Here is a 72,089-nt window from a genome sequence, read left to right on the forward strand (position 1 = left end):
AGAGGAACGTATTGTGGACTACCTGTCACATACAGAACTTTCGTGGCTCTCCGATCTGCACCGCAAATTTCTGGCTCGCCCATTTGATAGAGTTGAGGTGGTGCTGGCACTATCTTCCATGAAGAGTGGGAGTGCGCCGGGCAGTGATGGTCTTACAGTCGCATTTTATAAGCCTTTTTCCGATCTTTTGACCCCTCACTTGCTTACTCTGTTCGACGACATGGCCAATTCGGGTTCCATGCCGCCCCACTATGCGGGAGGCTATTATTGTGGCGATTCTTAAGCCTGGCAAGGACCCGAATGAATGTGCCTCGTACTGCCCACTCTGCCTTATGAACGTCGATACAAAAATCTTCGCTAAGCTGCTATCTAATCGCTTGCAGCCTCTGTTCACATCCCTGGTGGCCCCGGAACAGTCTGGTTTCGTCCCAACGCACAATATTATTTATAACATCAGAACTGTCTTTTCCGCTTTTCAGCACATGCGCCCAGAAGTGTGGGCTGTCGCAATATTCTTAGACATGGAGAAGGCATTCGACTCGGTGGAGTGGGCATTCCTGCGCCACGTCCTGAGCAGGATGGGAGTAGGCCTCCTATTTTAACAACTTTTGTCGGTACTGCACTATATGCCAACGGCCCGCATACGTATTGGCCCGCTGTCTTCGGACCCCATTGCGGTGGGCAGAGGTACGAGACAGGGATGCCCACTATCCCTGATACTCTACGCCATAGTGGCCGAGCCCCATGCATGTGCTCTACGTGAATATCATAGCCATCGCGGTATCCGCTTTCCCACGTATAATCTTATTGTTTCTACATACGCGCACGACACACTCCTCTATGTTAGAGATCCTGCTAATCATCTTTCTCCGGTCTTGCGGGATGTAGTCCTATTTGAATCTCTCTCTGACATTCAGGTTAACTGGACGAAACCGATCATGTTCCCGCTGACAGCCGCTACAGAGGAGTTTGAGCCTGAGTATCCACTGCAGTGGACTACTGAGGCGGTTCGGTACCTTGGTATTCGTCTCCACACAGACTCAGAAGTTGTCCTTCGGGAAAACTATGACTGTGCTATATCTAAACTACAAGACGACATTGAAAAATGGATTTCCCTTCTGCTATCACTATTGGGATGCATTGCGTTAATGAAAATAGTGGTGCTCCCGCGCTTTCTCTTCCTATTCAGTACCATCCCTATGGTCCTCTCCATCCACTTTTTTTGTAGACTGCAATCCCTGATGCCGCGTCTGGCTTGGGCGGGTAAACAGCCTAGGGTTGCTTGGCATATTTTAATACGGCCGTATGCGGCGGGTGGCCTGAACGCTCCGGACCTGGAACTCTACTACTGTGCGGCGCAGAGGTCCCACGCCTACTCGTGGATTCACGGCCCGCTGGAAGCTCCTTACGTTCGTATCGAACGGATAGTTGCTGACCCGATGCCCCTACCAGCCTTAATAACGCAGTTCCGAGATCGCCGTAGGGGCTTGCTGGATTTCTTACTTTCAGTGGTCCATGCCTGACACTTCATGATGAACGCACAGGCATGTTTGTTATTGTATTCCCCGAGTGCGAAGCTCGAGTGGTGCCATTGGTTGGCTCCCTGTAGGGAGAAAGGTGTAATCTTAGCCCTTCGCCAACTCGGCATTCAAACTATGGTCGACTTGTTCGCAGGTGGCACGGCGCGTACATGGTACGAAGTGGCCCTCGCGGTGGCAGATCCCCCCTTGATGGCGCTTTTCCAGTTCCACAGGGTGGGTCACGCCCTACGGGAGGTTCTTGGGGCTGTCATGGAGGAGCCGGTGACGGTTGCTACCTTTGATTATGTGATTGCTGCCAAATTTGCCTCTGAAATTAATATCTAATCTCTATCGGATAGCCCAGTCTGAACTATATGCTGAATATACAAAGCCGCGATTGGCCTGGCAACACGATCTGGGCACTGACATGAGTGAGGAGCTGTGGCGCTATTGCTGTGCTAGTGTTAGGAAAATCTCTCTTAATGGCCGCCATAGGCTCACACATTTTAAGTTCCTGAACAAGGCTTATTACACGCCGGAGAGGCTCCATAGATACCGTCTTTGTGAGTCCCCGGAATGCAAGCGATGCAGGGCCCCTCTGGTGGACTTCCTTCATGATGCTTGGTCGATCTATGGTGAACTTAATAGAGTTGCGAATTTGACCTTAGTTCCGGACCCGTTGTTGGCCCTTTTGGGTTATTCAAATCCCTTACGACCTTCCCAGCGGAGACTTGTTGATATGGCGTTCCTTATGGCTAAGCGCTGTATTGCAGGGGCCTGGATGAGAGGCCCTTCCCCCACTCTTAACATATGGAAGAGAGAACTGGTGTATTGCTGCACACAAACTGAGTTATACAATGATCTGATGCCTCCTAAGAACAGGCCTAAGAACTTCTGGGCTGCGATACTGGAGGGTACGTTTCTACCAGACATGCAGGATGATGCTGCTGAGACTGATGATGATGCACGGGAGGGGGTGAATGGGGTTACAGATGACCCTTCAAGTGCCAAGCCCGATACGACAGAGGGTACTGAGGCGTGTGTTATGATGTGTTGACCCGGTGGGGGCGGGGGGGCTTAGCGGAGAAGATTGGGCGCGACTGGTGGTTTTTCCGCTCCAAAAATCTGTATTTACTGTAATGACTGATATGGTGCAAATGTCTCCACTTCCTTACTGCCATTTCATGTTCTGCCACTGCACTTATCATGTTGATTGTCCTTTTGCCACTTGTGATTGCCTTATTCTTTGTATTGTTTTGGTTTCTTTTCTTGTTTCTGAAATCACAATAAACAAATAAATTTTAAAAAAAGTATTCGCTATTCAATCTTTTTTCCAGAGGAACATAATCCATTATAATTATTAATTGCCGGCCCAGATTTATCATCCTTCCAGTACTAAAGGTTACGCTTGTCCACTTCATAGGTCAAGTCAACTTCAGTTTGTAAATTGTACTAGGCTATACCTGCCACCATTATGTTTTATTTTACTTTAGTATTGCTTATCATCATCACGGTTGTTTGTTTGGCAGTCTGCTTCATGTGTACTGTAGTTCTCCTACTCATTCCCTAGTCCCCCTCAGGTGACTGTTTCATTTTTTTTGCAAATGCAACTGTCTACTATCGCTACCACCACCCACCATAGCACCTTGGGAAACCAAACCATCACCATGCAGCCATTGCTTCGCCTAAACATCAATCATAGGTAAGAGAAGCATTGTGGGGCAGGAAATAATGTATATACTACAGAAATTACTTAATTCACACATCCACATCCTTCCAAGTACATACTACATTAGGGTTTTATTTGCGGAATGCATAGACTACGAAGAGAGACTGACAGTAGTAAGACAAGTGAGGGTACTGCATCTATCTGTTGGTGTGTTACACTATTGGAAGATTTCAAAGACTGGCTGTGACCCTGCACCAAAGGAAGAAACAAACAAGGCGACGTAAAAAAGTAACCCACATAGAAATGATTTACATCATATGTATTGTAAAACTATAAATAATTTGTTACCCTAACAAATAAACTAGATGAAACCCATAACACCTGACCCACCCCTCTCCCTAACCCCAACAATGACCAGTAAATTAAATGTCCATGATTGTCCACTCTAAAATGTCGCTCGATGAAGTCCAAATGTCCAAGAACAACACACATGGTTTCACCAACTCCCAACATTACACACATCCAAAAAAAGATTAAAAAAGGGGCAAGGGTCAGGAAGACTGAGGTCTAGCGGTGGGCATGCAGGCTAGTGCGCTCCAGGACCTTCTCCAGCCTGGCCTCTAGGTGCACCATTCGGAGGAGTCTGCAGCGCCAAAAGTTCCTGAAGGAACAACAAGGCTGTGCAGCAGTGGTTGATGATGAGGTGGCAGGCAGCTGCCAGAACACAGCGCAGTGTCACTGGAAGTACAGGGGCCTGCCTGGGGCCTGGGGCATTGGAGGAAGCTACATCTACCATCTCCTCCTCTGCCAGGACAAACAGTCGGCGATACTCGTCCTGATTGGCCTCCAGCTTCCGTTGCTGTGTCCTTGCTGCTAATTCCTGCCTGTTGGGTTTGGAAGGAGTAGCTATATCTAGAAAGAAAAAAGACAATTGTAACCAATACTCTTATCAAAATAGTACCACAAAATTATACATATAAAAATATAGTGGCACAGTAGCACTAGCAGTACACTACATTTGTGGAATCCTCACTTCCTCTGCCCTTAAGATTTGGATGTGATAGTTGATGATTAGACTTTTAGGCATTAGGCACTACGGAGTAGACAAGTATTCTTCTACTCTCTCTTGTTTAGCACAATTAATCTTGTAGATATGCTAGCTCAGTCAACTTGTGCCCGAGACAGACATACTTGTATTGCAGACTCACGTTACTTTACTACTGTCAGCAGGTGGGGCAGCTGTACTACACAATTATCTATTTTTCCATTACAGCCATACTCTGTTAAATCAATGGCAAATGCTCAATTTCACTTTCACCCTGACTATTAAAATAAGGTACATGATATATGCTTAATATGGATGATGATATACGGCACAACGTCAAGTCACTCATGAGATGTCATACTGATTTGTAAGTAGTTAACAATGGAGCCAATAGGCCACCCATGGCTGACATGGTCAAAATGACAGGGTTAGGGAATGGAGTGGAAGTGGGGTTCGGAGTCCGAGGGAGGCGATTGAGGATGGGTGGGTAGGGTACATAATACATAGTCCTGCACAATATAGATATGTTATGCTTGCAAACTACTGTGAGTCAAGGGAGTATTCCATTCTGAAATACAACCTCAAACCTTTGATTCAAAAACCTTGGAAAAAGCAGTCCTTGTTTATTCTTCCAAGGGCCTAGTTTTTTTAATTTATCATTGCATTGCTCTTTTAGAATTATTTTATTCTTCACCCTAGGCTTTGGTACTCTGGCACCGTTTAATTTTCTTTTACACTTTTATTATTATTATTATTATTATTGTATGGAATTTGTTAAGCGCACGGCTACCTCCGCCGGGGGTGTCCCGGCGCTGTGGACAGAAACGGTAGTGACCAAGGAAGTTAGTAGCTGGAGAACAGATATGTTTTCAGTTTGGACCTAAATTGGGGTTCTGATTCAATCAGTCTGAGGTTAAGCGGCAGGGAGTTCCATAGCTTAGCAGTAACCACTGCAAAAGCTCTGCCTCCTCTTCTAGAGCGATGGAACCGGGGAGGGAGCAAGAGACGCAGGTGGTTATATCTGAGGGCACAAACTGATTGGACCTGCTTCAGTCTGTTCCTGAGATAGCCTGGTCCATTCCCATTCAGTGCTCTAAAGGCCAGGACCAGGGCTTTAAACTGGATACGATGCGATATCTGAAGCCAGTGCAAGTTCTTTACGTACGGGGAAATGGAGTGGCGGTAGGGGACGTGGAAAATCAATCTTGCCGCCGCGTTCTGGACAATCTGCAATTGATGGCGTAGATATGCAGGAGCCCCCACATAGAGACTATTGGAGTAGTCCAAATGTGAAGTGATGAGGGCGTGCACGACGGTCCTCATCGACTCCCTGAACAGATAGGGGGAGATCTTTTTAATCATTTTTAATTTGCCAAAGCAGGCAGAGGTAACCTTTTAGATTTGGGTTTTACATGACAATTCATTGTCAATATAAAACCCAAGGTTCCGGGCAGAATTGGTAGGGTTGGGAGGTGGGTTCAACTCAGACGGCCACCATGTGGAAGACAGCAGTGGGGATTTCAGATTGAAGAATAGCACCTCGGTTTTTTCGGTGTTCAATTTTAGTGTATTAGATGTCATCCATGAAACAATGTTGGTGAGGCAGGATTTAAAATTAGCGAGCCCATTGTCAGAGTGGTCTCGAAATGAAAAAAACAGCTGAGTATCCACAGGCCTCAACAAACCTCGCCAACGGTGACAGGTAAACATTAAAAAAGAGAGGGTTTAGGACCGACCCCTGAGGGACTCCACAACCAAGGGGCTTCCTATCTTTTGACAGGTAGGGTCGACACCACTGTTTCTTCATCCAGTCTGACTCTTCTTACCTACTATGATACCATCCAGGCATCCATTCATCCAAACATGGGTATCATAAACGTTTCACTGACAACATACATTTGATATAGATATAACCAACCACCACCCATGGGTCCTTGCTTGCCTTTGAGTTTGACCACTCCAACCCCCCAGAGGATTCCTTTCACCCATACAGTTTCACCTAACCAGGCAGGCATCCTTTCTGCTTTCTTTCACCTTTCACCCACCTTTCAACTACCCATGCATCTTATCATCAGCCACCTATATGCATCCAGAGGCCCCATCCTTCACCTACGCATCCTTCTCTGCCAGTCATATATTACATGTCGTCTGACTCTTTGTCTTCTTCATAAAACGTTCTCTGCTGAGTTGAAGATAGAATACAATAATAGGCCATTAGTTACTTAACCACCACCGCTAAAGTTAAGTAAAGGGTCTCTTCTTCAACTATTCAGTGTTTACAACAACCTGGTCTCAGCAAAGGTACAGTGTATTGAGTATACACCCTATTAACAAGTGTATTCATCATTCTCAATAAGTAAGGAATATGACTTACCACCACCTGCCACTGCAGCTGCCACTTCCGCTCCCTCTGGAGTGGCATGGCTCTTAACGCTTGCCCTGGCACTGGTGGTCGGTACGCCTAGAAAAAACATTTCAATTTTTTTTATGCCATATATGCCTCTCCTATGAATTTTTTTCATGAGCAAGATTGAAATACATAATAATATATACACCACACACATCACTATCTACAATTTGGATACTAGAGTAGAGTAGACAGCATGTCCTATCAAAAATAACAAAATAATATCCGGTTGGGCATTTTGTTGGTGGCAATTTTTTAAAAGACCCTCAAGAAGAAAAAATACACAAAAGTAGAAAAAAATGTAAAATATATAAAATAGAGAGGGACAGATAATAAATAAAAAAGATTTTAAAAAAAGTTTTTAGAAACAAAGGATTGAAAAGATAAAGGGAGGATAGAAAAACAGGCCCAGAACCATAGCAACCATAAAAAACAAGGTGTCTGCACCCATCGGCGACGGCGTGGTGAAGCATGATATTTCCCCCGAGCATGGAATTTACATTCCGGAACACGCAATACACGTTCCCAAACATCAAAAACACATTGCGAACAGGCGGAAAAAGCTAAATTCTGTGAAATTTTTAGAAAGTCTGCAAGCTACGCAGAGTTCATAAACGAGCGGAGTTTTTTAAAAATTTCACAGAATTTTGCGTCACACAGCTACGTGAGCTTCGCCCAGGCTTAGGTAATATTTCAATATACAGTTCAGATTGAGGATTGCAATATAGCATGTCTTTGGACCAATCCACGACAGTCAACACCACTCCCCTGGACCAGCGCATCGTAATTCTATGCTTGGCAAGTAGCAGGCTCATACTACTCAACTAGCGCACATCTTTCTGTAAATTCCTAGTGTAGCCCAGTAAGGCCACTAGTAGGTCTGGCACAAGCGAGTGGCCTGTGATTTCATTTAACGCCTGGAAAATCTGCCCCCAATACTCCCCGGGGACAACCAGTCGACATGCATGAACCCAGCCGCTCCAGCCCTGCATCTCTCACAGTCCACAGAGTCCTTCAGTCCAAAATGATGCAACATCCCCATGGTATAGTAGACTCTGTTGAGTAACTGAAAGTGGATGAGGCGATGCCTCTCATTCAGTGAGACTTGTTTAGTAATCTCCCAGCAGTATTGCCAAGTGGTATCATCCAGAGCGACCCCCAAGTCGTTCTGCAACTCCAAACTAGTCTTGGTGAATTGGGGCCTTCTATATTCTTGTGACATATCATAAATAATAGAAACCATGTTGTTAGGGGAGGTGGATCTCAGAAGGAAAGAGAGGGAAATCAACTCAGGAGGCTCTAGCATATCCTCGCCTAGGATCACATGCATAGCCTACCTGACCCTATAGAAATGAAACTGTGTGAGTGGCATGTAGTTGTGCCCTTCGTCTTTGATCTCGGCCCAGCTGCGGGCTCTGCCTTCAGAAATCAACTCACCCATCTTGATAATATTGAGTGTTGCGTGAGCATGTAGCACTTATTTTTCTTGACTGACTGATAGCCAGTGGCACCATTCCACTGGGATCAGGGGGGAATACAGGAGGGCAAATTCTGCAATGCATGGACAGCAGAGTCGATAGAGTCCAGAATGTTGGTCTGCCTAGGGTGGGACCAGAACAACATTAGTGGGAGAGGGGAAGTAGCTGCCTCCACCCTTTCCATCTGCTAATGTGGGAGACTCTGCAAGCCAAGCACCGTGCCACTCAGTAATATAATTCCAAATCTGGGGCACCTAGGCCCCCTATGAAATAGGGCAATGTAAGGGTATCTCATTTAACTTGTGGATGTTTCCCAGGCCAGCTGCACCGGTAGTGAGTGAATAACTTTTAACGTGTGCTCAGGAAGCACCACAGGGATAGTCAGGAAAAAGGACAGGAATTTAGGAAGTATAACAATTTTCATAAGTGAGATGCACCCTAGTAATGATCAAGGCAGATGGATCCACCAAATAATATCCTTGCTAACCTAGCAACTGCAAGTGCTTTGCCATAGTTCTCTCTGAGCACCAGCTCTGACACTGTGTGTACCTGCACTCCTAAATAGCGCACCGGGTCAGAGGACCAACACAGTGGGTAATCCAATTCTATAGGTGTCATGGCAGGAGTCAAAGGGAAAATTAGGGACTTATTCCAATTAATTTTGAGACCAGAGATTTCACCAAACTGGATCAACTCATTCAGTATAGGGGTTAGATTATTCCCAGGATCTCTAACATATAAAAGTGTATCGTCTGCATATGCCGACACAATGAGATTATAGTGAGGGAAATGTACCCAGGGTATTCCATAAGGGCGCTTGCCAGGGTTTCTGCCACTAAGGCATATAATAGCGGGGACAACGGGCAGCCCTGCTGAGTGCCCCTCGAAACCTCAAAGGGAGCTGTGGCCATAACTCCAATTCTAACCCTGGCAACTGTGTTGTTGTATAGAACTGCCACCAATTTGAGGAAAATCTCTCCTACACCTATCTGTTTCAACACAACATTCTCAAAGACCCCCTCCACAGAGTCAAAAGCCTTTTCTGTGCCGAGAAAGACCGCAACAGCTTTGATTTCAGGCTTTACATGCTGAATTTTCTGAAAGACAATCCTGAGATTATACGACAAAGTGCATCCCGGCACAAAGCCCGCCTGCTCCGGTCCGACCAACAGCAGTACTAGTGGGGCAAGCCTGTTGGCCAAGACTTTTTTACATATTTTGGTATCCACATTCAGAAGTGATAGTGCCCTAACGGACGAACATTCGTTAGGGGGTTTTCCTTACTTCAATAATGTTACTATTAGAGCCTACCTTATTGATGGAGGCATCCTTCCGTCCTCTTCCATTTCCTCGCATATAGTGATAAAATACGGTATAAGCACCTCTCTGTATGCCTTATAAAAAGTAACAGTGAGACTGTCTTTCCCCCAGGGCGCTCCCATCCGAAATGTCGCTAAGCGTAGTTTGTATTTTGCTAGGATCTAATGGCTTCATTAGGTGCTCCCTGTGCTCATTGGTAAGCCATGGCATCTGTATATCCTCTAAATAATCCTAAATTTCCACACTGTCTGCCTCTGCCCTAGAGTGATACAGATCTGCATAATATTGTCAGTATCAATCAGCTATCTTTGTTGGGTCCCTTAGTATTTCACCATCTGCATCACAAAACATGGTTACCATGCAAGACTTTCTTTTACTTGGCAGTAGTGCTGAGTGCTGAGCCCGGCCTCTCTCCTTCCCTGTATGTTTTCGCAACAGCATATTTTCCCATATATTTGACCTCACTATCCGCTGCCTCATGGTATTCCTCCAGTATTTTTTTAAGGTTTTCTGCAACCTGGGAATATCCACCATTAAGGATGGTCAGCTCCAGGCTGACCAGCTGTTCCTCCAGAATTCCTAGTTGCCTCCTGATTGAGCAGAGAACCCCAGCATGCTTGGACATGGCCACTCCTCTGACAAATATGTTGAAGGATTCCCACACCATGGAAGATTGCTAAACTGAGTAAATATTTGTCTCAAAGAAACCCTCTATGGCTGCGGCCAGCTCAGACTTGAATACCATATTCAGGAGGGAATATGGAGAGAACCTCCATGTAAAGAGAGTAGCCTTCCTAAGGGGGAATCAATGTCTAGCAGTATAGGAGAGTGATCAGAAAAGGAATGGGGTAATAGTAAGCAGGCAGGCACATGAGGGAATAGAGACCCAGAGATAAACTAATAATGAAATCTAGTGTGGGGGCTGAGTAATGGTTGAAGCCTCCTACTCTGGGGGAGCATGTACTCTAGACATCCAGGAGGTCTAATTGAGTGGTGGCACCACATATAGCCATGGCTGCAGCCGAGGGACACTGAGGCGGGCCCCCAGAGCAATCCAGCAACAGTTTTGAAAGACAGTTGAGGTCACCCCCCCCCCCCATAGCTGCGTCAAGGTAGTCTCCTTCTACATGTGCTCAAGTAATTCATGATAAAACTGTGGGTCATCATAGTTGGGTCCGTAAATGTTGACTATGTGCATGTGCACGCTCTTCCCATCTCATTGCTTGAGTCACATGAATGTAGCATTGCACACTGTGAAATCCGAACTAAAATCATGCTCCCCCACCCACACTATGCAAACCCCATATTAGCATAGACTATACTTTACTCTCGCTCCCAAATTTTGCTAGTACTTCAGCAAAGACTATAACAACAAAACAACAATATTGGCATCTTGCAATGTAGTGAGTAACATGCAGAGGCGGATGTTGCCAGCAATGCATTTAGTTTACCTGAAAATCGTAACCGTCCATTCGCTATGTGTAAATTCGGTGAGTGTATCCTAGAGTATCCCATGATGAGTAAGGGTAATCAATATTTCACTTCAGGGGGGACCCCCATACAGTAGTGGAGTAGACCAACAGGGAGTGATAATGGTATTATTGTCGCAGTTTAGTCCCAGCCCTGCTGCCAGTATCACAAACAGTCATTACTGTTGCTCCCTGTCAGCCTCCAAATGCCTGAAGTATCTAACACACCCCATGTGCACCGATGCCAGCATACCTTACACAGAGTACCCATGGAGACAAGAGAGAGAAATCAAGATGGTGTGGGTATCAGTCTCGCTCTTCCAGGCCTCCACCAGATTCACCTGCTTCCTCCTCCTGTGCCTGCTTCTGCACTTCCACCTTGCTATACTCTTTGAGGGCCTTCTGCAGAAACTTAGGGTCAGTATATATTCTTGACCTGCAATTCATCCTGACCCTCAGCCTGGCCAGGAACAGCATAGCATACTCTCGGTTGTGCTCCCACAGCCTGCGCTTCAGCAGCGCGAACTGCTGTCTCGCCTCTTGCACCTACATAGTGAAATCTGGAAATAGCAAAAGCAAGGACCCCTCAAACTTGAGTTTGGGTAGCTCTCTTTTTCAGTGCTGCGTCCCTGTCCCTAAAACTTAACAGCTTTGCGATCACAGGGCAAGGGGATGCCCCAGGCGGGAGGCTTAGGGCCTAAGGAGCGATGAGCGCGCTCCACTGTGAACATGTCATAGAATGTGTCACGGCCAAGGAGAGACACCAGTAGTTGTTCCATGAACACCTCCATATTGCCTGTGGCTGTAGATTGGAGGAGTCCCGTAATGCATATGTAGCTGCGCCTCGATCTGTCCACCAAAACTTCCACTTTGTCTTGCAGCGCTGTAAGGAGCTCCCTCATCTGTTTTTGAGTATTATCCATTTCCATTTGGGCATCTTCCAATTCAGACACCCGTCTTTCTGCCATGTCCAGGCGCTCAGCGTGTTTGTCGATGAGCTCGGACATACAATCCATTCTGTAGCCTAAGGAGTCGATTTTCCCATCACTGGTAGACAGGTTCTTTTGCATGGTTAGCAGAATTTGGCAGATTTCGCCCTCTGACAATTAGCAGGATTTCGTAGCCTTGAGATTGCTGTTTCGATACCCTCATCTCTGTGTCTCGATTTGCACTGCTCGATTTGCAGTTTGGACTGGGTTTTGTCAACCTTTCCCATTGTTTTGTGTCACCTGGCCCCCTTGATACCAGACCACAGTAGCACGAGTGTTTCAGCTATGGACCTCTGCTAGCTGTGGGACGCAAGACGGATCGACACACCAAACCTATCCTCCAGTGACTTTAGGCAGCAGCACCAACTGGATCCGTAGGCAGCAGAGAGCAAGCATGGTGGAAGCACAGGGATGGACCCTTCCTCATGCCCCTAAGAGGGCACAGCCGTAGGATGAGCCTCAGTGTGAAGGTGGGGACTCACTACGTGGATCCTCTGGCTCGGTCAGTACCACTGGCCACTGCACCTGGTGCGGGGTTATGCAGCCACCACCTCTCATTTCATAGGCCCAGGGCTGTGGCCCCCACCAGCACACAGCTGCCGATCAGCAACGCAGGTCGAGGCCTACACCAGCATTTGGGGCCGGGCCCGTAGAGCGCCACACAACAGCCTCACCTCTGGCAACAGGATTGTTCGCCATACCACAGATCGTGGCTCTCTGTGGCAGTCTTCTTGGGCACGCTCGGCTGGGTCCCCGGCAGGTTCTGGACAGCTCCGTATAATACTCTCTACCGGGCAAATCCTGCAGAGCAGCCCAGACTGTTAGGCACGGGCCTCACCAGCATCCATCAGCATAACTGGGCACTCCAGGAAAGTCTGCAGTGGCAAGGCTCTTCGCAATATAGCAGCAGTGATGGGCAGTGCCGCTTTCCTCAGAAAGGTTGCTCCTGAGGATATCACGCATCAGCCCGACAACAGCACAGCTGGTGCCAACAAATGCACCAATGGGGTGCACCCAAGAGGAGCTTTAATTTGCAATGGGTTTCTAGAAATTCCTCCCATGGATGTAAACGATTCCTTAAGGATTTTTTGGACGGCTTACAGAGCTCACTCAGGCAGCGGCCATCTTGTAGGCATGCAAGCTCCGCCCCACCACCCCTTGGGAGTTTTAATCCCTATGGCAGAAAAATCTGGAGAGACAATCAGCTTTGGCCAGGTCTGTTCCTGGATGGAGATCCACCGTAAAGTCCATTCCCTGTAGGGAGATGGACCACCATAACCGTTTGGGATTCTCTTCTCTCATCTGCATTAGCCATCTGAGGGGTCAGTGGTCCGTCTGAACCTGGAAGGGAGCACCAAATAAGAATGGTGTCAACTTCTTCATTGCCCAGACCACTACAAAAGCTTTCATTTCTATTGCACTCCATCTCTGCTCCCTGGGAACTGACCTCCTTCTTAAGACACCCGTATTTTTACAATCTAAAGATAAGTAGACAACTCTTCCTTTAAGGTCTCTCTGAAGGTCAGTTGGTGGCAGCTTCCCTGTCTTAGGATCCATACACACTATTGCCTGAAATGGATGCCCATATTATATGTGAATGGATTCATAAACATTCAAATCTTGTAGTTATTGTGGAATATATCTAACTTGTTGTCTACTGCTTTAGCTGGCATCTTGTTTTCCTCTAATATATTTTATCAGTACTTACATATAATTTGCTGTGTGGACTAGTCAAAGCGTTCTTCTGCAAATAAATAAACAGCAAATTCTTGCCACTAATCTCTCAAAAACAAACACAGTTTGGTTTCTCAGAAGAAACTGTGGTAAACGTTTTATTCTCTTGTGTTAACATATCAACACTAATACCTTTCTCTTGTTCCTCTACACTTGTACATACCAATTCATTTTCAAAAAACACTCCTGTTCATGACCAAAAAAGCTAAATTGAACTTCTGTGCAAACTTTTCCTATCTCTGCTACTAAACCATGTCGAAGAGCTGCATTCTTTTCTCCCAAACACAGGAGTTTTGAAATAGTAAATCCTTCTAACTAGATTTCACATTTTAGAATGGTGAACTTTTAAGATGCTAAAGTGATGAAAGGCACACTTTCTTTGATTGACATGCCAGTGAACGTCCTTGTAAATTAGTACAATTCCTTACTCTGCATGGATCTAATCCTTGAAAAATCCATATTTTCTGTTTCGGACTATTGCATGGAAACATACAGAGAAAAGTCAAAAAGATATCAATTTATTCCTGCCAAACACGGCAAATACTGCTACAGTTACATTTATATATAGGTGCCTGTCTATGCCTTTCTTGTACCTCTTCAGCTATCACTTCATCAACATTTCTAGGTATCATCTCCTCCTTTGGAAGGGGAGTTCAATCCTTGACCTCATAACACAATCCACTTGTTTCAACTGTATGCACTCATGTGTTCTCTTGAAAGTGGCTTTCTTAATTAAAGAAATGCTAAGTACTGGAAATATGCTTCCATTCACCACTGAAAACTTTGCAAAAATTCCAATTATTCACCTAGGGGCCAGATGTAGGTAAATCACATTTACCGATTTTGAAATACCGAATATTACCGAATTTTACCGATTCGGTATTTCAAAATCGGTAAATGAGATGTAGGTACCAACATCTGGATTTTTTACCGATTCCTTAAAAATTTGGTATTTACCGAATCGGTAAATACCGAATTTGTCAAGGGTGCAGGGGGTGTCACTTTGACACCCTCTAGCACCCCCAAAACGGGCATGTGTGCAATGTGGCACACAGACATGCCCTAAGGGCACGTCTGTCTGTCACATGGCACATGTGCACATGCACAGATGTGCATGTACACAGGAATCGGTATTTTACCATGGATTTGTATTCCATGGTAAAATACCAATTCTGAAAGCCATGTGCCAATGGAAAATTGGCTACCCACATTTCAATCTTGCATTTTCGGTAATTTTACCGAATTGGTAAAATTACCGAATCGGTAAAATTACCGAAAATGCAACATTTTAGGGCCCCTACATGTCAATGGCCATTTACCGGTCGGTAACGGCTGAATTCGGCCGTTACCGATTGGTAAATGGCTATTTTCGGCCACCTACATCTGGCCCCAAGTCTTTTCTTTTGTCTTCTTCTCATCATAGAACACATTATTTTGTCCAGTGTTCTTGTTCTGCTCAGTATCAAAATAAATAGCTTCCTTTTCATGGCAAATGCCTTATCAACTACAACCTCAACATGTTCCTTTGGTTTGACTGCTTCTTTTCTCCTTTTATACTTTTTCATAGTTTGTTTGAGATTTAGATTTACCACACTATGGAACATTATTGCTCAAATTTCTTTGAAGTGCCTCTGTCTCCTTGTTAAAGTATCTCTTGTGTTATATGATTCGTTAGTCTTCCTCTCACTTACTTTTTTCCTTTCTGAGCTGATTTGAGACTTTTCATTTTATTAAGTAATTTTCCCTTACGTGCTAGTTTTCCACACTCTATTTTAAGAAACGTCTTAGTTCTCTTACCAGCAGCTCTTTTCTCTTTAACCATATTGTCCACATTCTTTTCTTTTTGTGTAGTAAGGAGATAGTATCCTTTCATCCGTTTCTTACTTCCTTGTGTTTTAGTTGGCATTTTAAGCATCTGTTTTTATGTAAAAGTAGAACTCTGCAAACAAAAATAAATATGTGTAGCTTTTTATAAAAACCTTATAAACTTGCATAATTTAACCATTGAATTTCCAGTAAAAATACTTATAACTAGCCTGCTGATTTACTTATATGTAGTAGAAGAGTTTTTTTAAGTGCTAAGTGGAAATAGCAATGCAATTGGACACATAGGCTCTGCTTTAGCAGGCCTGACAGACATGCAAACAACTACTTGTGTGGATGGGTGATTTGCTTGTCTCAGCACTTGGGTAAAAATCTGAGCTACTGTATTAGTCCCTGTATGGGTGTGTGAGTATTTCCATAGGCAAGAATGTCAGTATAAGAGTGCCTCTCTTGGTAACTCTATGGATATATAAATATATATGAGTGTGGCTGTATGACTAGCTTAGTAGCTGTCTAAGATAGTATTAGGCTGTCTACCTGCTTGTGAAATAGCTCTGGTAGAGCTGCACATATGAATGCGGTGTGAGTGAATATCTAACTCTCTATTGCTGTCTAAATAGATGTGTGACTGTCTTTGTGCTTTTAAAAATACGTGTGTGAGTTACATTGTAAGTTAGACGTTGGATGTATAACTGGGCATTCTGTCTGTAAGTGTGCATGCAACTCACTGAAATGTCAAAATATATCTCTTACCTTTTGTACGTATAGCACCATGTCCTATGCCTGCTTACAGCCTATCTAAAGTGTGATTTCTATGTATTACAAGAGTAGTTTAAATTGTAACAAGGAGTTTAAATACCACTAATCATGCAAGTAAAACTGCATACACAGGCTCTGCATTAGGAGGGTTGAGGTATTTCTAAATGGCTACTTGCCTGGATGAGTGACTTGGTTGTCCCAGTTCTTGAATACATGGCTGAGTGACTATATCAGTTCCTGAGTGGGTGTCTGGTGTTTGTGTAAGTAAATCAGGGTAAGAAATTCTCTCTTAGTCACTCTATGGATAGCTCAATCTATATGCAGTATGGATAGGTTACTGGCTGTGCTACTTAATGTTGCAGTATTTAACTGTATGTGAAACTGCTTCTATTACTGTTGGATACATAAGAGCTGTATGTGCGTATTAGTGAATCTTAAAGTGTCTGTTACTGTGTGACTAGCTGTATTAGTGGCCTTATACCTTTACACATAGGTGTGTGAGTACCACTATTTGTGGGAGACTGCATCTAAAACTGAACATATGGGTCTGTAAGTGTGCATGTAACTCAATCAAAGTTGAAAAAACATGTCTTTTGTTTTAAGCTCATTGCTCCCTGTCCTATGGCGTACCTATAGCCTGTATTAGGAGTAACTTGTTTTAATTAGAAAATTAGTTTAAGGCTCACCAAAATGCTTCGAATGACAACTCAGTCTAGCCAGAAAACTGTGTTTACACGCTTTACTGTAGCAGGATTGAGACATGGTTAAAGGCCTCTTTGGCTGTATAGATGACTTGTTAGTGTCAGATCTTCCCTACATACCGGAATGAGTGTCTCTGTGGATCTATGGGTGTTTCATTGCATATGCAAGTAACTATGTTAATATATGTCTGAGTCTGTTATTTACTGTATGGGACTCTCAGTGTTTATGTACCGAGCCTCATGGATTGCTTTCCTGCTCTGTCAGTAAGTTTTTGAAGTATTTATTTTGTGTGCAACTGTCTCAGTACTGCTGGATACATAAGAACTCTATGCTTGTTTGAGTGAATATTTAAGTACTTCTGTCACTGTGTGACTATGTGTATTAGTGGCTCTATCCTTTTATATATAGGTAAGTAAGTTCCAGTATGGGTAGGAGACTGGATTTTTAACTGGACATATGAGTCTGGAAGTGTGCATGTAACTCAATGAAACAGCAAAGAAGGAGTCTTATCTTTTAGGAACATAGGGCCAGATGTAGGTAAAATAGATTTACCGATTTTTAATTACCGAATTTTACCGTTTCGGTAATTAAAAATCGGTAAATCTAAGGGGTGGATATGTAGGTTTCCAGATGTGCTGGTATACCGATTCGGATGAATTCGGTATTTACCTATTCGGTAAATACCGAATCGGTAATGCCCATTCATTCCTATGAAGCCCATAGGAATGAATGGGCATTACCGGTTGGGTATTTACCGAATCGGTAAATACCGATTTTCACAAGGGTGCAGGGGGTGTCACTTTGACACCCTCTGGCACCCCCAAAACAGGCTCGGGTGCCATGTGGCAGGCATACATGCCCTAAGGGCAGGTCTGCCTGTCACATGGCATAGGTGTGCATGCACACATGTGCATGCACACCGGAATCAGTATTTTACCATCAAATTGGATTTGATGGTAAAATACCGATTCGGTAAGGCCTCTGGGACTCTGAAGAGTCCCACCTACATCTGGGTCCCTCAGAATCGGTAAAATTACCAATTTTTTATTTTACCGAATCGGTAAAATTACTGAATCGGTAATTTTACCGATTCGGTAAAATAATGCCCCCTATGTTATGTTATGTTATGGAATCTTATATAGCGCATGGCTACCCCAGCGACGGGGCGTCCCAGCGCTTGCAGACATGTCAGATCCAGGAAAGTACAGGAGGTGCTAGATGGATGCAAACAACCAAGTTTTTATAAGTTTTCGAAATTGCAGATGATTTAGAGTAGCCCGAGCTTTAGGGGGGATAGAATTCCAGAGCTTAGGGGCCAGATACCTGAAGGAGCGGCCACCAGCTCTGCTCCTCCGAATTCTGACAGTACAGGCCAGTGAGAGGTCCGCTGAGCGGAGTGCACGCGTGGGAGTATAGAAAGAGCACAGTCCTTGCAGAGTATGGGGGCCAACATTGTACAGGATTTTATGGGTAAGGCAGAGGGTTTTAAAGTGAATGCGCTGTTGTATAGGGAGCCAGTGTAGTCGACGGAGAAGGGGGGACGTGTGGCAGGTTTTAGGTAGAGCAAATAGAACGCGGGCGGCAGCGTTCTGTGCTCTTTGCAACCTATTTATTGCAGTCTTGTTAGATCCTAGCATGAGGGCATTGCAATAATCCAGGTGAGATAAAACTAAAGCCTGGACTATGATCTGGCGAGTGGTAGGCTCAAAAAAACCCAGAATGGGTTTAAGAGAGCGAAGACGCCCAAAGCAGGTGCCTGCCACTTTTTGAGCATGAGACTCCAAGTTGAGTGTATTGTCCAATAACACCCCCAAGTTTTTTACTGACTCCTTGGGTAAAGGAGCAGGTCCCAGCGCCAGAGGCCACCAGTGCTCTTCCCAAGTCTGCGTGCCATTGCCAATCAGGAGAACCTCTGTTTTGGAGGCATTAAGCTGAAGGCAGTTGTTAGATAGCCACCTTTAGATCGCCAGAATGTCTTCCTGGAATTTAATTTGGTCCTCCACATTGTTGTTGGAGAAGTTGAAAATAAGTTGCGTGTCGTCCGCATAAGATGTTAGTAAGATCTTACGTTCCCGGGCCAACAAGGCCAGGGGGCGGACGTACACATTAAACAATGTGGGACTGAGCGCAGACCCCTGAGGCACTCCACATTCAAGAGGGAGCTTGCTGGATGAGTACGGCGGGGCGTGCACCTGGAAGGAGCGATCAGATAAAAAAGACGCAAACCAATCCAGGGCCGTTTCCCTGACTCCGATCTCCCATAGTCTCTCAAGTAGTATCTTGTGGGAGACCGTGTCGAAGGCCGCACTCAAGTCCTGTAACCCATTTACCGATCGGTAACGGCCAAAATTGGGCGTTACCGCTCGGTAAATAGCCTCAAACGGCCACCTACATCTGGCCCATAGCTCCTTGCCCTATGGCCTGCCAGTAGCCTGCCTTGGGGGTGGTGTCTATGTAGTTCAAAATGAGAATTAGGCTTACAACATGTTTTGAATCTCAATTGGGCTTTGCAGGAACACTGCATATACACACTCTACAGCAGCAGGCCGAGAAACATGTTCAAAGGTCTATCTGCCTGTAGGGAATACTTGTAGTGCCAGGTCTTCATACATACCTAAATAGGTGTCTCAGTGCCTATGTTGGTGTGTCATTGGATATATAGGTAAATATGCCTGGGCCTCTTTGTTACACAATGGCACTCTTAATCTTTATGTAAGGAGCTGCATGGTTTGTTTGCTGGCTCTGTTAGTGAGCATTGTTGTGTTTAACTGTCTGCGCAACAACCTCCATTACTGCTGGATACATAAGAGATGTGTCTGTGTGTGAGTGAATGTTTAAACACCTCTGTCACTGTGTGAATAGGTGTATTAGTGGTTCTATAATTTTAGACATGGGTATCTGAGTGCCAGTATGGATAGGAGACTGGATCCATAACTGCACATATGGGTCTGCACGTATGCATGTAACTCAATCAAATGTGAAACAACATGTCTTATCTTTTAAACTCATAGATCCCTGCTCTACCATCTATCTACAGACCATCTAAGGGGTGAGTTATATGTAGTAGAAGAGAGTTTTAAGGCTTAGTAAGGCTTAGTAATGTGTTTTGAATGTCATGTCGGCCTAACAGGAAAACTGTGACTATATTGTTTGCTAAATGGCTCTGTTAGTGACGTTTGGAATGTGTAACTATATTTGGAAGGAGCTCTGTTACCTGTAGATACATAAGTGATCTATGATAGAGTAATTGGGTGGATAAATTGTTCTGTCTTTGTGACACTAGATGTATGAGTGGCTTAGTACTTTTCTAAATAATGATATAACTTGCAGTATGACTGGTACACTGAAGGTTCAACTACACATATCGGTTTGGCAGTGCACATATGACTTACTAAAAGTTCAAAGTACATGTCTTATCTTCTAAGCACATAGCACTCTGACCTGTAACGGATTTAAAGACTAACTTAGGAATTACTTATATTTAATGAAAAGGCAAGCTTGAAGCGTGGCAAGCAATTTAAAATACCTTTTCTAACTAGGAGTAAAACTGCACACACAGGCTGTGCAGTAGCAAGCTTGAGACACAATCAAATAGCAACTTGTCCGGATAGGTCTTTTCCTTCTGCCAGTATTTGAGTTTATATATGAGTGAGAATACAATTTTCTGTGTGGATGTCTCACTTATTATGTAAGTAACTGTGTCACTATATGAGATGCAAGTTTATAAACTATTTTAATCACTAAATGTGTATGCAAGTAGCTATATGAATTGGGGTTTAATACTATGTGTACAAGTGGCTCTGTTACTGCTTGATACATAAACTCTGTGACAGTCTGTGAGTGGCTGTGTAAATGCCTCTGACAGTGTCTGAGTACCTGTATGAATGGCTCTATAGTTTTCTAAATAGTTATCTCAGTGAGTACATAGATAGATACATGGATGTCTACCTAGGTGTATTATACTCTGAAAATCTTCCTAACTCACTTCAAATTCAAACTACATATTATGCCATTCAAACATATAACTTCCTACTCCATTACCCACCTACAAACATGCATTAGGGGTGATTTATATTTAAAAAATAGAAAGTTCAAGACTTTGGAAAGCATTGAAAAACTCAATTCTACATAGCAGTGGAAGGTGTAGACACATGTTCTGGAGTAGTACCCTTTACACATATTTTAATACCTTCTTCTCTATGTTGCACAATCAGACATGCAATATATCTACTAGAGTATTATTTACAAATCCCGGCAGATATACAGCACTGAACTACAAACTTACAAATAGATTTAATATACCAATTAAGGACAAGCCATATGTAGGACAGAAAAATATCCACTGTCAAAGTTTTCAGTCACCTAATTTCAACTAAATGACTCAGTACATAACAAAATTTGTTAGTAACGGCTTCATTATCTAAATGCCTATATGACAGTCAGTTGAATGTTTGTAACTGTTACGCATCAAATAATTCTATATGCATAAGCAGTTCACTTCATGCATAAACAATCATTTCAGCTCTTTTTAAGTATGTTACAGGATATACTGCTAATATTCAAACTTTATTACATTTACCTGACACATAAAACTCACTGGCGGTCGTCATTTGGTAGTTATAGTTAGGAACTCGTTACTATTCAAAAAAGCATTTTTTCTTTTGCCAATATCTTTGGCGCGGGTTGACAAATCTTCTCAAATTTTTCAAAACTAATGGGCTGCTCCGGTCGGCTACTGTCATGAAAGATTCAGGATGATTCATTAAGCGGCCGGAGAAAAAAAGGGGGGGCCAGAACGTATTTTCCCCATGTTCACTTCCACAAGAAACTTTAGCCTAAGCTACAGCCTGAACAGCTGTACGGTACACCAAATTTGGCAAAAGGGTATCCCTTGGGCCAGAAAGAGCCCTTTTTTAAATGGTGTAAATCCATTCAGTAGTCCCTGAGAAATTAGAAAAAGAAAAATATTGATATCTGAGCACACAGGATGGTTCGCGAACCCTTCCGGGCACAAGTTTCACTCTGATTGGCAGTCAACACTCCAAATCAGGAAGTGTTGGCAGCCATTTTGTGACTCAGTAGAACCGAGTAACAAGAAAAAAGTGAAATACAGGTTAAAAACAATAAAGGGGGCAGTGTACAAAACACACTGACCCCCTAGGCCTGCTCAGGGCGTCTCACGGTGTCTGTATAGGTGTATGAGTAGATATGATAGTGTATTGATGAGTGACTGCATGTATGAGAGACTGTATGGGTGAATGAGTGGATGTGTAAGTAGAACTAGGAATCAGTGAGTGCCTATGTAGTAACTGGTATTGGAGTGTCTATTGTTTCGAAAATGGTAGTCTGTATTTTAGGGTGGATGTATCAAAGGTTATATTGGGGTATAAGGAGGTGCATCAGATTTTCATGTGGATGATGTCATCAGTGATGTTATTTAAGATGTCATCAGTAATGTCATCAGTGATGTCACTGACCATGACATGAATGATGTAATATGTGACGTCATCAGCAGTGACTGCAGGGGTGTGAGTTATAGCTAGCTGAACTAACTATAACGGCAGAATTTCTCTGGTTTTGTACGAGTGAAGTGTCCACCTAACTATAATGTCCCTGAAACCTATGGTTTTTTCAGTGAATTTTTAAGGTTTTTTTAGATGCTAATTTCTAACTATAACGTGCCTGAAACCTATGTTTTTTTCAGTGAACTTCAAAGGTATTTTAAATGCTAATTTCTAACTATAACGTCCCTGAAACCTATGGTTTTTTCAGTGAATATATATATACATATATAAGTATATATAATCAATTTTCTCATTTTTAACATACCTCTTGTTGATACTCAAATTTTAACACACTTTCATTTGAAATTTGTTCTCACAGAAAATGTAAGTACCACTCTCTGTAAGAAAGAACCAGTAATGACAATTTCGCCCCCTCTTTTTTCTGTGAAACTGATGTTGTAAGCGAATCAAAACGTTCCCCTCATTATTTCCTGTTGTTTTTCCAGTTTTCATTGGTCAATTTATTTTAACCCTTTATTAGTCTCCTGATAAGAAGCCTAATCTGGTAGTTCCTGTGAGTGGAGTTGCAAATACAATAGGGGTCCATTAAAGCATGAAGAATGATAGTACTATCATTTTTCAACTAAGTTGGTGATCCTATCATACTAATGAATTTGGAAACTGCTATTTAGCAATATATACTGTCTCTAAAGAACTGAGGGCCAATTGTATCCCAAAAACATTTGCAATCCTCATATTTTTAGAGAATCGCAATTAGAAAATCGCTAAATGCAATGTATGTAGGATTTGCTAAATATTTTGTGAATCCTACATATTTCTTATTTGCGAATAGCAAATTAGGATTCACAAATAAGGAATACCTTCCCATTCATTCCTATGGGATAGGAGGCCCCTAGGAATGAATGAGAAGTCAAGTCAAGTCAAGTCAATAAATTTATATAGCGCGCTACATACCCAGAGGGTCTCAAGGCGCTTGAAGAAGGATGGGGAATTACTTGTCAAATATCCACGTTTTAAGTTGCTTTCTGAATGCTAGGTGGTTCTGAGTGAGGCGAAGGTGAGTGGGAAGTGAGTTCCAGGTTTTAGCTGCCAGGTAGGAGAAGGATCTACCTCCCATGGTGGTTTTGTTGATGCGAGGTACAGTGGCAAGGGCTTGGTTGGAGGATCGTAGCTGGCGGGGGGGGTGTAGAAGGACAGTCGTCTGTTGAGGCATTCCGGTCCGATTTCGTAGAGTGCTTTGTGTGCGTGGGTAAGGAGCCGGAAAGTAATCCTCTTATTGACGGGGAGCCAGTGGAGGTTTTTCAGGTGATCAGAGATGTGTTCTTTACGCGGGATGTCTAATATGAGCCTGGCTGAAGCGTTCTGGATGCGTTGGAGTTTTTTCTGGAGTTTTGCGGTGGTACCGGCGTATAGGGTGTTTCCGTAGTCCAGTCGGCTCGTGACCAGAGCGTGGGTGACTGTTTTTCTAGTTTCGGTGGGGATCCAGCGAAATGATTTTTGAGCATGCGAAGAATGTTGAAGCAAGATGAAGAAACGGCGTTGACTTGTCTGGTCATCGAGAGTGAGGAGTCCAGGATGACGCCCAGGTTCCGTGCGTGGTCCGTCAGGATGGGTGCTTTTCCAAGGGCCTCTGGCCACCAAGAGTCATCCCAGGCGGAGGGGGAGGTGCCTAGGATGAGGACTTCTGTTTTGTCTGAGTTCAGTTTCAGACGGCTGTGCTTCATCCATTCTGCTACTTCTTTCATTCCTTCATGCAGGTTGGTTTTGGCAGTGTTAGGGTCTCTGGTGAGTGATAGGATCAGTTGAGTGTCGTCGGCATAGGAGATGATGTTGAGGTTGTGTTGGCATGCGATGACCGCAAGGGGGCTCATATATACGTTGAAGAGGGTGGGGCTGAGTGAAGATCCTTGTGGTACGCCGCAGATGACTTCAGTGGCCTCTGACTTGAATGGTGGAAGGCGGACTCTCTGGGTTCTTCCGGTGAGCAATGAGGTGATCCATTCCAGTGCTTTTCCTTGGATTCCGACGTTTCTGAGGCGTTGTAAAAGGGTGCTATGACAGACCGTGTCGAAGGCAGCGGAGAGGTCGAGGAGGATGAGGGCGACTGTGTCTCCATTGTCCAGTAGAGTTCGAATGTCGTCTGTTGCTGCGATGAGGGCGGTTTCAGTGCTGTGCTTGGCTCGGAAGCCGGATTGTGAGGAGTCGAGGGATTTGTTGGTTTCGAGGAATGCGGCGAGCTGGTTGTTGACCGCTTTCTCGATGACTTTGGCCGGGAAAGGAAGGAGAGAGATAGGGCGGTAGTTTTTGAGTTCGGTGGGGTCAGCTGTGGGTTTTTTCAGGAGGGCGCTGAGTTCGGCATGTTTCCAGCTTTCGGGAAGGTTGCGGAGTTGAGGGAGCAGTTGATGACGTCTCGGAGGTGCGGTGCTATGATGGAGTCTGCTTTGTTAAAGATGTGGTGAGGGCATGGGTCTGTGGGGGATCCTGAGTGGATGGAGTTCATCAGACGGATGGTGTCCTCAGTGGAGATTGGCTTCCAGTCATTGAGGATGTTTAGGGGGGGTGGGGGTCCTGCAGGGGGTTGGGTGGGTTGGTCTTTGGGTCGGTTGTCGAAGCTGTTGTGGATGTCTGCAATTTTGTTGTGGAAGAATGAGGCTAGGGAGTCGCAGAGGGCTTGAGAGGGGGTGATGTCGTTGGAGTTGGCTGAGGGGTTGGTAAATTCCTTGACGATGTTGAATAATTCCTTGCTGTTGTGGGCGTTGTTATCTAGTCGGTCCTTGAAAGCGGCTTTCTTGGCATTCTGGATCAGTTGGTGGTGTATGCGGGTGGCGTTTTTGAAGGCGTCCTTGGTGCTGGTGGTTGGGTCTTTTTTCCAGGCCTTCTCAAGGGAGCGACAGAGTTTCTTGCATTTCTTAAGATCATCGTTGAACCATGAGGCCTTCTTGCTGCCTAGTTTGATTTGTCGTTTTTTCAGTGGTGCTAGGATGTCGGCGCTGTTGGATAACCATTGGGTGAGGTTGGTGGCTGCTTGGTCTGGGTTTGAGGGGTGGGCTGGGGGGTTTTGAAGAAGCGATGAGGAGATCTGGTCGATGGTGATTTTGTTCCAGTTTCTTTGCAGAGTGGGTTGGGGGTGGTTGTTGGATGTGGGCTTGTTGTAGGTAAAGTGAACGCAGCTGTGGTCAGTCCAAAGGAGAGCTGTGGTGTGGCTGAAGGAGACATGTTTGCTGGAGGTGAAGATAGGGTCGAGTGTGTGACCTGCGATGTGGGTGGGGGTAGTGACAAGTTGTTTAAGTCCGAGGTTGGCGAGGTTGTCCAAAAGGGTGGTGGTGTTGCGGTCGTTGTTCTTTTCAAGGTGAAAGTTGAGGTCTCCCAAAAGGATGTAATCCTCGGAGGGGAGCGCGTGTGGAGTGATGAAGTCCGTGATGTCTTCACTAAATTGTGCGCGGGGTCCTGGTGGCCTGTAAAGGAGGGTGCCTCTGAGTGTGGTCTTGGGGTCGATGTGGATCTGGAAGTGAAGGTGTTCAGAGTTGGCGAGATTGACGTCTGAGCTGGTTGAGATGCGGATGGATTTCTTATGGACGATAGCGATGCCTCCTCCTGTGTGGCCGGTACGGTCCTTGCGAATGATCTTATAGCCTTCCGGGATGGCAATGGTGATGTCTTGGGCTGATGTGGCGTTCATCCATGTTTCTGTTAGGAAGGCGACGTCCGGAGAGATGGTGTCTAGTAGATTCCAGAGGTCAATGGCGTGCCTGTGGACCGAGCGGATGTTGAGCAGGATGCATTGTAGGTGGTTGGGGTCGGATATCTGTTGTGTGATCGTAGATGAGGAGTTGTTCTTGGTGCCGTCGAACTTGCAGGAGTTGCAGGAAAAGGGTCCATGGGTGTGTCCAGGAGCGGCTAGGGCGCAGTTGGGGGAACGGCCGGGGTTAAGGGCTAGGAGGGTGGTGGCATCGTAAGTAATGCGGGAGGGGTGGACATTACGAGGACCAGGGGCTCTGGCGCTGGGCGCGGTCCAGGCGCGGACGGGCGTAGACGGGCTTACCTTTGGCGCGAATGGGGCGCGGTCGCTGCGCGTGGACGCTGCGCGTTAGGTCATTGGTCATAAATGGATGGTGGAGGGGGCGGAGCGTGGGAGGGGCAGCAGCTGGGAGGCGGTGGCGGGAGGAGGGGCGGACCAGGGGAAAACAACAACACAAAATGGAGGGTCAAAGGCGAGCACAGCCAGGGGCAGCAAATGCACAGCGTGTTTAAGGGAAAAGAGCCTTACACGCACAAACCGGCTATATAGTAGCCAAAATCAGAGTAATTGCCTCAGTGATGTCGCGCTACTAATTAAATAAATTAAGCGACAGTGCAGCGCAATTTAATAAATAAATTCGACAGTGCAGCGCTATCAGTTAAATAAATAAATGAGTCAATGCAGCGCTAGAAGCTGAAAGGAGGCAGGAGATCAAAACGATACCAGCGTGCAGGTCAGCTGGAGCGTGGGGGAGCAACCGGACTGAAGGAGGATCCAGGCGGTCACAGAGAGCTCGGGAGCGAGGAAGGATTCTAATCGTGGGTGGGAGGGGCAGCAGCTGGGAGGCGGTGGCGGGAGGAGGGGCGGACCAGGGGAAAACAACAACACAAAATGGAGGGTCAAAGGTGAGCACAGCCAGGGGCAGCAAATGCACAGCGTGTTTAAGGGAAAAGAGCCTTACATGCACAAACCGGCTATATAGTAGCCAAAATCAGAGTAATTGCCTCAGTGATGTCGCGCTACTAATTAAATAAATTAAGCGACAGTGCAGCGCAATTTAATAAATAAATTCGACAGTGCAGCGCTATCAGTTAAATAAATAAATGAGTCAATGCAGCGCTAGAAGCTGAAAGGAGGCAGGAGATCAAAACGATACCAGCGTGCAGATCAGCTGGAGCGTGGGGGAGCAACCGGACTGAAGGAGGGTCTCAATTTGCGATTATGATTTAGAGAATTGCGAATTGAGAATGCAATTTCAAAGTTGCAAGGGTGCCAAAAGGACACCCTGTTGCACCCCTGAAATATGTACGTGTGCCCTAAGGGCATGTATGTGTGCCACATGTCACTTTGAAAAATGCACAAAAGTCACAAATTAACACCAACTTGAAGTTGGTTGTAATTTGCGATTCCTTAAGGCCAAATCGGAATTTTTCTCTGCTTCCTTAAATGCAATCACGAATTTTGCAATTTTCTAATTTGCGATGCCCTTTTGGGATGATACATCCCAAAAGGCCTTTTCCCAGTGGCAAACGGGCCGATACTGAGTATCGGCCCGTTTGCAAATGGGAATAGGGCTTGGTACATATGCCACTCTGTTTTCAAGTTGCAAAGTACACATGTTTTTCATCAGTTCCCATAGCAACCTACTTTGAAACACTTCACTGTACCAATAAGTCAAACGTTTACAGCACTTTGTAATAGGAGAATACTAGCTTCAAGTTCCATTGTAGCAAGTGCTGTTTACTGCTAGAAAACCTAAGCATTTTTAAAATAGCGTAACTTCTCTTAAGTCAAAGTTCTACTCACTTCACCTACTAAATAACATCCTATGTTTAGCTACCAAATTGTTTACACCACCCAATCAAATATGTCTTTTTTTTTTAAACCAAATCCACTCCTCCATTTAATCTGCCTTTCATTCTCCCAACTGTCACATTTAGCTGCAGCTTTCACTTGTGTGCTATGGTCCCTCCTGAAATATAGTTAGAGTGTGGATTGAAAGCAACAGCTTTGTTTTTTGGGCCAGAGAGTGTGCTAGAAAGAATGGCATTGACAGGGACTTGGATTTACCTAATGTGGACATTACTTGGATTGGCCAGAGAGGGTTAAAGTGGCAGCAATTGCTGCCTTAGATTGAGAGCATTGCAGATTGCCAACAGGTTGACCACTTAATTGTGCACAGTGGTGGTAATCACCTACTTACTCTTACTGTGGTAGGTTTGGAAATTTCAATGAAGCAGACCCTTTGCGAATTAATGGCACTTTTCCCTTGCACTGCCTTGGTGTACTCTAACATTTGCCAAATGCAGAAATAGAAATAGTCAGACAAATTCTGTCTACAAATAGACAAAGCAAAGAAACATGTTTAATGAAACAGTTTCTGCATTCCTAGGAGAGCACAACAAGGGCTCAGTCTACAACAGCAACTCACGCTTTGACATGGAGCATATATGTAGAAATGATAGAGTACATTTCTGTGAGAAAGGCAATGGGATATTCCTTAAGAACTTGAAAGACTGCATTCAGTTGTATGTGTAGTTTAACAGCTATACACAATAAAGCCAAAGGCTCCTCTAAGAACCACCCTAGCATCAAACAGTAAATAATTGTCATGGCAAGTCCTTTTTATAAAAAAGAAAATATTTCAGAGTTGCGACTCCATTGCATATCCACAAAGTAAAAGCAGGATGCACAATACTACAATTCAGATTCATATCTCTCAGTTTGACTCTATGAACATGACAATGGCTCTGTGAGAACTTTTGTGAGTGTCTAATTGTATGTTTAAATGGGTGCATACGTTTGTCAGTGTGTTTCTGAGTGAATATGTCACTTTCTGAGTGGGTGTGGGAGCATGCATGTTTCAGACAGTGCCTGAGAATTTTAGTGGGTCTGTAAGTGGGTGCATAGTTGTCTGAGCGGGTGTGTGAATGGGTACTTGAATCTCAGAATAGATCTGTGAGTGAATGCATGAGTCTCTGAATGGGTGAGTGAGTAGCTGTGGGAGGATGCATAAGTGTCCGAGTGGGTGAGTGAGTAGCTGCGTGAGTGTCTGAGTTGGTCTCTGAGTGATACATGAGTCTCTGACTGGGTCTCTGAGTGGGTGTGTCAGTGTCTGAGTGGGTCTGTGAGTGGGTGCATGAGCCTCTGACTGGGTGAGTGACTGGTTGAATGAGTGTCTGAGTGCATTAGTGTGTGAATGAGTGTGTAAATGTACATTATTTTTTGGTAACGTTCACAAATCCACTGTGACATTACAAGGGGGTACACATTGAGCGTCACAATGGGTTCATAACCCCAACCATGTGTAAAAAACAGTTTTGGGCTTTTGATAACCATAAGGGTTCCCTCAGAGACCACTACAATACCCCCATGGGTCGGGGTACCCCTGCCCTGACCCCTTCTATAGTTTCTAGCCTTCATTGTTATACCCAAGGACAGTCTCACATCATACAATGGCAGCTCAATCAGTCATTTGTTAAGCACACTACATACCCACGAGGGTCTCAAGGTGCTGGGGGGGAGGTGGGGGCCACTACTGTTCAAACAGCCAGGTCTTTAGTGTCCTCCTGAAGGTCGGCAGGTCTTGGGTCTGTTGTAGGCTCAGTGAGAGGGTGTTCCATGTCTTGGCGGCGAGGTGGACGAAGGATGTGCGGGACGGTTGCGAGTGAGAGGTCGGCGGAGCGGAGCTGGCGGTTGGGGGTGTAGAAGGAAAGCCGTTTGTTGAGGTAGGCTGGCCCGGTCTTGTGGAGTGCCTTGTGTGCATGGATGAGGAGCTTGAAGGATATCCTCTTGTTGATGGGGAGCCAGTGCAGGTTTCTCAGGTGGGGGGTGATGAGGTTCCGTGACGATTTGAACCCGTGTTTTCAACATTGTCGTAAACTCATAATTTTGGTACCGATGAACCGCAAATGATCCATTTAGTATATCCTGGTGTTTTCGCTACGCTACGAGCAAGAGCACTCCTGTTATAACCACATTTCCGATACACCGATGGCATCCATTTTAGATCATGGCATCCATCTTGTTTTCTTGCCCTCACATAGTCAATGGACACGCAGTGACCTCTGATCACTTCATTTCAATTAAGGACATGTAGGCTTTAGCCGGCGATTCACCTCTCTAGTGACACATGCACCTTAGGACAGAAACGCTGTGGCCGCATGACTCGGCAGAAGCTGCCTCCTCTGCCCGAGGCCAGTCCTGCTATACTGATTCTCGTGTTTGTTGGCCTGATCATGATTAGGCGGCCGAAGCTGGTAGTCTTGCCCATTTACGACCCACAAACATCTCTTAGCCTGTTTTTCTATCTTCTGCACCTGGCTCTGCTTCTTTCCTTCTGGGCCTTTATTAGGGGGAGGTAACGAAATTTACGATGAGGTGGTCCGGCTCTTGAATGTAAAGATGACATGGAATTATGATGGAACAGTGGGAACCTCTCATTCGTAATGTTTTGCCATCAGATATGGTTGACGATTCCTGTGTAACGCCAAATATTTATTGTTTAGGACATAAAGTTTGAGAAACACCCCAGTATGTGGAGAATGTTGCCCCCAGCTAAAAATTCTGTATTTAAGGAGCAACCACTTAATGCAATTCGAACAGGCTCCTAGATTCTGCCCGTGTGTAGTTTCTGTGACTTCTGTGTCCCTGCAGTAATAAACCTTTGGTCTTTGACGCCACCATCGAGAAGCCTGTGTTTCTGTTTATTTGTGCACCGAGACAGGTAGAACTCAGGGGTCTTCGGGTGTTATCCCTGACACCTCTGGACGGTACCAAAAAGTCCAGAACTCCAATTGGCGCCCAACATGGGGCGACGTCATTCGGTACCGGTCCAAAAGCCTGAAGAGTTCGAGAAGCTTCGTGTGAAGATTCCGGAGGGAGGTGCCCCACTTCATCGATCCCGGCATATCGCAAAAGTGGCCTGACGTTCTCTTCCACGAGGGTTCCCGTTCGGACGGCTGCAGTGGTCCGTTGCCTTGACCGTCGGCCTGTCTTGGACCCGAGGTGCAGACCTTAGTACAGTGAGACGTGACGGGTTTCTCCTTGGTGACGTCTTCAGTACCTCAGTTAAGTATTAAGTGGTTGCTAGTTGTTTGGTTACTTCGTAAGGGTTTGGATAATCCTTTTAGTTCCTTGGTTTGGTTTGGTTTTGTAAGATTATCACTGGTTGCTCTAGTTACGATAATCTTTTGGTTTAGTTTGGGTATCGATACATTTGTTCACTTTGGTAGGCCTAAGTTCGAGTGCGCACTGTTGTTTGTGTTTGTTCTGTGTTCCGGTTTATAAAATGGTAAGTCGGAAAAGTTGTATGTTTTCATGTTTTGGTTGCAACAGCGATTCCCGGTTGGAGGACTCGTGTTCGGTTCCTCCGATTGGAACTCCTCTTTATGATCTTTATTGCAAGTTCGGTGTGGGCCCTATCTCTTATAACGAGGTATGGATCCGCTATACGGAGAAAGATGGTGTCCTTAGTTGGCCACTACATGGTAGTTTCGAACCTGAAATTCTCGACAATCTAGAAAGAAAGTTGTTTAAAAAGAAAGCCCGGCCGGCAATGTTTGATTCTTTCCGTTGTTGGCGGAAAGAATCCAAACAGAGAGATACTAAAAAGTTGAAGAAAGAACAGAAAGAACAAGAGTTGACTCTAGAACAGTCTGCTAAGCAGCTGCAACTTAATGAATCTGAGAAAGAGATAGAGGTAGCCGATAGAGAGCGTAATTTAGCGATAGATAAGTGTTACCCTGCTTTGCCATCAAGTACAGCTAAGATAGTGGAGGACTCTGAAAATGATCCTCTGTTGTCTTACTTGTTGAGGTCACCTCCACCGTATGCACAGGGTGCTACGGCTCCACCTCTGCCGAATGTTGTGTTACCGGTTGCTGGACAGCCTGGTATACCTGCTCCTGCTCCCCTGAATCAAGCTCCTGTCATCCCTGTGGTTATCAATGTTCCTCCGGCACCTCCTCTTCCAGGGTTGCCAGCTCCTGCTCCTTTGCCTATGCCTGTACCGCTAATACCTGTTGTTTCGCAAGCTACTTTGCCTCCTACACCTACTATTGCTGTTTCTTCTGTCCCAACTACCACTCTACTTCAAACTTTCTCTAGCTATATGACTCCGCTTTCTGTTCGTCGGAGAATCACTGAATCTGTCTCTAATATTCTCTCTCCCTTCTACAAAACTTTGATTAAAAGCCCTGCCTCTGAATCTGTTCAGAGACGTAGTCAACTTCCTAATATCGAAGAACGAGGAATATTAGATTCCACTGCTCTCAGGTGTATTTCGAAAGTTGGAAGGTATAACGTACGAGATGTATTAGATACATTTATGCAATGGAACGAACCGACACAACGCTATGTGTTTGATGTTATGTGTTCCCTATTGCGTGAGGAATGGGATGAGAATGATTCTGAACAAGTTCCAGACGAATTAATTCATATTCAACAAAAATTTGCTGCAGGTATGATAGTTGGTCAGGAAATAAAAGAAGCAATGGAACTAATTTTGGATTTTAGAGTTGATCCTTCCCTTCGTTCACCTAGGGATTTAGAGAAAGGTAGCGCAAATAAATGTCGTCAATATCCTTTGAGGGAGGTTCCACCAATATGGCGCGAAGCCATTCAAGCTGACGCAGTGAATGGTATTGCAGCCGCTCCAGCTCAATTCCAGAGAGTGTGGATACACATTCCGTGGAAGCGAGCTGAAGTGTTAGAAGTAAAACAGGCCTTGTCAGATCCGCGTAAAAATCCCGCTGGATATTACAAAGAGTTGGCCCAGACGGTTGAAGCTTGTGTAATGAATCTAGCGGACATTGATATGCTATTTGGTAATGTAGTACCGCAACCAATTTGGGCTAAAATTCGTAGAGAAAATCATCCAGTTGCTCTAGGTGGTGATTGGGCATCTATTATTGCAGCAGATGGTCAACAAATTGGGGGTTCTAAACCTGAACCTTTAATTGCTAATTTGCCCGGTAGAATAATTGATTTAATGAAAACTCTGATGCCGGCATTGCGTGTTAACTGGGACAAGTTGTCCGCATGCAGGCAGAAGAAAGACGAAAGTGTCTCCGACTTTTTCACTAGATTCGAAGAAACTTTCGTAGATCACAGTGGTCAGGATATGAGCACAGAAGGAGGCCAAAGATTATTTGTTGATAAATTTGTGCACAATCTATTGCCAGAACTAAGTAATAAATTAAAGAATTCTGAAAGTGCGTGGGCTGTCTCTACGACTGCCCAGATACTTGCAACTGCCCAGTACTATGAAAATAGGGGTAAAGAAGAGAAGGAAAAATCAGATAAGAAAACGAAAGATTTAAAAACTAAAGTCCTTTTGCAACTAGCATATCCGCCTCGCACGAATCAAACGAATACACAGCAAGGGTCATATCAGAGGACTGACTATGGTTCACAGAGACCGCAGTACCAATGGAATCAGTGTGCTTATTGCAAGAAGGAAGGTCATTACAAGAATGAGTGTCCGATACTAGCACAAAATAATGCTGCTGCAGCTCAGAGAAGTCGTGGTGGTTCTATGCAAAATTCTAGAGGTCGAGGATGAGGTGCTATGCCTCCACAAACGAATGATCGCCCTTCTAATTATTTTGATCAACGAAATGGTCAGTCTACACAGCCAGCTAGATCTCAACAGTATCATGTTGAAGATTACTGTGAAGTTGGTGAGGAATTCCAGCAAAATGAGTACTAGGACAGCCTTGGACAAAGAGAGGGAGTATTATCAGTTGCAGTAGACCAGAGTGGGCCTTATGTCGCAGTAGCCACATCAGGTGTAGTCGAACCGTTTCTGTTGGATACTGGTGCAGCAAAAAGTTCTATCATACATGCAAAACTCCCTCGCGCACCTTTGTCCGGCTTAACAAATGTTTCTGTAGGTTTTTCAGGCGCCCCTGTTCACAACCCTGTTTCTGGTCCTTTGTCTATTTCTGTTGGGCCTCGTCAATTGAAAGCACCTTTAATTTTGATGACTGGTTGTAATGAAAATCTGCTTGGTTTAGACTTGTTAAAACGCCTATATGCGGCATTGTACTGTTCTCCTTCAGGAGTACAGCTTACATTAGGTAAAAGAATCATCTCCCCGATGTATTTGTCAATGGATGCGCTCCCACTGGAGCTGCGTTCTCTCCCTGATACCCTTTGGGCGACTGGTCCTAACGATGTAGGTCTTTTGGAAATCCCACCATATGTAGTGACTTTGAAAGCAAATGTCAAATTTCCACGAATCCCACAATACAAAATTTCTAGTGAAGGTGAGCGTGCGCTCCTATTGATAGTGCAAGATTTGATCGAGAAGGACGTAATAGAGGACACTAGAGGAAATGTCTGTAATAGTCCTGTACTGCCTATTCTAAAACGCACTAATCCCTCAAAACCTCCAGTCTATAGATTTGTAATTGACCTTAGAGAGGTTAATAAAATTGTGATTCCACAGTTTCCTGTGGTTCCAGACATTACTGCATTGTTAACGTTGATTCCCGCTACAGCCACGTGGTTCTCAGTGATCGACTTGAAGAATGCCTTTTTCAGCATTCCGATAGCCGAGGAAAGCAGAGATATTTTCGGCTTCTCTCTAGGAGGACGAAGCTTCAGGTTTAAACGTGCTCCACAAGGCTATTGTGAAAGCCCATCCATTTACAGCCAGGCATTAAAAAGTCAGTTAGATTCTTTTGTACTTCCTCCTGGTTCTGCATTAGTGCAATATGTCGATGATCTTCTAGTGGCTGCCGATGACAAGGAAACTTGCAAAGCAGCTACAATTTCCTTATTGCATCATTTGTCTGATTTGAATCACAAGGTATCACCTTCCAAAATGCAATACTGCTGCCAAGAAGTGACCTACCTAGGTCATCTCTTGTCAAAGGAGGGAAGAAGGTTGACCCCAGAGAGAATAAAAGCAATTACGCAGATGAATGTTCCTAGTACTCAGAGAGAAGTGCATGCGTTCTTGGGTATTACTTCATACTGCAGGCAATGGATCCCAAATGTTTCTCTCTTGGCAAAACCGTTGGTGGCTTTGACTGGGAAAGGTGTTCCGAATCCAGTGCCATGGTCTGACGAATGTCAGCAGAGTTTTTCTGAGTTACGAAATGCACTATGTTCAGCTCCTGTGTTGGGTACACCTGACTACAGTAAGCCATTTACACTCTATGTTCACGAGAGAGAAGGTTGCGCGTTGAGTGTCTTGACGCAACAATTTGGTGATAAACAACGCCCTTGTGCGTATTTTTCATCAACGTTAGATCCGGTAGCCAGAGCGTTGCCTAGTTGCTTGAGAGCTACAGCGGCAGCTGCAGCGTCCATTCGACAGTCTGCTGGTTTGGTCATGAACAACATGCTAGTGGTCGTGGTTCCACATGCCGTGGATACACTCATGAACCGAACAAAGACGCAGCATCTTACCAGTGCTAGATTATCAGGCTATGAGCTGACACTGTTAGCAAGTCATATTCAGATCAAAAGATGCAATGTATTGAATCCAGCAACATTGTTGCCGACTAGTCAGGAGTCGAGTGATTCCGAACCACATGACTGTTGTTTCAGAACTGAGGAGGAGACAAAAGGACAAATTGATTTAAAAGACACTCCGTTGTCAGATCCGGATGGCACGTTGTATGTTGACGGGTCTTGTTTTAAATTGGAGAATGGTGATGTAACAGCTGCCTATGCAGTAACGACTTTGAGTACGATTGTGGAGAGTGCAAGAGTGAGTCAGAATTCTGCCCAAGCTGCAGAATTAATTGCTTTGACTAGAGCGTGTGTTTTAGCTAAAGGAAAGAGAGTGAATGTGTTCACAGATAGTCAGTACGCATTTGGCGTAGCCCATAGTTTTGGACGGTTGTGGAAGGAAAGAGGTTTTATTACGTCCCATGGGACTAAGATCCAGCATGGTCAGCTAGTTAATGACTTGTTGGAATCTCTAACCTTACCAATGGAAGTTGCGATTGTGAAGTGCAGTGCTCATCGAGCAATCACGGATGATGTTGGTCGAGGAAATGCCTTTGCTGATGAGACAGCAAAACAGACAGCTAGAAATATGATGAGTGGGATGTATGTTGCAACGTCTGCAAGATGGGTTACTGATTCGGGAATGTGTGAGGACACAATGGAAAGTGTGAGAACGATTCAGGAAGAAGCGACTGAAGAGGAAAAACTTGCATGGAAAAAGAAAATGGGTAAATTGGACTCGAATGGATGTTGGATTGATTTAACGGAACAACAGCGTTGGATGTTGCCTGATGCGTATGTGCTTGCGGTAGTAACGATGGCGCATGGAGCAGCGCATATCAGTTCTAAAGGGATTTGTAAGATGTTGGCTCCAGTCTGGAAGAATGATGAAATTAGTAAGTGTGCAGAAAGAGTGGTGAGAAACTGCATGATATGCCTGATGCATAATCCTGGCAAGGGAACCCCCACACCTGCTGGTCATTTCGCTCCTCCTTCCTGTCCCTTTGAAGTGATCCAGTTAGACTTCATTCACATGGATCGATGCAATAACCTTAAATACGTCCTAGTGGTAGTCTGTGCTTTTTCAAGGTGGATCGAAGCATATCCACTAAAAGACAATACTGCTTTGTCCACTGCCAAAATCCTCCTCAAAGAATACTTCCCTAGGTACGGCATGCCACGGATTGTATGGTCAGATAATGGAAGTGAATTCGTAGGGAAAGTTATGCAGAGTGTGTGTGCAGGCTTAGGGATAAAACAAAAGTTCCACAGTGCGAATCACCCCCAGTCAGCAGGTTTAGTTGAAGGGTACAATGGCACCCTCAAACTGAAACTGGCTAAGATACAAGCCTCCACGGGCTTGGCCTGGCCAGATGCCTTACCTTTTGCCCTGTTATCCACAAGAGCGACTGTGCATTCCCGAGTAGGGCTTAGTCCCTATGAGATTGTGTTCGGTCACCCTGCTAATATTTGGGGGGTACCAAGACCTAGGGAGTTTAGACAGCTGGAATACCCAATGTTAATCGACTATCTTTTTGACTTGACTGCTTAATTGAGTCTCATTCACCAACAGGTTTTCGATGCATTGCCAAAGCCTCCGGAGAGTCCAGGTCATCAGCTGAAACCTGGAGACTTTGTCGTCGTAAGGAACTTTGGACGAACCAGAAATCTTCAACCGAAGTTCGTTGGACCATTCTAGGTGCTGTTGGCGACGAGGACTGCTGTACGAGTGGCTGGTAGAAAAAATTGGGTCCACGCGACGCATACCAAGCGTGTACCCTTACCACTCCCTTATGATAACTGGGTGAGAAAAGGAATTGGTGCCTCTGAAACCGAACCAGTTCCTAGATACGTCCCTTTCAGCGATGCAGAATTGATAACTGATTCACCGAACTCTGACTCCCCTTCTGAAACTGCTCCTCTGAACACTGAACATTTGTCCTCTGTATCAAACGAACACTTGTCATCTGCGAAACCGAACATTGTTACTCCTGCTGAACACAGTCGATTTCCGGATCAAACTACGCCAGGAAAACTGAGATACAACTTACGTTCTCAATTTAAGGACAAATAAAGCAGGAAACTGCCTATTTTTTTTATCATTTTGCTCTGATACATTGCCTCCAGCCAGGAAGTTTGCTATACATTTTGCATTTCTCTGTATATTTCTATTTGTGCTTTATACCTTGCCGTCTGGGTAGCCGTAGGGTCGTGGCTTTGTGCCTAGTTGAATCTGCGGGGGCCAGACACAAGGTCGGTCTTTCTGTCAGTTCTGGGAACTCCCAGGGCTGGTAGAGGCATTTTCAACTACGTACATACCATCAGTGGTCGCGAGCGGTTGTAGAAGATGGAGCTTCCTGGGCTGCACCGAGAGAATGTAATTTATGTTCGCAGAAATAGACTGTACAAGATTCTTCACAACAAATGTTTTATGATGCAATGTGCAATTATGTTTTTAATCATTTTAATAATGTTGGTGGGTGGAATCGTCTTTGGCATCCATTTGATTTTTGCACCGATAGCAACTACAGTACCTCCCCTTGATCCTGTTTTTTCTACTATTGCTTCTTATCATTCCTTTCATCCTTTTCCTGAACACGAACAAGCTCGACGCTCAGAATTCATAAACAACACTTTTGTAATAATCTTGCATCAACACCAACTGGTAGTTAACACAACAGACTGCTGGGTATGTGGTCTGATACCACACACTATGGATAAAGGCATTCCTTATCTGGTCTTGCCTTTTAGCTATAATGGATCATTTCAGGCCTTTCAGACCATATTTGTCTATGCCCTTGAGACCTATCCCCCGCGTCCACCACGTTCCACTAAGTATAATTCCGCTAATAAAGCTTTAGTCAAGGGAATCATTGACATGATTAAAGACGTCAATAATACCCCATCTTATCCTAGGGATGAACTACGAGTATATCTGAGTTGGAATTCTACGGAGTATCGCATTAGTTTGGGTGAAAGCAAGCGTAAGAGCTCCACTCCAGTTTGGGTCGTACCTCACCGAGGTCAAGTCTGTTTGCAAGGAAATGGGAGAAATCCAAGAGCTCGGCTAGGGAAGAGTTAGTGCGTTGAGACTTATGTGTATCCGTCTAACTCTTCCCCTGCCTTTCTAACTGCTAAGGGTACCTACTTCATTTGTCAGGATAGGGCATATACATGGTTGCCTGCTGACTTTTCAGGTTCATGCTATATTGCTCGACTATTGCCTCCGACATACACTGCTTCCCCAGATTATCACAAGACCAGAGTAGCAAGAGGTGTTTTCAGCAAGGAAGATACCGCTGGTCAGGAAGCCGGAGACTTTTTCAAAGGCTTCCTTCCGTTCTGGGGGCCTATGGCCAATAGTAGAAATCTACGTCAGCTAACACGGGTAGTTGAATCTACTATTACAGAAACTGCTGGTGCCCTTAGTAATTTAACAGCTGAGCTCCAGGCGGATCGTCTCATGACGTTGCAGAATCGTATGGTTCTTGACATAATACTTGCAGATCGAGGTGGGGTATGCAGAATGATCCAATCGAGCTGCTGTGTTTTTATCCCCAATAATGCTCCGACGGTATATGAAGCGATCTCTAAGCTTCATAAGATTTCCGATTCTATCCATGTAGACAAGGGAAACTGGTCCTTAATGGAATGGCTCCGGACTCTACTCTCAGCGTGGGGATGGAAGGTTCTAATGGTCGTTGGTATTATCTTAGTATTCCTATTCTCGTGCTGCCTTATAATCCAATGTGGTCCCGCTATGTGTAGCCTCTGTGCTGCAACCTGTCTTAGAAAACCGCCTGTATTTGGAGATAAGGTACGAGAAAGGATGATGATGCAACAACATGTCACTGACCTAATGAACATCGAGATAGACTCTGACACAGATTGAGTAATTGCCTATGTAAGGGCAAAAGGAGGGTCTGAGGTTCCGTGACGATTTGAACCCGTGTTTTCAACATTGTCGTAAACTCATAATTTTAGTACCGATGAACCGCAAATGATCCATTTAGTATATCCTGGTGTTTTCGCTACGCTATGAGCAAGAGCACTCCTGTTATAACCACATTTCCGATACACCGATGGCATCCATTTTAGATCATGGCATCCATCTTGTTTTCTTGCCCTCACATAGTCAATGGACACGCAGTGACCTCTGATCACTTCATTTCAATTAAGGACACGTAGGCTTTAGCCGGCGATTCACCTCTCTAGTGACACATGCACCTTAGGACAGAAACGCTGTGGCCGCATGGCTCGGCAGAAGCTGCCTCCTCTGCCCGAGGCCAGTCCTGCTATACTGGTTCTCGTGTTCGTTGGCCTGATCATGATTAGGCGGCCGAAGCTGGTAGTCTTGCCCATTTACGACCCACAAACATCTCTTATCCTGTTTTTCTATCTTCTGCACCTGGCTCTGCTCCTTTCCTTCTGGGCCTTTATTAGGGGGAGGTAATGAAATTTACGATGAGGCGGGCCGGCTCTTGAATGTAAAGATGACATGGAATTATGATGGAACAGTGGGAACCTCTCATTCGTAATGTTTTGACATCAGATATGGTTGACGATTCCTGTGTAACGCCAAATATTTATTGTTTAGGACATAAAGTTTGAGAAACACCCCAGTATGTGGAGAATGTTGCCCCCAGCTAAAAATTCTGTATTTAAGGAGCAACCACTTAATGCAATTCGAACAGGCTCCTAGATTCTGCCCATGTGTAGTTTCTGTGACTTCTGTGTCCCTGCAGTAATAAACCTTTGGTCTTTGACGCCACCATCGAGAAGCCCGTGTTTCTGTTTATTTGTGCACCGAGACAGGTAGAACTCAGGGGTCTTCGGGTGTTATCCCTCACACCTCTGGACGGTACCAAAAAGTACAGAACTCCAGTGATGTGGCCGTGTCATGGTACATCGAGGATCAGTCGTGCCGAGGCATTTTGGATGCGTTGTAGTCAATTGATGAGCTTTGTCGGGGCTCCCGCATAGAGGGCGTTTCCGTAGTCGAGTCTGCTGCTGACGAGGGCCTGGTTGACTGTATTTCTTGTGTCTGTTGGGATCCATCTGTAGATCTTGCGGAGCATGCGGAGGGTGTTGAAGCGGGAGGAGGAGATGGCGTTGACTTGCTTGGTCATTGAGAGCGTTGAGTCGAGGATGAATCCCAGGTTGTATGCTGCCCCCAGTGCCGTTGGCCACCAGGAGTTGTCCCAAGCTGACGGGTTGCCGTCGAGGTGTATAAGGGATAAATTTATCAGCAAGATAACTAGGGCCAGAAGTAGACAAGGCCTTGTGTATGGTACAGCAAACTTTAAACTGTACTCGCTCCTGTATCGGGAGCCAGTGGAACTGATAAAGCAGAGGCCGGGATGCAATCCTGTGAGGAGCGTTAGGATCAGACGTGCCGCTGTGTTCAGGAGAACCTGTAATCTGTCGAGGGCAGCCTCATTGGTAGACAGCAATAGACCATTACAATAATCCTGGTGACTTAAAGTAAGCACCTGGGTTAGCGTCTTCCTGGTCGAATGAGGGAGCAGAGGGAGGATGCATCTCAGCAGACTCAGCACATGAAAACAGGAGCCGGCTGTCTGTGCGGCATGCTCCTTCATGGTAAGAGCCTGCTCAAGGCGAACGCCTACGTTTTTAACACAGGTTTTCGGAACAGGAGAGGTACCTAGATTAGTGGGCCACCAATTAGGGGTCCACACCTGTTGAGCTTCACCAAAAAGCATGATCTTTGTCTTTCCCACATTGCACTTTAGAAAATTACTCCTCATCCACTGTGAGATACTTCTCATTCCCACAGAGAAGGCGGCCCGCACTGATGGAGTAAACTTTGAAAATGGGGTAAACCCACATCTCCTTAACAGATTGACCAAGGGAGTCACATAGATGTTCAACAAAGTATGGCTTAGACAAGATCCCTGTGGTACTCTCTTGGACAACTCTGTTGCAGCAGAACGATAAGGACCGGGGTTAACCGCCTGTGAACGAGAGGATAGAAAACTCATCAGCCATTGAAGGGCCGAATATCTAAGTCCGATCTCCTTCTGTCTCCTGGGCAGAATCTTATGGGAAACCGTGTCAAACGCTGAGTATAGATCCAACAGCACCAGAATCGTAAAGTGGCCTTTATCTAGGGTCATCCTGATAATGTTGGTGACCGCTAGTAGGACAGATTCTGTGCTGTGTTTAGGTCAAAAATCTGATTGAGATGGATCAAGACTACCTGTCCATTCGACATGGTTGGAAAGATTTGTATTTATGTGTTTCTCCAATAGCTTGCCCAGGAAAGGGAGGAGTGAGATAGGATGGAGATTGGAAAGCTTAGTTAGCGGGGCCTTGGTGTTCTTGCAGATAGGCATAACCTGTGCTGCTTTCCATTCCAAAGGGACCAGGCCCTCTTGCAGGGAGAGATTGAGGAGATGTGCAATGAAGGGGGACAGGTGACAGGCAAGGGAAGTAGTGAATTTTGCCGGTAGGTGATCCAGAGGTGATCCTGATTTTATTAAGCAGATCAGTGACTCTACCTCTGCCTGCGTAACCAGAGGGAAGCTTCCCAACAGTTGAGTGGCTATCTGCACAGGCACTTCGGGAAGCATAGTAGAGGTAGAGTGCTCCCCTGATCAGACTATTTTGTCATAAATTATCTCAATTTTTTGTGTGAAGAAGGTGTCAATGTCATCGCACAATTTTTGTGTAGGGGCCACTGGATTCTCACAAACTTTAGGGTTGGATAAGGACTGTAATACACGGTATAGCACTTTAGGGTCATTTTGAGCCTGATCTAATTGTAAAGCTATATGGGCTTTATGTGCTTGCCGGATGTACCATGTTACAACGCATACTATTACAACTACCTACCGTTACAACACGACCATTACAACGCATACCATTACAACGCATAGCGCTTTGAGGTGCTGGATAGTGGTAAGTATAATTTACTATTCTAACTCCAGTCCCCGTGGACCCTAGGGAAGGTGTTGGATAGTAAATTAAACTTATTCCCTATTCTAGAGCGCCCCCCCGTGCAATGCGTTGTAATGGTATGCGTTGTAAAAGTCGCGTTGTAATGGTAGTGCGGAGTAAAAGATGCGTTGTAACGGGTGTATACCGTGCTGGCCTGATTTTCCCATGGTAGAGGGCCAGAGCTGTATAAAACCGGTCCATGTCTTCCTCATTATGGGTAAAACACCACAGTTTTCATGCTTCCTTCAAAGGCATTTCTGGGCACGCAGTTGGGGGAAATACCAGGCATTCTGGGGATGCTTAGGGTTGCTAGGGAAAGATTTCAAAGGGGCTAGCTGATCAATAGCACTAGAGACTGCCAGATTGTACATGGCGAGCGCCTCTTCGATGTTATCTGATTCTGATATCCGAGGCTCTACAAAAGAGGTTTTAGAGCCCTCTGGGGTAACTCTCTTCCCAAAAAATGAGGGGTGGTATAAAGGGTGTTAGTTCTCTTCCTAGGGGCCTGAATGCGAAATTCAATTCATGCATGGTCAGACCATGGCAGGGAATGGAGGGAATTGCAGGAGACATTAGGAGAGTTTGAGAAAATAATGTCTAGGGTATGACTCACTATATGTGTGGGGTCCTCATTAAGCTTGGTTAGCCCCAGAGTAGCTAAATCCGTCAGGATTGACCCTGTATCCATGTTGGAAGCACACTCACTTTGTATATTAAAGTCGCCCACCAGCAAAAAGTTGATGCTCGCGATCACGTGTGAAGCGATGAGTTCAGTGAGTTGAAGAGGGAAATCATTTAGCGGGCCAGGTGGCCGATAGAACAGGGTCCCCTTCCAGCTCATTTGAGACGAGAATTCAATGCGGAAAACTATCCCTTCCATAGTCGAGTCGCAGTGTTGTTCTAACATGGTAATATTAATGCTATCTCTGTGCGCAATGGCAATTCCACCCCTCATTTTATTCTGTCTGTCCATACAAAAATTCTGTATCCCTCAGGTAGAGCAAGGGCTATGGGGGGGACCGAGTGAGGCTTCAGCCAAGTTTCTGTAAAAACCCGAGATGAGGCTGCATCGATGATAGGAGATCCGAAACCTCGGCAAAATGCTTGGGGAGGGATCTCACGTTACATAGTAGATTTCTCCACCCCTGCTGAAGATTGGTAGGGGGTTTACCTATGTTAGCTGTAGGGGCATAAGGTAGAATGTTAGCAGTGGCATAGTTAATAAGTTTTTTCTTACCAAAAGTGCACTTACCTTAACTAAACATACCATGTTTGGTTAAGGTATGCATGGTAAAAGCACCAAAAAATGCATGCATGGAGAATGAATGATGGGCAAAATCACTGCGTGGTGATTTCCGTCTTGTAAAGGCTGTTTCCTGAGATATGCTGCTCTCCCAGGATACACGTTTACTCTACCTTCATGTAAATGGAGAATGGTTTCCTAAGACGCAATCAGCCTGATTCATGAAGCAAAATTGCGCTCGCAATAGCTGCGAAAATGCTATCGCTGGCGCAATTTCCCAAATCGGTATTCACCATGAATATAGCGAATTCGCAAACACAGAATTGCGAAATCGCTAAAAGATTTGCAGAATCCCGGCAGTAGACCATTAGCGATTCGGAAATAGCGAGAAATCACGGATTCTGCGAAAATAATAGCGATTTCGCAATACAATCGCAATCGGTATTCATGAAAAATCGCAATTAGCGGAAAACCCCAAAATCGCTGTTTGCGAGGCGTAATTTAAAGACAACCCAAAGCAGGTGGTAACCATCAAAGCCATTGTAAAAACAACATTCGGAAAACCGTTGGCCAATCAGTAACTGGTGCAGGCCTGACCAAACACACTTAAGGAGAAGCAGCATCAGCATAAGGAGTGTCAGAATGCCCGGACTGTACATGGTGGTCAGGCGGCGAAGGCTACAGCGAGCAGCACGGAGGAGACGCAGAATCCAGGACAGGATATTCCGCCAGCGGGTCACCCTGCTGGGCCAAACCAGAGAGCAAATATACGCAAAGTACCGCCTATATGGGGCAATGATCATCAAGCTAATTCAGGACCTTGACCCCCTGATGCAGCACCCAACAAGGCGGACCAATGCCGTGCCAACACATGTCCAGGTATTGTGTAGCCTGCACCTCCTGGCCTCCGGGAGCTTCCAGGGAATAGTTGCGGCTGCTGGGGAGATATCCCAGCCCACCATGTCCCGCTGCCTAGGGAGTTTCCTTGACGCAATGCTGACCCAGCTACACCACCACATCAAATTTCCCACCAGCCAACAGGATTTGGATGAGACCAAGCTTCAATTCTACAATGTTGCCCATTTCCCACATGTGATAGGATGCATTGACTGTACCCACATCCACATCTGCCCACCAGCTGCAACGGAGTACATGTACCGCAATCGCAAGTCCTACCACTCCCTCAACATCCAGATGGTCTGCAATGCTAAGACATACATCACGGACATAGTGGCACAGTACCCGGGGAGTACACATGACTCATTCATATTCCGGCACAGCGGCCTGCACACACGACTGGCCAGGGGAGACTTTGAGGAAGGACACCTACTTGGTAAGTACACTTTGCCCACAATGTCACACTGCGATGAAGTAGCTGCGCTGCACAGGCACTCACCCTCTGCTCCTCTCATTCAGGTGACAGTGGCTACGCCCTCCGTGAATACCTCCTCACCCCATACCTCAACCCTGCTACACCACAGCAACGGCGTTACAATGTAGCACACATACGCACAAGGAATTGCATTGAGAGGACTTTTGGGCTACTGAAGAGCAGATTCCGCATACTGCACAAGACAGGTGGGGCCATCTACTACAGTCCTGATGTGTGCTGCCGCATTGTGGCTGTGTGTGCAATACTACACAACATTGCTACTAAGCGCCGGATACCTGTAGACATCTCTGGCAGTGAGTCGGAAGGGGACGACTGGCCACCTGCACATGTGCGTCATGCACGCGGGGAGAACCCAGCTGAAGGCCACAGACGCCACAACCACATCACAATGAACAGTTTCTAGTGCACCCACTCCCCTCACCCAACAATTCACAATTGCATGCAAATGGAAATAAGGACAGGAGGCCGATGTATGATGCAAGAATAAATATTATTGTTGGATTCACAATAATAGTGTTAAGTTTCTATCATTACTATGCAAGCAGTATTGCCCCATACTGCTGCGAATAAAACACAGGACAGGCTTGTAGTGTCAGCATGTCCCAGCAAAAGTATATGAAACTCAAGTACGCCTCTGGCGCGCAGCACCCAATCGCCTCTCCGGCTCCTCCTCTGCCACGGCACATGACCCCGCAGTGGGCCTGGTGCTGCGGCGTAACACAGCAACCTGTGAGGCAGACAGGCTGCTCACACTGGAGGTGCCCTCGCTGGAATTGTCCGCCCCGACATTGCACCAAAAAATGCATGCATGGAGAATGAATGATGGGCAAAGTCACTGCGTGGTGATTTCCGTGTTGTAAAGGCTGTTTCCTGAGATATGCTGCTCTCCCAGGATACACGTTTACTCTACCTTCGTGTAAATGGAGAATGGTTTCCTAAGACGCAATCAGCCTGATTCATGAAGCAAAATTGCGCTCGCAATAGCTGCGAAAATGCTATCGCTGGCGCAATTTCCCAAATCGGTATTCACCACGAATATAGCGAATTCGCAAACACAGAATTGCGAAATCGCTAAAAGATTTGCAGAATCCCGGCAGTAGACCATTAGCGATTCGGAAATAGCGAGAAATCACGGATTCTGCGAAAATAATAGCGATTTCGCAATACAATCGCAATCGGTATTCATGAAAAATCGCAATTAGCGGAAAACCCCAAAATCGCTGTTTGCGAGGCGCAATTTAAAGACAACCCAAAGCAGGTGGTAACCATCAAAGCCATTGTAAAAACAACATTCGGAAAACCGTTGGCCAATCAGTAACTGGTGCAGGCCTGACCAAACACACTTAAGGAGAAGCAGCATCAGCATAAGGAGTGTCAGAATGCCCGGACTGTACATGGTGGTCAGGCGGCGAAGGCTACAGCGAGCAGCACGGAGGAGATGCAGAATCCAGGACAGGATATTCCGCCAGCGGGTCACCCTGCTGGGCCAAACCAGAGAGCAAATATACGCAAAGTACCGCCTAAATGGGGCAATGATCATCAAGCTAATTCAGGACCTTGACCCCCTGATGCAGCACCCAACAAGGCGGACCAATGCCGTGCCAACACATGTCCAGGTATTGTGTAGCCTGCACCTCCTGGCCTCCGGGAGCTTTCAGGGAATAGTTGCGGCTGCTGGGGAGATATCCCAGCCCACCATGTCCCGCTGCCTAGGGAGTTTCCTTGACGCAATGCTGACCCAGCTACACCACCACATCAAATTTCCCACCAGCCAACAGGATTTGGATGAGACCAAGCTTCAATTCTACAATGTTGTCCATTTCCCACATGTGATAGGATGCATTGACTGTACCCACATCCACATCTGCCCACCAGCTGCAACGGAGTACATGTACCGCAATCGCAAGTCCTACCACTCCCTCAACATCCAGATGGTCTGCAATGCTAAGACATACATCACGGACATAGTGGCACAGTACCCGGGGAGTACACATGACTCATTCATATTCCGGCACAGCGGCCTGCACACACGACTGGCCAGGGGAGACTTTGAGGAAGGACACCTACTTGGTAAGTACACTTTGCCCACAATGTCACACTGCGATGAAGTAGCTGCGCTGCACAGGCACTCACCCTCTGCTCCTCTCATTCAGGTGACAGTGGCTACGCCCTCCGTGAATACTAACCCTGGGCGAAGAACTACGCTCCGTTCGCGGAGTTTGCGGAGTTTCGGCAACTCCGCGCTCCGCGGAGAACGCGAAGTTGTTGAATACTCCGCAAACTGCTGCGTAGCGTAGTTCTCGCGCGCTCAATAGCATTTTCGCGTGCGCGAGGATGCTTGTCGGTAAGATCGAGTTGCCGAACACGCAGAAACTGCAATCTGGCACAGAATAACTCGCGAACACGTTAGTAGTGACCGGAAATAAGGGGACGCGAGCGGGCGGGACAAACCTCATGGGTAACTTTGCGTGCTACACATCCCGAGCATGCAGGCAATCAATCAATCAATCAATCAGGATATTTGTATAGCGCGCTACTCACCCACAGGGTCTCAAGGCACTTGGGGGAGGGGGGTCCGCTACTGCTCGAACAGCCTTGTCTTGAGTTGCTTCCTGAAGCAGAGGTGGTCTTGGGTCAGGCGGAGGTGGATGGGGAGGGAGTTCCAAGTCTTGGCTGCCAGGTAGGAGAAGGATCTTCCTCCCATGGTGGATCTTCGGATGTGTGGCACGGCGGCGAGGGCGTGGCTGGTCGATCATAGCTGGCGGGTGGGAGTGTAGAAGGTCAGGCGGTTGTTGAGGTACCTGGGGCCCAGGTCGTGGAGGGCCTTGTGTGCGTGGGTGAGGAGTTGGAACGTGATTCTCTTGCTGATGGGGAGCCAGTGAAGGTCTCTCAGGTGTCCGGAGATGTGGCTGTGTCGGGGGATGTCCAAGATGAGTCGTGCGGATGCGTTCTGGATGTGTTAGAGTCTTTTCTGGAGTTTGGCTGGGGTTCCGGTATAGAGGGTGTTTCCGTAGTCCAGTCGGCTGGTGACGAGTGCCTGTGTGACCGTCTTCCTGGTTTCGGTGGCAAGCCATGGGAAGATCTTTCGGAGCATGCGTAGGATGTTGAAGCATGATGATTGGATGGCGTTGACTTGTCTGGTCATCGAGAGGGAGGAGTCCAGGATGAAGCCCAGGTTGCATGCGTGGTCCGTTCGTTTGGTTGCGCTGCCCAGGGCAGGGGGCCACCAGGAGTCGTCCCAGGCGGAGGGTGATGATCCAAGGATGAGGACTTCCGTCTTGTCTGAGTTCAGTTTCAGGCGGCTGTTCCTCATCCACTCGACTACGTCTTTCATCCCTTCGTGTAGGTTGGTTCTGGCGGTTCCTGGGTCGTTGGTGAGGGAGAGGATCAGCTGGGTGTCGTCGGCGTAGGAGATGATGTTGAGGTTGTGTTGGCGTACGATGGCTGCGAGGGGGCTCATGTAGACGTTGAAGAGGGTGGGGCTGAGTGATGATCCTTGTGGTACGCCGCATATGACTTCGGTGGCCTTGGATCTGTACGGGGGGAGGCGGACTCTCTGGGTTCTTCCGGTGAGGAACGAGATGATCCACTCCAGTGCCTTCTCTTGGATTCCGATGTTGCTGAGGCGCTGCACTAGGGTGCGGTGGCAGACCGTATCGAATGCTGCGGAGAGGTCCAGGAGGATGAGGGCCGCTGTTTCCCAGTTGTCGAGCAGGGCTCGGATGTCATCAGTGGCTGCGATGAGGGCGGTCTCAGTGCTGTGGTTGGCGCGGAAGCCGGACTGCGAGTGGTCGAGGCTGGTTGGGTGAGCGCAATTGGTGATCCACTGTGTGAGGTTGTTGGCTGCTTGGTTGGGGTCCGTTGAGCTGGCGGGCGGGTTCTGGGTCAGTGAAGTGGTGAGCTGGTCGGTGGTGATCTTGTTCCAGTTCCTGCGGGGAACCTATTGCGGGTGGTGGGTGAGTCGTGGTCTTTCTGAAGCTGAAGTGGACGCAGCTGTGGTCTGTCCAGTGGAGTCCGGTGGAGTGGCTGAAGGAGATGTACTTGCTGGAGGAGAAGACTGGGTCAAGCGTGTGGCCGGCGTAGTGGGTGGGGGTGTTCACCAGTTGCATGAGTCCGAGGTTGGCGAGGTTGTCCAGCAGGGTGGTGGTGGTGTTGTCGTTGTTGTTCTCCAGGTGGAAGTTGAGGTCCCCTAGGAGGATGTAGTCAGCGGAGGCGAGGGTGTGCGGGCTGATGAAGTCTGCGATGTCTTCGCTGAATTGTGTGCGAGGTCCTGGGGGTCTGTAGATGAGGGTGCCTCTGAGTGTGGTCTTGGGGTCGGTGTGTATCTGGAAGTGAAGATGTTAAGCGGCTGTGAGGGTGTCGTCTGAGTTGGTCGTGATGTGGATGGTGTTCTTGTGGACGATGGCGATGCCTCCTCCTGTCTCGTTGACGCGGTCTCTCCGGGAGATCTTGTATCCGTCCGGGATGGCGACGGAGATGTCGGGCGCTGAGGAGGCGTTCATCCATGTTTCCGTGAGGAAGGCGACGTCTGGAGATGTGGTGTTGAGCAGGTTCCAGAGTTCCATGGCGCTCCCGAAGACGAAAAATGGCTTGCAAACGGGTCAAGCAAGCTACTACGCATGCTCGCGGAGCTATGCGTAGTTCGCGGAGTGCAAGTGCATCTTCGCGTAGCTCGCGGAGTGCGGCTACGCGAACTACGCCCAGGCTTAGTGAATACCTCCTCACCCCATACCTCAACCCTGCTACACCACAGCAACGGCGTTACAATGTAGCACACATACACACAAGGAATTGCATTGAGAGGACTTTTGGGCTACTGAAGAGCAGATTCCGCATACTGCACAAGACAGCTGGGGCCATGTACTACAGTCCTGATGTGTGCTGCCGCATTGTGGCTGTGTGTGCAATACTACACAACATTGCTACCAAGCGCCGGATACCTGTAGACATCTCTGGCAGTGAGTCGGAAGGGGACGACCGGCCACCTGCACATGTGCGTCATGCACGCGGGGAGAACCCAGCTGAAGGCCACAGACGCCGCAACCACATCACAATGAACAGTTTCTAGTGCACCCACTCCCCTCACCCAACAATTCACAATTGCATGCAAATGGAAATAATGACAGGAGGCCGATGTATGATGCAAGAATAAATATTATTGTTGGATTCACAATAATAGTGTTAAGTTTCTATCATTACTATGCAAGCAGTATTGCCCCATACTGCTGCGAATAAAACACAGGACAGGCTTGTAGAGTCAGCATGTCCCAGCAAAAGTATATGAAATTCAAGTACGCCTCTGGCGCGCAGCACCCAATCGCCTCTCCGGCTCCTCCTCTGCCACGGCACATGACCCCGCAGTGGGCCTGGTGCTGCGGCGTAACACAGCAACCTGTGAGGCAGACAGGCTGCTCACACTGGAGGTGCCCTCGCTGGTATTGTCCGCCCCGACATTGCCTGGCCCAGTGGGATGAAGTGCCAGTACGGCAGTGGTGACCTGCTCCAACACTCGGGCCACATCCTCACAGCATTGGATCAACTGTTGCTGCTGCGCCAGGGACCGTCGGGAGAGCTGGGACGTCGCATTGCCTATAACATAGTTCGAGCGGGTGTATGCGGACAGCCGCGTCAGTAGCTGCCGGTGGCGGCGGCGGGCGGTGTTGCGCTGCGATGAGCGCAGCAGTGTTGGCCTCCATGGCTGCCGTCATGCGGTCCATTCTGTCTGCCACATTTGCCACATTGCGGCCAATGTTATGGAGCTGCATTTGGATAGCCCCTTGCCGTCATGCCTGCAGTTGGTGTATGCGTAGCATCCGACGCTCAATGCTCAAGCCTGGCACGCGCACATCCATTCCCCTCCTGCCGCTGCGTGCATTGTTTTGCTGGCGAGCCCTGCCATGCCTGCTCTGCTGGCTGGCCACAGTGGGTGTGCGCAGTGTCACCACAGTCGCTGGACCAGATGTAGAGGGTCCAGCTGGTGGTGGAGTTGAGGTAGGCAGAGGTGCTGCGCCTGATGGTGGTGGCGCAGATGCTGTAGCCCTGGCTGTGGGGATAGGTGCTGCGCCTGATGGTGGTGGCGCAGATGCTGTAGCCCTGGCTGCGGGGGTAGGTGCTGCCCCTGATGGTGGTGGCGCAGATGCTGTAGCCCTGGCTGCGGGGATAGGTGCTGCGCCTGATGGTGGTGGCGCAGATGCTGTAGCCCTGGCTGCGGGGGTAGGTGCTGCGCCTGATGGTGGTGGCGCAGATGCTGTAGCCCTGGCTGCGGGGGTAGGTGCTGTGCCTGATGGTGCAGGATGTGTCGCTGTTGGCACCTCCTCGGCATCCTCTGGTTGCTCGTCGATGAGCAGCCTGTCACTGTCGCTGCTGTTGTCAGCGCCACCTGTGAGGGGAAGTCGACGTTCATTAGTTGCATGTATCTGTCACACGTGCAGTTGCTACATGCATGCTGGATGACATTCCCTGACTGGCTGTGGCATTGCGTACTTTGGGACATGTCTGGCTGCATTGGGGTACTTGTAAATTGTGGGCAGACTACATGTCCCACAATGCTTTAGGGCATTACCTAATGTGCATGGATGGCATGACTTTGGAAGATTATGGGAGGCTATAGGGTCATGGCCATTGATAGGGGACAGGGTCGCAGTCGCATGCCACTTACCTTGCCTCTCTTGGGTGGGGCGGGATGAGTCCAATCTGATGACCCCAATGCACGCCTCTGGCTCTAAGGTATCCTCCACGCGGTCCTCCATGGGGGTGTTGGGAGGGACTGTAGGGTCTCCCCCTCCAGTAGCCAGGGTCTCGCCCAGCCTCTCTGCCACCCTCTCCTTGGCACGACCTCAGAGGTCGTACCACCTCTTCTTGAGCTCCTCGAGCGACCTGTGTGCCACGCACACAGAGTTGACTTGGGCTGCTATCCCAAGCCAGATTCGCCATTTCTCCCGCTCAGGCACCCTCCTGGATTCTCTCCCAAAAAGTTTTGGGTGGTTATCAACCACCCCATCAATGAGGTGCTCCAACTCCTGTTCGGAGAATTTCATCTTCCTCTTGCGCCCGGTGTAGGCATGGGCGGAAAATCCGTTCCGCTCGGGGATTTTGCGGATTTTCGGGAAATCCTCAATCCGCGAGATTCGCGAATCTCCCGCAAAATCCGCAAATCCGCGAGCAGCGGATTTTGCTCGCACTGCTCGCACTGTTCGCGTGAGTTCGCGTGAGTTCGCGCCCCGCGAATAAGTGCAAAATTGCAGAAATACGATCTTAGCAAAACTGAAAGTAACTACTTACCAGGTTCAAAAGTTCAGGCTCATCATTTGTAGCCATTTCCTGTAGTGCTTCCTGAGGGGCCCCTCCAGAGTTCAGTTGCCAGTTGAAACTATTATGTGACCCTGCTCTGAACCTCAGAATAGTTACACATATGTCACAAAGATCCTGAATTACAGCTAAGGGAGACAAGCAGGAGCCAGGCTGGAAGTTAAAATCCATTAATCAGCCCCTAATTCATTATTGTCAGTTGGGGCAGGGCAGGTGTTGTAACTAATTTTGCAACAATGAAAGCACTTAGCAAGTGCAAAAGATCACTAATCAGGGCGCACTAAGGAAGCAGGTGCCAGCTAAATAAATATTCTGTGACACACTAATCAGCCCCAAATTAATTCAGGTCACTTGAGGCAGGGAAGGTGTGCTTTGCTTTGCCGAAAATAATGTACACTGGACAACCAGAGGGTGTGGTGATGAAACAGAGGGTGGCATGGGTGGGCCAGAGGGTGGCATGAGTAGTCAGAGAGTGGCAGTGGTGACAGAGAGTGGCAGTGATGAAGAAGAGTGTCCCAAACAGACTGGACACGTAGAAACAACAAGTTCGCGAAACTTGCGACCCGACAGGTAAGTTCGCAATTTGCGAAAGTGTACAAAACCCTCACGAACTGGCAGAAACACGGGCGAACACAAAAAAAAAAAAAATCCGCAAATTCGCGGGAATTCGCGGATTATGCGGATTGCGAATCCGCAAATCCGCAAAATTCGCGAACGCGAGATCCGCAAAATTCGCTCATGCTTAGCCCGGTGTTGCTGGGACCTGGTACAGCCTCCGCTGCAGTAAGATTAGTTGAGGATTAGCAAGTTTGGTGGTGTCCTGGTAGGAGCTCAGTAAGTTGCAGCCTCGAGACCAGCCTCACTGTTCTGAATGGGGGTGGGAACTGGCTGCTTCCTGGTTGTGATGTCATCACTGTGCTCGAAATGCGACTTCCCATTTTTCAGATCTCGCGATTTTGCAATCTCGCATTTAGCGATCTCGCAATTAGCGATATCGCAATTTGCGATATCGCAATTCCTACACGGATGTTGACGGAAATAGCGATTATTCTGCGATTTCAGTAAATCGCTAACGCTTTTTGCAGCCGCGTGCGATTCACATTTTTTTATCGGTAATTTTGATGAATGCCGATCTGCGATTTCTAAATTGCGATTCGCTGTTAATCGCTATTTGAAAATCGCAGATTTCGGATTTCATGAATCAGGCTGTAAGTCTGTTAAGTTAGTACAGCTAATAAAATTGAGATCATGAATGATATTAACATTTTGCTTGACTGTCTCATGCCACACCTGCTGCAGACCTCTAAAACATGCAGGCCATCACCTTCAAACGGGTGGGTACCAGCCCACACAGTCAGGATGGCACACACTCAAGGAAATCTGGAACAAAAACGGCATGGGTTGCAGAATGATTACTGACCACAATCATCAGAATGTGTGCTCATGGTAAATGTTTCACGATCACAAGGAGTTTTTGTGAGGTTGACTTAACATTGCTGGCCCAATATTTGGATCTGTGATGTGTGGTGAACCCCTAGCATTCTCAATTTCTGAGTGCATATGGTCTCTGCAGATGCAAACTTCAAGAAAAATGCTGATAGCATCTGTGCAACCTCTGTATCTGTGATATAAAATTAAACAGATACTTAGGACAACCACAGTGCTCAGAATCATTGGAAAGGAATACACACGAATGAAATAAAAGCACCACTCAAGATTTGTGATAATATTATATGTATCTCACCTTCAAGAACATCAAAACGGTAGACACAACCCATTTCAAAAGAAGTGATCAATAGTTTCTATCATGATTTTAGTACCAGCTTGTGTGAGTGTGAAAGAGAGCGAGTGATATAACAGCAGGCATATGAATGAAGAATTTAATGAGAGTGAGGGTAAAACTAATTGTGAGTGACTGAGTTGAGGTGACAGTGACAGTGAGTGTTAGAGATTGTGAGCAAGAATCACTGTGGATGAATTTAAGTGAAAATGAGTGAGTGATAATGAGTATCAGTAAATACTGAGATTCAGAATGAAGGCGTGTTACGGTGTGTGCGAGTGAGCGTGAGTGAGTATACAAGTTACAAAAAATATATATATAACTACCAGCATGCAAATCTCATGATATACGCAACTTCAAGTGGGCGTGAACATCTATTGTGGCGCATGAATGTGAACAATTAAAAGGAACAACTTGCCACTCAATTGTGGAAGCTGCCTCTGATGAGAGACATGAGGTCTCGAAACGCGTAAGGCACACGAGAAATAATCCGGGTGTGGGACCAGCTGTCACAGGTACGCCGAAAGGAAGGCTTGCTGCCGAGTGCGTCCTGCAAAGCTTTTGGGCATTTGGATGAGAAAAATTACACGGCGGCCCTCGTCGTGGCAAGGCGCACCATCTTGAAACCTTAAGAGGCTGTGGTTGAAACCATGTTCAAACCTGATCAGCGCAGCGAGTCTGACAAAATCTGCTGGCCGAAACACTCCGAATCCTACTAAGGAAATACAAGCTTTTATTAACACAATGTGAGTTGGAACCTACTAAAGGTAAAACAATGAAGTGTTCCTCTGGACTATAACTACCAGCATGCAAATCTCATGATATACGCAACTTCAAGTGGGCGTGAACATCTATTGTGGCGCATGAATGTGAACAATTAAAAGGAACAACTTGCCACTCAATTGTGGAAGCTGCCTCTGATGAGAGACATGAGGTCTCGAAACGCGTAAGGCACACGAGAAATAATCCGGGTGTGGGACCAGCTGTCACAGGTACGCCGAAAGGAAGGCTTGCTGCCGAGTGCGTCCTGCAAAGCTTTTGGGCATTTGGATGAGAAAAATTACACGGCGGCCCTCGTCGTGGCAAGGCGCACCATCTTGAAACCTTAAGAGGCTGTGGTTGAAACCATGTTCAAACCTGATCAGCGCAGCGAGTCTGACAAAATCTGCTGGCCAAAACACTCCGAATCCTACTAAGGAAATACAAGCTTTTATTAACACAATGTGAGTTGGAACCTACTAAAGGTAAAACAATGAAGTGTTCCTCTGGACTATAACTACCAGCATGCAAATCTCATGATATACGCAATTTCAAGTGGGCGTGAACATCTATTGTGGCGCATGAATGTGAACAATTAAAAGGAACAACTTGCCACTCAATTGTGGAAGCTGCCTCTGATGAGAGACATGAGGTCTCGAAACGCGTAAGGCACACGAGAAATAATCCGGGTGTGGGACCAGCTGTCACAGGTACGCCGAAAGGAAGGCTTGCTGCCGAGTGCGTCCTGCAAAGCTTTTGGGCATTTGGATGCGAAAAATTACACGGTGGCCCTCGTCGTAGCAAGGCGCACCATCTTGAAACCTTAAGAGGCTGTGGTTGAAACCATGTTCAAACCTGATCAGCGCAGCGAGTCTGACAAAATCTGCTGGCCGAAACACTCCGAATCCTACTAAGGAAATACAAGCTTTTATTAACACAATGTGAGTTGGAACCTACCAAAGGTAAAACAATGAAGTGTTCCTCTGGACTATAACTACCAGCATGCAAATCTCATGATATACGCAACTTCAAGTGGGCGTGAACATCTATTGTGGCGCATGAATGTGAACAATTAAAAGGAACAACTTGCCACTCAATTGTGGAAGCTGCCTCTGATGAGAGACATGAGGTCTCGAAACGCGTAAGGCACACAAGAAATAATCCGGGTGTGGGACCAGCTGTCACAGGTACGCCGAAAGGAAGGCTTGCTGCCGAGTGCGTCCTGCAAAGCTTTTGGGCATTTGGATGAGAAAAGTTACAAAAAATATGTAAGAATAAATATGAGGGAGTGAGAGTGAGGGAGCAAGTACAATTCAGTGCAAGTGTGGGTCAGAATGGTGTGAGTGAGAATGAATGATTGAGAATGAATGAGTGGGAGAAAATTAAAATTAATGAGATAGATAATGAGTGAGGATCAGTGAGTGAGAGTATTTGTGCGTGGGTGTACTCATATGCTTCAGTCTATCACTGATACTGGCATACTGGAGGTAAGTTTTATTTAACAAGACATTCATGGCAAAATGCTGGTACTGGAATACTTGTTTTCTTTTCTGTTAAAGTCCTCTTTTCACTTTAGATATCTTTTTTTTGTGCCACGGTAGATTCCAGTGCCTTTTACACATCTATTCCAGTTTTACCCATTTACACTTTAATATATCAAACCGGTAACGGCCTTCCAATAGGTACTTCCACTGAATCCTCAGCCTAGTGTAATCATTGAATTTTCATGAGGGTTGGTGTTTATCCACATTGTAAATGGTTCTCGCATCTGGGGCTACTTCTGATATGCACAGCACAAAGCAAAGGAACTTATGTATTTCATACAACTCAGCCAGCCTGTAAATCGTGGAAGGGTTGCCAGGACCCAATTTTAGCAGATTTTTCTTTTGGCCAATAATACCATATAAAACAGACACTTACATGAATTAGTTCATATTGCAGCTTTTGCTCTTTCTTCTCATCTTTTTTTAATACCAGAGCCTACTTCAATGGTGTTCTGGAGCATTTCAGACATTATCTAGTTCACTTTGTGCAAAAATGATTGGAGCACCTTATATGTTACAAACATATGCAAATCATCTGTCAAATTATTTCTACACTTAGGGCAGCCGCCTGCCTCACACCTCTCACATTTTGCCAGCCAAGCAGGCCTCCAAAAGACGCTGTCAAGAGTAAACAAGTTATTTCTCCTATGTATTACGGATATTATTGCTGTATATATTGTAGTAAAAGATACTTACCATAAATCTTCTCATTTGTCGCATATCTTTGCTAGTGGTTCTTGCGTTGTACTTGCACCTCTACTAATCTACAATACAATCTTTCCTTGGTGCTAAGTTTACAACTCTTGTTCACTTGGCGTAGACTCTATCAATAACTCTTGGGGGTATATTTGAAAGCCACTACATCACCCCACCTTCACGTTTAGTGCAGCACACATAGAAACAGCAAAAACGAGGAGAAATAAAGCATTTCTCCTCGTTTCGTCTGTTTAAGGCCAGGTTTTCCCTGGTCTTCATTGTAACGCTGTCTCCAATTTGCGTCATCCTTGAATATAGGGGACAGCATCAAAATCAATGGGTGTTGCGGTGGAATGCCCACTGGAACACCCATTGCCCTACCCTTTCATGCTAAGTATTTCACTCTAAGTATAGCATGAAAGGGTGTCTTATTTACAAGCCAACGTTTAGCCTCATTAAGTGGCTTTACGCAGCCTTGTAAATAATGTGATGCCCCTATCGCCACCACAACATCACCGAAAGTGATGTTGGGGTAGTGATAAGGGCTTGCAAATATACTCCCCCAGTTTTTAACCTGGTGGTATTTAAATCTGGAAAGTTTTCCACCCATCATTTCTGTCAAACCATCCCATGGCTGGAGCCCCTTGCTGCCCATTAGATTTCCCCATTTCCAAATATCTGCATCCTTTAGGGGTTCCCATAAGTGGTCTTTGATGCATTGGAATTTGACATGCGATTCCCGGATTGGAGAAAGCCAACTATATTATGGGATCCCCAATTTTAGTCTTATCTTTTACCAAAGTCTGGCAGCTGTTTGTAAGGTCTTCAGGAGGACTTTCTTAAAGTAGTTTGGAGCCTCAAACTTATATAATAAAGCCCTTTCCCCCCTTTCCTTACTGAACATTGCATGCAAAATGGTACCGTTTATTGAAGGGTCTGGTACTCCGATTAGTTCCTACTGTTTTTAAACTGAAATCCCAATAATTATACTGTAAATGTGATATTGTAAGCCCACATTTTTCCTGCTTTCTCCCGAGTTACTTCAAGGAGATTCTATTACCCTCTGAGGCCCATATAAAACGCCTTCTTCACCCCTGTAATTTTAGGATCTTCTTTTTGTTAACTTATGCTCTTGAATAGGAATGTAAACTTAGGTAAGGCAATCATATTAATCATATTCACCATTTTATATATGGTTCCCAGCAGATTTTTCCAGCGCTTCCTGGGTATCTCAAGTTCTGTTGCAACTCTTGAACGCTTCAAATTTGGAACTTTTTCTAACTCTTATGTGACCACAATACCAAACTACCTCATCTCCTTTTTAACTGAGCCTCCCCTATAATTAATAGTCTAAGCCATATTTTCTGTTTTGCTTTGTTATCTGCATATCCCAATATTCTTCCAAAGTCCTAATCACTCGCTCAACTTGCGGTACTGATCCTTTAAAATTGTACGTGTATATCATCAGGTCGTCAGCGAAAAACGCTACCTTCCTCTCTAGTCCATTACACACAAATAGGGATATCCCGCTATCCTCTCTAAGCTGCTGATATGGTCGTTCAATATTTCAATCAACAAGCAGTGGAGATAAAGGACACCTTTGCCTTGTGCCTCAGCTTATTGTAACCTTTAGGGAGAGTTTTCCATTCATCAACACCCTCGCTCATGGTGTATTATAGATTTGCTCAAAATTTTCCGCAAATTCCCCTTTCAAACCAAAGTGCACCAGGGACTCCAACAGATATTTCTAGTTCACCCTACCAAACACTTGTGTTGCATCAGGGGTGTCTTATGTGCAATCACCATATCTATGGCTCCAAATAAAACGTGTGTCAATTCTTGCCAGTGACTCTCAGGGACATAACCCCTCTTTTCATGATGTATTAGTAAACTTATCACTCTATTGAGCCTCTTAGCTAAGATGACAGGGCTGATCTTGTAATCACAAATTAAGAGTGAGATGGGCCTGTATGACTCACACTCCATCTGGTGATTGTTTGGTTGCAAAATTACTTTTATAGATAATATATTCCATGACCACGGTATTGGGGCTTCCTCTAAAAGGATAAAATTAAACAACTTCTTTCGAATTGATATGATTTTTTTACATATACTAATATATTGAAATTGGCGCTTTTTGCAGGGTCATCCCTAAACCTTTTGCCTTCCTTCTGGATTCTTCCTGACCTATTTTTGTTGAATTTATGACTCCGGGAACTTTACCACTGCTGATCAGTGCTAAAGTGCATATGCTCTCCCTGTGTCAATATGACTGTGTGAATTGGTATAGCCCTGATTGACTTATTTGGTTTACCTGTTAGTCCCTAGTAGTGTGCCTGTGTGTGCCCAGGGCTGGTAACCCAAATACTGCTGTTGGGCCTGCAGCGCTGGTTTGCGCCACCCACCGAAGCAGCTTGCAAAATGTTCCTCAGACCTGCCACTGCAGTGTCTGCTTGCAGTCCTGAACTGCCATCTTGGCTGTGAAGTGCCCACAGGAGGGTGGGAAGGGGAAAGGTTTGTTGGCCTATGATGGAGCTAGGTTTTATAGGTAAAGAAACTTGCTCGTTTCAATTCTCTCGAAATTACATGTAATAAATTATCCAACATGTTTTGTGATTACTAATAATTGCACCACACAACATTTTCTTCATCTAGGGCAAGCTTACCTATGTGCTTCACTAAAAAGTAATCAGAGTGTCTTAATATGGCTGCCAAAAAAGCGGGAGCTCTTTTGCGCATGCGTTTACTGCATCTACGTAGTATGACGTCCTATGCTTTTGGTGGGAATTCCTTGCAGCTGCGCAGTAGTATTAAAATGGCCGCTTTGAACCTCACATGGAACCTCAAATGGTAATGCACATGGTTATGCTCAAACTAAACTTCACATGTCTTGCTAAACTGCTAATGCAATAGTTTAAAAAAATTAAAGGAATTAGAGTAGGAATAAGTGGTATTAGGTGCATTCATTTATTTTCATATTCTAATATGTTTTTCTTTGACTTTATCATTAGTTCGTATTTGGGCCAGGAGGGTGACTGAAAGCACCATCTTGTCGTTGAGGAAGCAGGCGCATTGAACACTCTAAATTTCATGAAAATAACATTTAACCACAGCTGCGCTTGAGAACTGCACCTTTTGACCTCAAAAAGGAAACAAGAAGTGAAAATTTTGAATACATTGTTGTTGATTCAATAAAATACAGGTGGGAAAAATAAAGCATGGGAAACCAAGCAATGGGAGGAAACATAGAACAATGAACCTAAGAAAATTGACATCTCCCCATACCATTAACCAATCGAATGAAGGGAATACACAAATTCTGAAACATTGAGGGCTGGTACATACACCGAGAATAGTATAACTAAGGTAGGCTCAGTCAGTTAGATTGTCCGACTTGTCACAGACCTGTCACTGACCCAACACAGGACCAGAAGAAGGTGGATGCCACGGAGGTCAGAGGGCTAATTGAGCACTCTGAGAGAAGAATTGAGAGAGGCAGAGGGAGAAGGATCTTAGATTGCTGCAGAAGAATCAATCCATCTACAAGGGTAAATCGATGAGAGTAGCATCAGAGAGGGGTGTGACGCTGGCATTGCACTTAGAAGAGGTGACCTGTCCTGTCCTGCACCTGATCAGATCTCTGGACTCCCACCAGCCAGAGTTCGTCTTTCAACCCTTGGCCAGGGGTTGGTCCTCACACCATTCTAAGAAAATATAATAGTTGATGACCAGGCAAGTGAGTGTGAGTCAATAATTTCATTAATGGATTTGCCTATAAGTGAGTCAATAAATGATTCATTCAGGAAAGTTAACCCTTGTGCTCAAAAGAGATACAGATTGAAACCTCTACAGGGACGAAAAGTGCCACTGTCGTAACCCCGGAAGAAATAGATAGGTGGACACAAGAAATAGAAAAGCCAAAATTACAGCCAAAGGTATTGAATATATTCAAATTAGGAGTAGAATTGGAAGAAATGATAGCTGGAAATGTAGGGATAGAGAGATTAAATAGTTTCAGTGAAGAAAAGTTGCTATTTATATGCAGAAGCATCACCCAAAATACAAAAATATTTCAAGAAAAACTAATGAATTTGGCTTCACAAATGGGAATTGACATAGGTAAATCTAAAGTATTGCAGAAACCATATAGAACAGAATTTTCTGACAACGATTTATAGAACATGAATATGTCAGGAAGAAAGTTAGAAATAAAAGAATTGTTGACATTGTTGCAAACTGGGGAGATCTGGATAGGTGGAAAACTAGATGGACAAAGAAAAAGGAGGAGCACAGGCAAATCGAATGACATCTGAGTATTTAATGAAGGAAACAGAAAAGGTTGACAGGTTGTGCCCAATGAGAAAAGTTCCTGGAGGCGGTTATGTACATGTCCCATGGACCAAACAGGATATTTTATCATTTACAAATGATTTTCCAAAATTTTGAGAAAAACCAGTAGAACGGTACAGGCAAGTTGAAAGGTTTGTGAAAGTTTCAAAAGTTTTACTGAAGGATTTAGATGGTTTATTTGACATAGTTGTTCCTGCTGATTTATGGGCAGAATGTAAAATTACAGTAGATTGGCCTAATGATGAGTACCCAAGAGACGTAAAGACAGGAGCCCCGTCAGACGAGATAATGAAAAAATGTCATCAGGTAATCACTTACCTGAAGGGATAAATTCCCCCCAAAGAAACCGATTGGATAAAAATAGACAGAACAACCCAAGAAAAGAATGAGTCAGTACATGCATATTATGAGCGTCTATTACAGGTATTTAAGCAGTACAGTGGGTTTGAAAACATCAAGAATAAAGATATGACAAATTTTGGATATCGTTTTGTAACAGGTCCAAGGGCAGATATATCACAAATGATTAAAGAACTCAAGTTGTGTTGGCAAGAAAAGCCAATGGATATGATCCTTAATTATGCAAAGTACTGTGGGGATGAGATTGACAATAGACAAAAAAAATTAGAAGGAAAGGTAATGTGGGCTCAAATTAAATTAGCAGAGCAACAGGAAATTCAACTTAGCAATCAAGCAGATAATCAAGGAAAAGGGCAAGACCAAGGAGAGAATAATGGGGAAAACCAAGAGTGCGAATGAGCAGAGAGGAGGCAAAACACATTTTTCCCTGTCATTGGTGCGGAAAATTGGGGCATTGTAAAAACGAGTGTAAACTTATACAGAATAATAATGTAAAAAATCCAAAATTTAATCCACAGACGCAGAATGAGGTGTTATTGAGGCAACGGCAGCTGGTTGTACAGAGTCAATTGCCACCTGCCCCTATGCCAAATTTTGTGAGTCAAGCCAAGTACAGTGTGGACACCGGATTACAGGAGGGAAGTGGTAAGAAAAATTCTGTAATCCGAGTTTCTTTTGGAGGATCAATTTTTTGATGAAGATATGCAATGACGGTGCCTAAAAGGGGAGGAAAAAGAGTGTGTACTTGACACATCCTTGCTGGTAGATCAGGCAGGTCCATATATAGACGGTAAGGTTGAGGGAAATGACATCACCTTCTTGTTGGATACTGGCGCTACCCGTTCTACTATGAGAACAGCAAACATCCCAAACCTACCCCTCTCGGGAGAAGCAATCCAAGTAGTGGGATTTCTAATAAACAAATTAGGACCCCAATCACCGAATTAATGGAGGTACGTATTGGCAACTTTAAGGAGATGCATAAGTTCGTAGTTTGTGACTCAAGTCCCATAAACATGCTATGAAAGGATTATTGTGCAAAATTAATTGTACAATATTTTGCACACCGGATGGTGTTGCAATTCAGACACCTGATGAAGACGGAATATACAAAATCATGTTAGCTAAACAGGGAACAGAGGTGAATGACATGTTCAATGTAATGACTCCAGACGAGTTACCAGAAAGGGTCCAAACTACGGTAAATCCTATTGTGTGGGATTTTACTGGAAAAGAAGTAGAATTCATGGCCATTATATACCCAATAAAAGTAACTATAAAAGAAGGTATAGTTTACCCAAATACTCGCCAATACAAAATTAACCCAGAAATAAAAGCTGGTGTTGCAGCAGAAACTGAGCGGTTGGTCGGGGCTGAGAATGTAACTATAATCAGATGTACAGTATTAAACTCAACAACATAGTTGCCAGATCCACACACTGAGGAAGTAATAGATGATGTTGAACATGAATGTCTCAACATTACTGAGTTAAGTACCAAACCTTGTCCAGAAATACAGGAAGAAACTTTGAAGAATGCAGAACATGAGCTGTTTGTAGATGGTTTTTGTATGCGTCATGAGAAAGGAGGATTGAGTGCTCCTTACACTGTGTGCACATTGGCTGGAATAGTCAAAGCATCCTATTTACCGGGAGTCAAGTCTGCACAGGTAACCAAATTGGTAGCTTTAATTAAAGCTTGCAAAATTGGGAACAATTGACCATATACACTGACAGTTAGTATGTTTACAGGTTGTGCATGACTTTGGCCAGCTCTGGATGCAAAGGCATTTCATGACATCTTCAGGAACCCCTATTAAAAATGGACGTTTTGTAAAAGAATTAATTGAAGCAATTCAATTGCCAAAAGAAGTGGCTGTGGTCAAATTTGCTGCTCACCATTCAGGAAATGATAAAGTGACAGCTGGTAATCGTTAAGCTGCCCAGCATTGTGCTAAATACAAATAATAGCAGTAACCAAGACAATTGATGCATGTGGAATCAGCTGCTAACTTATGCTACGTAGGGGCATAGAAACATGGACAGAAATGAAAGACTTACAAGATGAAGCAGAGGTAAGGAGAAGGAAGAATGGGAAAGGATGGGTTGCCAGAGAAGGGTCAAGTATGGTGTGCGGATTTATACAGTCAGAAGACCTGTGTTACCTGACTGTATGCTTGCACCAATGGCTAGAATTTATCATGGTGACACCCATATAGGGAGAGCTGCAATGATTAGACTTTTTCGCCAAGATTTGGTTTAACACAAGGTTCAGGAATATCGCAGAGAGTCTTTGCCAGAGTTGCTTAATTTGTCAACAAATGAAACCAGGCAGAAACATTTTGGTTTGCCCATAGAAGGTTGGGAAAGCTGTGGGTCACTTTATAAGACTCCAGATTGATTTAATTCAGTTACCTGCTTGTTGAAGATTAAAGTATGTACTTGTCATTGTTTGTTTATTTTCAAAGTAGGTGGAGGCATACCCGACCAGGAAGAGTTACAGCTTGACAGTGGCCACACTTTTGCTGAGGGAACTCATTCCTTAGTTTAGTTCTCCAGTAACTATTGAATCAGACCAAGGGTCTCATTTTAATAATGAAATAATTAGATTAATTTGTGAAGCATTCAAAATTGAGCAGAAGCTGCACTGTGCATACCGCCCAGAGGCTTCTGGACTGATTGAACAATGGAATGGCACAATCAAGTCAAGACTGGGAAAGGTGTGAGCATCCACCCTACTGGAGTGGCCTGATGCTTTACCTCTTGTCCTGATGGGACAACTCAGAAGCATCCCTGATACAAATACAGGCTTGAGTCCCCATGAGATACTCATGGGAAGGGCAATGAGGCAATCATGTATACCAGGACACAAGCTGTTAAATATATCTGATGATTTGGTACTGGAGTATTGAAAAGAGTTTTCTGACCAAGTGTGATCTATTTCTCACCAGGTTGGGGACAACGCTGTTGCCAGGCAGTTGACTCAAGCGCATGATCTGAATCCCGGTGACTGGTTAGTAGTGAAAGAGCACACTCGAGAATCGTGCCTAGCACCCAGGTGGGGAAAGCCACATCAGGCTATATTGATCACTACAACAGCTGTAAAGTATGTAGGCTAGCCCAATTGGATTCATGCAAGCCATACCAAAAGAGTGCCAGCACCTGATGAGGTAGATCCACAACAAATCAAAACAGTGAAAGAAGCTGAAGGTTGTACAGCTGAAGGATCACCGAAAATACATCCTGAAGTAGCTGAAGAAAACTACCGAGCACTAGTCAGGATGACTGGATCTCAATAGTAGACATACCTGAAATAATTGTGAGAACAAGAAGTCAAACTCAATTAGAAAGTCAGGATGAGAGTGAGGATGAGACAGGAATAGAAGAATGTCCTCAGATCATAGTCGAGAAAATTAAAACAGAATCTGAGGAGGTTCAGATAAGGAAAGAGCAATATAATCAGACAGAAGAGAGTAGAAACAACATCAAAGAGTCTGAGGAGGGACAGACAGGTATTAGAAAAAATGCCCAGGCAGTAGAAAATCAAGCAATCATAAGACCTGAGCAGGACCAGTTAAGTGAAGAAAATCAAGTTCAGGAAGAAGAAGGAGAACAAAGTCAAATCAAACAAACTCATGAACAGGGTCAGCATCGAGTAGAAGAACACATCCAGGCAGAAACGGTTAAGGAAATAAACCCTGGACAAGGTCAGATAGAGAGGAATTCAGAAGTCCAAAGTAAACAAGTTGTGCCACAAATAAATGAAAACAAGAGAGCACTTGAAGAACCTGAAAGCACAGAGCAAGTTAAAAGGCTCAAAAAAGGTGATACATTGGCTAGCATTATCAAAAGACTGAAATATCGTCTTATGAAAATAAATGAAGAACCCAAACAGGTATATGAAGTGACAAGTCAATCTGGACTGCCAACAGAAAAGCCAAAAATGAGTAGTCCACGTTTTAAAAGACTGAATAATAAGTTAAAGGGTCCTGGATGGACATATGTGATTCTAGAGGATTTTGAGAATCTGGAAATAAGTGGAGACTGTGATAAAAAATGAATAGCTGATCGAATTCACAAAGAAGTGAGACCAACTTGACAAAAATAGGTCCACAGGTTGAATTCTGTTCAAAAGTGACAAAGAGGAGAACATTCTCCTTAGTCTGAAATGGCTGATAATACAGCTGCAGGAATACCGAAACTAAACTGCATAAAAAGATGCTATACAATATGCATATGTAGCCTATTTTTAGTGCTCATATTGTGGTTAGGACTGACAATAGCCAATCCCTATCTAATGACTGCAAATAAACAGAATGACACTAGTACACAAGGAGAGGTAGCTAACATTATGCAAGACAGTGTAGAATTAGAAGCACCGGATGAGACAGATTTACATCACAGTGTAAATAAAAATGATACAGATTTAAATGTTTTTGCTAACCTGTTAGTACATTATGTAGAAACCATGGAAATTAGTGATTGTTATGTATGTATGAAATTACCGACATCAGTAGCAGAAGGAGTAACATATCATCATTTACCATTGACATATGATATTTCATGTAGTTTATTTTATCGAACTGGAAAGTTACAATATTATTATTCTAACATAGATGTGATTTTTTCAGAAGTTCCCCTGCGTAGAAATATGAATTCCATCCTTAGCCGTAGAGATTCACAATTCATAGGTGAATATTTTCTAACAATGAAAACAATAGATATAGCTGAAGCACATAAGGATAACCTAACATGCAAGTTTCATGAGGAAGAAAATATATTTTTTAATTTAGTAGAGGAAAGGGGACAGGATTTCCATAGAAGGGCAACTTAACCGACACCTCAGATACCTAAGTGAGCTGAGAGAGAAGATGTTATTGCAATTGGCAAGGCTCATGCTGCTATGTCCCTGGACCTTGAAAAGAAAAGGAAAATCTGTCTCCATAGGTTAAAAAAAAGAATATAATAATGTATTCATTGGTTCCAGTGAATGTGAACATACTTTCTGATAATTGGGGGTTAGGGACTAAAAGGGGGAACTGATCCAGTATTTCCTGGAGTTTATTATGTTTGTGGAAACAGAGCTTACTTTAAGCTGCCTGATCACTGGTATGGGAGTTGCTATTTGGGAATAGTATTCCCAATGGTATATCATGTCAAAAGAACACGAAAGAAAAGAGCTAGTTTTTTAGAAATTGTAGGAGATATATTTAGTGCACTGATACCTTCAGTGGGAGTGATTCTGAATACACAAAGAATTTGTAAATTATGTACAGTGGTGGATCGTTTATCGACTGACACTGCTGGAGGATTCTTATTGATCAATACCGAATTAGTTGTGATAAGATCAATGGTTTTGTAAAATTGACTTGCTCTTGATATATTATTGGCAAAAGAGGGTGGAGTCTGTAAAATGTTAAAAGCGCAACATTGTTGCACCTACACACCTGACAATGACAAAAGTATAGACCAAAGCTCAGATATACACACTTCTGCCAAGTCATGGAATAAAACATTGTCCAGTTTTTCGTCTATGTCTCTGTCCATTTCAGCCTAGTTTCCTACATTATTCATTGTGTTCTTTTTTCTTTCCTAATTCATTTATCAATGTAATCATTTTTGGAAACTTTGTAGCCTTTTTGCTTGAGAAGCAGAATATAATCTGTAGCCACCGTCTTTAAATTCCCCAGGTCTGGCAATTCACCAGGTCTAGCAATTATTGCTGTTTGCATCATTACAACTGGGTAGAGACAGGTGGTTAGAGTGCAGCACCTTTTCAATTTCATGCCTTGCAGTTAAAACAAATTTTTTGGCTGTTTACTCTCAACCTAAACAACAGTATCCGTAATTGACAGTATTTTAATGTAGTCTTCCATGCCTTGTCTGTTCCTTATAATTTATAAAAAATGTCAAATAATATTCTTTGTCAACTATGAATGTTTTTTCTATGTAGGCAGCTTTTAATTTGAAGCTCTGGAATCCATGTGAGTAATAACCATGCTGCAAAAATGCACCTTTAACTTCCATTTACTTGTGGATTACTTTGAAAAGTCGATAATATTAGCCTAACTCTATTGCCTGATACGTTTCAGGATACAGGATCCTTTCGGGCCCATCTCTTAGTGTAAGTGAAGTATTGGCCATACAGCATACCTCGTTTAATATTCACATTCAAAGACATGAAAATTCCCATCTTTACCTTTGTAGATGTTTCTTCTCTTATTTTACTCCACCCTAATGAAAACCGATAAAGCCACTAACAGTTGAAACGCTATCATCTCAACAAATAATTAGACCAGCCCAATCATTGTCTGTTCAGATCAAGCCATTGCGATAGGTATGATTAATGCTGTGCCAAAAAATATGTATGCTCTTTTAAAGGTATGTTGACTTGATTTCTATGTACACCTTTCCTCTTTGTAACCTATTTGCACCATGTGAGCACTTGAGCACTAAGGGCTTTTGCTTGCTTATATACATTTAAAAAAATATTACGAATAAAATATTATATTGCAAATGTATTTTTAAAAAAACGGTTTCTGAATGGCATGATTGAATAGTACACTGATTTTAGGTATAATTGCTATGCAACAATATTTGCTGTTAAATCATTCAGAGCCTGAATTAGAAATGTAAGCTTACATCCGTGTAAGTTTATTATTTGTTTGCTGCTCACAAACTCTGAGTTAATAGAAAGTTTATGATTGCGGAGTTTCTGGGCAGAAGACTCCTCACATAAAATGATAGACCTGTCCTATCTTTTTCTGTGCGAAGTTCTCCACCCAACATGCAGAGTCTCCTCAGTTATACACCTACTATTAACTCGGAGTTCATGAATAGCAAAAAATAGTTAACTCATAAAGAAGTGTAAGCTCACCTTTGTGAATTAAGCCCAAAGTGTTTCCAAACATACCACATGGAACCCTTGTTCTTCTGTATTGATTTCACCAGCTGCTAAAAAGGCAAGTCTTTCGTCTCTGTTTATACAGCAAAGTCTGATAGTTAAGCAAACTCTCCTTAGAAATTAATTAATGGATATAGTACAATAGATCTTCACTTTCACTGAAGAGTTAAAATCTTAAATTGCAAATGTGAATTTAAAGTTTAGTCTACAACTATACTGTTTTGAATAAACACTTCATGGAAATTGTAAATACATCATTAAGTTTATTCCAGAGCCATCTAACGAAGAAACAGCAGTAAAATAGATGTCTAATCACATTGTGAGGTAATTCTAAAAATATTTACATGTGCAATTCTGAGAGACCTTGGATTTATATTATTAAAATAAGTCTATTGTTATAGTTTCATCATAAACGTAACATTTGTCATAAACATAATGAAAAACCCCCCAAAGGACACAATATACTTGTCCTGGGAAACAGTCCTTACAATTTAGCTCGAACCACGCTGTGCCTTTACAACACTCTGAGAACCACAAATGTATTTTTATAAGGCATTCTATTACAACACAAGTTGTCACAACACTTTGCCTTAGTGAAAGCGTTGTTAGACTTTCCCAACAGTTGTGCAGGTTGGAGTTAAAAAAGTAAATGTTACTATTCCAAAGACCAGCACATTCTCTAAGGCGAGTCGATGTAACAACTTGCTTGGTAAAGAAATGCATTGTAAAGACACATTTGTTGTTTCAACCAATTTGCAAAGATGTGTGTGGTAAATGCATGCGTAATTCGAACATACAACCATGGTCCCTTAAAGGTGAATGTCAGTGGTCCTTTTGTTTTCATCAGTATGATTCTGAAATAAGGAACTTAGGTTACTTCAGTATCCCTTCTAACAGGTAACAAAAGCATGATCAATCTTAACTTCCTTCAAAATAAATATGATGGACAATATTCACAATTACTTGTGCATTAGTAGGTGTGAGTTGCACATTTAGTGCACTAGGTTTACTCCTTAGAGTGACCCTTGACCCTCGGGTAGGTCACTTCCCCGCCGCTGCAGCTCCGCCTATCCTGACCTCTCTGCCGCCTGTTTGCCTCCTGATCCCTCCCTCCAAATCTGCGCTCTCCTGCCCCGCATGAGCGCCGCCTGGACAGCCTGTGACCTTGTCTTGTGCCCTGTATGCCTGTCCGCCCCCTTTTCTTTTTTGTATCCCGAGTGTCAGAGGATTGAGTGAGTGTTTTTCTATTTTTGTTTACTTGGTTTCTTCGCCGGGCTCCTCAGCCCCGTCTTTCCCGCTGCAGCCTCCCATGCGGCCCGCCCTCCTGCATCTCATTAGACCATTCCCTCCCGCCTCCCAGCTGACCCCTCCTTCCCTCCTTCCCTCTTATGGCGACCGCTGCACGGCCGCGCAGCGGGCGTGCCGCTGGTGCACCGAAGGTGCGCCAAAGGCAAGTCCGTCTGTGCCAGTCCGCGCCTGGACCGCGCCCAGTGCCAGGACCCCTGGTCCTCGACAATGCCAGCGCACCTGAGGCACTTACGACGCCGCCACCCTCCACGCACCCAACGCCGGCCGGAACCCCGCCTGCTACTGAGCCACCCCGAGACGCACCCAGGGACACTTCACCTGCCAAGCCTGCCAATTCACCTGCCTCCAACCCTGCACCGCACCCGCCAAGCCGAGCACCAGCAACAACCACCTCAAGTGCATCCTGATCAACACCGGCTCCGTCCACAGGCACGCCGTCGAACTCTGGAACCTCCTCGACACAACATCCCTTGACGTCGCCTTCCTCAAAGAAACCTGGATGAACGCCTCCTCAGCCCCCGACATCGCCATAGCCATCCCGCCGAGCGCCTTTACTTCCAGATACACAGACCACCCTCAGAGGCAGCCTCATCTACAGACCCCCGGGACCACGCACACAATTCAGCGAAGCCATCGCAGACTTCGTCAGTCCGCATGCCCTCACCTCCACAGACTAGATCCTCCTAGGGGACCTCAACTTCCACCTGGAGAACAACAAGGACTGCAACATCGCCGCCCTGCTGGACAACCTCGGACTCAAGCAACTTGTGAACACCCCCACCCACTACGCCGGCCACACGCTTGACCCCATCTTCTCCTCCTGCAAGCACATCTCCTTCAGCCACTCCACCGGACTACACTGGACAGATCACAGCTGCGTCCACTTCAACTTCAGGAGAACCACGACCCACCACCACCCGCAACAGGTTCCCCGCAGAAGCTGGAGCAAGATCACTGCTGACCAGCTCACCACCACCCTCCGTCAGAACCCGCCCACCAACAAGACTGACCCCAACGAAGCAGCCCGCAACCTTACACAGTGGCTCACCAACTGCGCCAACGAACTCGCACCACTGAAGAATCCTCCCAGCAGACACAGCAGCAGGAAAGCCTCATGGTGTACCAACCACCTCAAAAACTCCAAGAAAACCTTCCACACCCTCGAGAAAGCCTGGCAACACGACCAGACAGCAGAACACCCGACAGGCCTCAAGAACGCCACCCGTAAAAACGACCAGCTGATCCGCACCACCAAAAAGACAACATTCAAAGAACGACTGGACAACAGCACCCACAACAGCAAGGAACTCTTCAGCATCGTTAAAGACCTCTGCCACCCCAGCGCCTGCAACAATAACATCACACCCTCGCAAGACCTCTGCGACCCTCTCTCCTCGTTCTTTCACCGCAAGATCGCCGACATACACAACAGCTTCGGCGTGTTGACCACGCACCCAACCACCAAACCAGCACCCCCCACCACCACCCTCTGCACCTGGACCCCTGTCAGCACCGAAGACACCACCCTCCTGATGAACACCATCCACTCCGGCTCCCCTACCGACCCCTGCCCACACCACATCTTCAACAAAGCCGACTCCATCAGCGCACCCCAACTCCGGAACATCATCAACAGCTCCTTCGCATCCGCCACCTTCCCGGAGAGCTGGAAACATGCCGAGCTGAGCGCCCTCCTGAAGAAACCCACCACGGACCCCACGGACCTCAAGAACTTCCGCCCCATCTCGCTCCTCCCCTTTCCAGCCAAAGTCATTGAGAAGACTGTCAACAGACAACTCTCCGCCTTCCTCGAGACCAACGGATCCCTCGACCCCTCACA

The 72,089-nt window shown here is 45.3% G+C and overlaps 1 pseudogene; it reads right to left on the reverse strand.

The window, feature by feature from the left end:
* Positions 1 to 13,098: 13,098 nt before the first annotated feature.
* LOC147726504 (uncharacterized) lies at positions 13,099 to 54,327 on the reverse strand (annotated as a pseudogene).
* Positions 54,328 to 72,089: the final 17,762 nt, after the last annotated feature.

Source organism: Lissotriton vulgaris, chromosome 3_1, assembly GCF_964263255.1.
Source record: "Lissotriton vulgaris chromosome 3_1, aLisVul1.2, whole genome shotgun sequence".
NCBI lineage: Eukaryota > Metazoa > Chordata > Amphibia > Caudata > Salamandridae > Lissotriton > Lissotriton vulgaris.